We start from the raw sequence: 72,089 nt of genomic DNA on the forward strand, positions 1-72,089 counted from the left end.
GGACCTGAGGAACGGTCCTGGGTCCCTGCTAAGGACATACTGGATCCTGCTCTCAAGACCACTTTCCACGCTGAACACCCAGATCATCCAGGACCCCGACCCAGAGGAAGACCACCCGGTAGAGGTAGAAGGCCGTCAGGAGCCGGCCCTGGGGAGGGGGATACTGTAAGGGATCGGGGGTTGGCTGGGTCTAGACAGAGTCTGACACTTCCCCGATCTACAGAGAGGGGGAGTCATCAGACTCGATCTGGTTCACCTGAGTTCTGAGCACACCTGTCAGTAATTAGGGTAGGATATAAGGTGTGCTCAGAAGTTCAGTCGGTGCGAGGTATTGTTCCATTGTGACTTGCTAAGCGTTTTGTTCCGAGAGAGAGAGAGAGTTTGTTGTTTTTGATTACCTGTGTATCCGACCTGTGCCTTGTTGTTTGACTCACCGTATTGCTTAATCCTCTGCTTGTTTATCCCAGTGATTACCGTACTCTGACCCTGTGCCTGTGCCCTCGACTACGACTACGCCCGCTCCCTTGGTACCTCTGCCTGTCTCTGCCTGGCCCGGTTTTGACCACAGCCCGCCCGACTACGATTAAGCTATTCCCTTGTCTGTACTCTAATAAAGCATCGCAATTCTGCGATTGGATCTTACCACTCTGTCCGAGTATTCATTACAGCTGCTTGGTCGGCTGTTCTTTTTTCCAATATTTTTTTTAACCCAATTGTTTTCCTTAATTTTGTTATATCCAATTGGTAGTTACGACCTTGTCTCGTTGCTGTAACTCCCCAACTGGCTCAGGAGAGGCAAAGGTTGGGATTTGAGTCCTCCGAAACATGACCAGCCACACAGCACTGCTTCTTAAAACACTGCTTGCTTAACACAGATGTGATCACGTCATAACACTTTTTTGGTTGAGATCACGAATAGAGCACACCCATTCTTGATCACATACATAATGCACTAACTGCTAATCTGCCTGCAAGGAGCTTTACCTGTGAAACAGCCTACAAGGCAGAATCCTGACATATCAGCCTCTGAGGCTGCTATTGAATCTGATCAAGCTCTGAGGCTGAAATTGAATCTGATCGGCTTGTCAGGAATGGAGCTCACCCACTCTGTAAATTTAAATATTATCCATAAATCATGAAGTGTCCCTTACAATTATATACATATCAGTTATGCAAGCTAACAATCAACATAGATAACAAGCTAACTAACTAGCTAGCTAGCTCACTCTCTCACAAGACTAGCCAAGGTAGCTGCATTGTTGCTTGCATGCAATTGGCTGTGGTCTTGGAGGTGGCACACAGCCTGAGAGACAGTGCTGCCTGTCATGCATCATTCAGGGCTTCAATGTCCCACGAGGGCTTAGCTGCCCCACGAGCTCTTAGCTCAAGTTAAGGGATATTTATCTTGCTAACTTATAAACTGATAATGTGCTCCAAACGCAAATGAAAGCATGATGTTAGCATGAAATGTACCACCCCTTAATCATATCAAATGAAATAGTATTTGTCACATCCACCGAATACAACAGGTATAGACTTTACCGTGAAATGCTTACTTACGAGCCCTTTCCCAAAAATGCAGAGTTAAAAAGTAAGAACAATTAGAAAAATGTATAAATGAAATAGTAACACAATAAAATAACAATAACGAGGCTATATACAAGGAGTACCGGTACCGAGTCAATGTGCATTGGTACGAGGTAGCTTAGGTAATTGAGGTAATATGTAGGTAGGCGTAAAAGTGACTAGGCAGTCAGTATATCTAATAAACAGAGTAGCAGCAGCGTATGTGAAGAGTGTGAAAGAGTGTCTATGTGTTAGTGTGTGTGTGTGTGTGTGGTGTCAATATGCATGTGTGTGTGTGTGTTTTGTGTATGTGAGAGTATTGTGTGTGTGTGTGTGTGTGTGTGTTGGAGTGTCAGTGTAGTATGTGTGAGTGTGTGGGTAAAGTCCAGTGAGTTGTGCATAGAGCCAGTGCAAGAGAGTAGCAATCAATAAAAATGTATGCCCTGATCCATCGTTGGCTCTGCCGCCTTGGCCATACTGTCAATCTATCATCAATTCTTCCACTCCTATTTATGGAGTTTATCTCGTGATCTCGACAAAACAACATTTGTTATGTTGTGATCACGAGATAATTAAGTTGTGATCTCGACATAACGAGGGAATCTTTTTTTTTTTTGATATGTCCTCTCTGGACTTCCGCATTTTTGCCAAAAGGCACCTATAGACTCTCAAACCATGAGAAACAAGATTCTCTGGTCTGATGAAACCAAGATTGAACTCTTTGGCCTGAATGCCAAGCGTCACGTCTGGAGGAAACCTGGCACCATCCCTACGTAGTACAGTTTCTTCTTCTTTTTGTTTAGTTTAGTCACATGATTTCTCAATTTGTCAATCGGTTGTGCAGCCAGACATATTTGCCATTTTTTTGCCTCGTCCCTATCAACCATGCAGTATTTAAATTCCTCATCAATCCACAGGGATTTAGCAGTTTTAACAGTCAGTTTCTTAATGGATGCATGCTTAACAGTAACTGGAAGAAGCAATTTCATAAATGTGTCAAGTGCGGCATCTGGTTGCTACTCATTACACAGACCAGCAAATATTTTTACATCTTCAACATAGGAATCACTACAAAACTTATTGTATGATCTCTTATAAACAATTTTAGGCCAAGCCTTTGGAACATCCCACTGGGCACAGACGTGAATTCAATAACTAGTTTTTGATTTGCATTTGGTTGAGTTTTCAACTAACCTGAATTCATCATGAATTCAACGTGAAATCAACAAAAAATGTCACCATGTCACCATTTAGGTTAAAAGTTGGGTGAAAAAAAGACAATGCCTTTAAGTTGATTACTTTTTGCAAATCCAATCAGTTTTCCACGTTGATTCAGCATCATCAGATTTACTTTTTGGGGTTGAAATCACACGGAAACAATGTTGATTCAATCAGTTTTTGCCCAGTAGGTTTGGTCTTTCTCGATATGGCCACTATATTAGTGTTGTTGAGGCTACTGTAGCTACTGAACCCTTTGAATAGCCCCTTTTGGTTCCAGGTAGAACGCTTTTGGTTCTAGTTGAACCCTTTCTACAGAGGGTTCTACATGGAACCCAAAAGAGTTCTACCTAGAACCAAAAAGGGTTCTACATTGAACCAAAAAGGGTTATCCTATGGGGGACAGCCGCAGAACCCATTTCGCACCCTTTTTTCTAATAGTGTATTCAGGGGAGTTAGAGGACCATAAATTAGGTTACTTACATTGACCGCACTACCATATCTACAGGAGGTGATAGGCTTTCCATGTCCTCTGTTGCTGATTATGACAGGGAGGACTGGAGCACTAATACCTAGTACCTAGTTTCAACCATGCTGAATACACTTAAAATACTATTCTAAATGGCACTTCGGGAAAAAATAATCTAATAAATAACACTTTAGCACTCCATTAACAGTCCTAGCACTTTATCACTATGTTCTAAATAAACCCCCAACTGTGTAAAACCTCACTGTACTGTATTGCAGTGTTTCAGAAGGCCAATTGGAAAAAATTGTCCCTCCAGTCCCTCTACTAATGTGAAACTGGATACTGCTGGAGATTGATAGAGAATACATTTTTGAAACCATAGTTGGTAACCCCACAGAAGTAGCTTCTTCTTCAACAGTAGCCTACTTTCTCTCAACAAATAAAAGAGAAAAATAAAGATTAGATAGCAAACCATTGTCCATATGTGTGTGAGGACCTGAGGACTTCTGCATAATCAAATCAAGCACTTAAAAGCTTGACTACTTTGTTCATCAATTTAAAATGCACAATTTGGTGTAAGGTGATGGCTCCTCCTGGATTTCTGATGAGAATTATGCAAAGTGAACATGCAAAGTCTAGTGATCAGGCACTGGGTCATAAGTTCAGTTGTCATGTACCGTCATGTACAGCGATGACATCGTCACGTGGTCCCGCCCTCTAGCATCCTATCAAAAGAGAAAGACACTAATCTGCCTCTCCAGTGTCCATATAAAAAATGAATTAATTATTGCACCAAATGCCCCTTTATTCCTTTCGCCCCCAAATACGTCTATGGCATTAATTCCATCTATAGATATCTAGTCGTTGAAAGAAAATAAAAAACATAGCCAAGGTGATTCTCTACATAAAAAAGAGATATAAAGAGCTATGATGCCAGTGTGATTAAATGCATTCAGGTCACAAATCAGAGGCATGAGAGAGAGGGAGGGCTGTTCAGCATTTATCCTCACATGACAGTCCCATTAAAGATTAATGGAGAAGAAATGGCTAGGCCTAATGGAAGCTGGCCTGGAGAGTTACGTCTCTTAGCACTCATGCTGCTGCTGATGATGCCAACGAAGATGGCGGCCTCGCGACTAGCTCTTAGGAAACTTTGCAGTATTTTGTTTTTTTATGTATAATTTTTTACATTATTAGCTCAGAAAGTGTTTTTGCATCATTACATACAGCCGGGAAAAACTATTGGATATCAGAGCAGCGGTAACTCACCAGCATTACGACCAGGAATACGACTTTCCCGAAGCAGATCCTTTGTTTGCTCTCCCCAGGGCAACTGAACTGATTCCAGCGGCTGACCCAAAACATCGCCGGCGGAGGAGAGGCACTCGGAGCGGCCTGCTGGTCCGACTTAGGAGGCGCGCACACCACCCACCGCTTCCAAGTATTCTACTCGCTAATCTTCAATATTTGGTTAACAAAGTCGACGAACTACGGGCAAGGATTTATTTCCAGAGAGACATCAAGGCCTGTAACATACTCTGTTTTACGGAAACATGGCTCTCTTGGGATATTCTGTCGAAATCGGTCCAGCCAGATGGGTTCTCAGTTCATCGCGAAGACAGGAATAAATATCTCTCCGGGAAGCAGAAGGGCGGAGGTGTGTGTTTCATGATTAACGACTCATGGTGTAATTGTAGTAACATAGAGGAACTCGAGTCATTCTGTTCACCCGACCTAGAATTTCTCACAATCAAATGCCGACCGTATTATCTCCCAAGAGAATTATCTTTGGTTATAGTCACGGCCGTGTATATCCACCCTCAAGCCGATACTACGACGGCCCTCAAAGAACTTCACTGGACCTTATGCAAACTGGAAACCACATATCCCGAGGCTGCATTTTTTGTAGCCGGGGATTTTAACAAAGCAAATTTGAGGACTAGGCTGCCGAAGTTCTATCAACATATCGACTGTTGTACTCACGCTGCTAAAATCCTCGACCATTGCTATTCAAACTTCCGGGGTGGTTATAAGGCCCTCCCCTGCCCTCCTTTCAGCAAATCTGACCACAACTCCATTTTGCTTCTCCCTTCCTATAGGCATAAACTCAAACAGGAAGTACCCATGCTAAGGACTATTCAACGCTGGTCTGACCAATCGGAATCCACGCTTCAAGATTGTTTTGATCACGCAGACTAGGATATGTTCCGGGTAGCTTCCGAAAATAATTTTAGACATATACACTGAAACGGTGACAGAGTTTATCAGGAAGTGTATAGGTGATGTTGTGCCCACTGTGACTATTAAAACCTACCCTAACCAGAAACCGTGGATAGACGGCAGCATTTGCGCAAATCTGAAAGCGCGAACCACCGCATTCAACCCTGGCAAGGTGACTGGGAATATGGCAGAATACAAACAGTGTAGCTACTCACTCCGCAAGGCAATTAAACTGGCAAAACATCAGTATAGAGACAAAGTGGAGTCGCAATTCAAGGGCTCAGACCCAATACGTATGTGGCAGGGTCTACAGACAATCACGGACTACAAAAAGAAAACCAGCCACGTCGCCGACACCGACGTCTCGCTTCCAGACAAGCTAAACACCTTCTTCGCCCGCTTTGAGGATAACACAGTGCCACTGACGAGGCCCACTACCAAGGACTGTGGCCTCTCCTTCTCCATGGCCGACGTGATTAAGACAGTTAAGCATGTTAACCCATGCAAGGCTGCCGGCCCTGACGGCATCCCTAGCCACGTGCTCAGAGCATGCGCAGATCAGCTGGCTGGTGTGTTCATAGACATATTCAATCTCTCCCTTTCCCAGTCTGCTTTTCCCACATGTTTCAAGATGGCCACCATTGTTCCTGTACCCAAGAAAGCAAAGGTAACTGAACTAAATGACTATCGCCCTGTAGCACTCACCTCTGTCATCATGAAGTGCTATGAGAGACTAGTCAAGGATCATATCACCTCTACCTTACATGCAAATCAATTTCTAACATTTTTTACATGCGTTTTTCAATTTGAAAAACGCATGTAAAAAATGTTAGAAATTGATTTGCATTTTAAGGGAAATAAGTATTTGACCCCTCTGCAAAACATGACTTAGTACTTGGTGGCAAAACCCTTGTTGGCAATCACAGAGGTCAGACGTTTCTTGTAGTTGGCCACCAGGTTTGCACACATCTCAGGAGGGATTTTGTTCCACTCCTCTTTGCAGATCTTCTCCAAGTCATTAGGGTTTCGAGGCTGACGTTTGGCAACTCGAACCTTCAGCTCCCTCCACAGATTTTCTATGGGATTAAGGTCTGGAGACTGGCTAGGCCACTCCAGGACCTTAATGTGCTTCTTCTTGAGCCACTCCTTTGTTGCCTTGGCTGTGTGTTTTGGGTCATTGTCATGCTGGAATACCCATCCACGACCCATTTTCAATGCCCTGGCTGAGGGAAGGAGGTTCTCACCCAAGATTTGACAGTACATGGCCCTGTCTATCGTCCCTTTGATGCGGTGAAGTTGTCCTGTCCCCTTTGCAGAAAAACACCCCCAAAGCATAATGTTTCCACCTCCATGTTTGATGGTGGGGATGGTGTTCTTGGGGTCATAGGCAGCATTCCTTGAGTTGATGCCAAAGAGCTCGATTTTGGTCTCATCTGACCACAACACTTTCACCCAGTTCTCCTCTGAATCATTCAGATGTTCATTGGCAAACTTCAGACGGGCCTGTATATGTGCTTTCTTGAGCAGGGGGACCTTGCGGGCGCTGCAGGATTTCAGTCCTTCACGGCGTAGTGTGTTACCAATTGTTTTCTTGGTGACTATGGTCCCAGCTGCCTTGAGATCATTGACAAGATCCTCCCGTGTAGTTCTGGGCTGATTCCTCACCCTTCTCATGATCATTGCAACTCCACGAGGTGAGATCTTGCATGGAGCCCCAGGCCGAGGGAGACTGACAGTTATTTTGTGTTTCTTCCATTTGCGAATAATCGCACCAACTGTTGTCACCTTCTTACCAAGCTGCTTGGCGATGGTCTTGTAGCCCATTCCTGTCACGCCCTGGCTCTGGGGACTCTTAAATGTTGAGCCAGGGTGTGGATTTTTCCTTGTTTAGTTTTCTAGGTTTGTCGTTCTAGATTGTGTATTTCTATGTTGGCCAGGGTGGTTCCCAATCAGAGACAGCTGTAGCGCGTTGTCTCTGATTGGGGACCATACTTAGGCAGCCTGTTGGCATGTTACGTTGTGGGATCTTGTTCCGTTAAGGTTTGTGTCATTAACCTAGGACTTCACGTTTCGTTTGTTGTTTTGGTTCATGTTGTGTACACTTAATAAAAGAATGTACGCTTATCACGCTGCGCCTTGGTCCGCATCTGTCGACGATCTTGACAATTCCAGCCTTGAGTAGGTCTACAATCTTGTCCCTGACATCCTTGGAGAGCTCTTTGGTCTTGGCCATGGTGGAGAGTATGGAATCTGATTGATTGATTGCTTCTGTGGACAGGTGTCTTTTATACAGGTAACAAACTGAGATTAGGAGCACTCCCTTTAAGAGTGTGCTCCTAATCTCAGCTCGTTACCTGTATAAAAGACACCTGGGAGCCAGAAATCTTTCTGATTGAGAGGGGGTCAAATACTTATTTCCCTCATTAAAATGCAAATCAATTTATAACAATTTTGACATGCATTTTTCTGGATTTTGTTGTTGTTATTCTGTCTCTCAATGTTCAAATAAACCTACCATTAAAATTATATACTGATCATTTCTTTGTCAGTGGGCAAACGTACAAAATCAGCAGGGAATCAAATACTTTTTTCCCTCACTGTATGTAAGAATGCTGTTCATTGACTATAGTTCAGCATTCAACACCATAGTACCCTCCAAGCTCATCATTAAGCACGAGGCCCTGGGTCTGAACCCCGCCCTGTGCAACTGGGTCCTGGACTTCCTGACGGGCCGCCCCCAGGTGGTGAAGGTAGGAAACAACATCTCCACTTCGCTGATCCTCAACACTGGGGCCCCACAAGGGTGAGTTCTCAGCCCCCTCCTGTACTCCCTGTTCACCCACAGAGACCGCCTACAGGGAGGAGGTGAGGGCTCTGGGAGTGTGATGCCAGGAAAATAACCTCTCACTCAACATCAACAAAACAAAGGAGATGATCGTGGACTTCAGGAAACAGCAGAGGGTGCACCCCCCTTTCCACATCGACGGGACCGCAGTGGAGAAGGTGGAAAGCTTCAAGTTCCTTGGCGTACACATCACCGACAAATTGAAATGGTCCACCCACGCAGGCAGTGTAGTGAAGAAGGCGCAACAGAGCCTCTTCAACCTCAGGAGGCTAAAGAAATGTGGCTTATCACCTAAAACCCTCACAAACTTTTACAGATGCACAATTGAGAGCATCCTGTCGGGCTGTATCACCGTCTGGTATGGCAACTGCACCGCCCACAACCGCAGGGCTCTCCAGAGGGTGGTGCGGTCTGCCGAACGCATTACCGGGGGCAAACTACCCGCCCTCCAAGACACATACAGCACCCGATGTCACAGGAAGGCCAAAAAGATCATCAAGGACATCAACCACCCGAGCCACTGCCTGTTCACCCCGCTATCATCCAGAAGGCGAGGTCAGTACAGGTGCATCAAAGCTGGTACTGAGAGAATTCTATCTCAAGGCCATCAGACTGTTAAATAGCCATCACTAGCACATTAGAGGCTGCTGCTGCCTATTGAAATCACTGGCCACTTTAAGAAATGGAACACTAGTCACTTTACATTTTTTTACATATCTTGCACTACTCATTATGTACAGTGGGGAAAAAAAGTATTTAGTCAGCCACCAATTGTGCAAGTTCTCCCACTTAAAAAGATGAGAGAGGCCTGTAATTTTCATCATAGGTACACGTCAACTATGACAGACAAAATGGAGGAAAAAAAACTCCAGAAAATCACATTGTAGGATTTTTAATGAATTTATTTGCAAATTATGGTGGAAAATAAGTATTTGGTCAATAACAAAAGTTTCTCAATACTTTGTTATATACCCTTTGTTGGCAATGACACAGGTCAAACGTTTTCTGTAAGTCTTCACAAGGTTTTCACACACTGTTGCTGGTATTTTGGCCCATTCCTCCATGCAGATCTCCTCTAGAGCAGTAATGTTTTGGGGCTGTCGCTGGGCAACGCGGACTTTCAACTCCCTCCAAAGATTTTCTATGGGGTTGAGATCTGGAGACTGGCTAGGCCACTCCAGGACCTTGAAATGCTTCTTACGAAGCCACTCCTTCGTTGCCCGGGCGGTGTGTTTGGGATCATTGTCATGCTGAAAGACCCAGCCACGTTTCATCTTCAATGCCCTTGCTGATGGAAGGAGGTTTTCACTCAAAATCTCACGATACATGGCTCCATTCTTTCCTTTACACGGATCAGTCGTCCTGGTCCCTTTGCAGAAAAACAGCCCCAAAGCATGATGTTTCCACCCCCATGCTTCACAGTAGGTATAGTGTTCTTTGGATGCAACTCAGCATTCTTTGTCCTCCAATCACGACGAGTTGAGTTTTTACCAAAAAGTTCTATTTTGGTTTCATCTGACCATATGACATTTTCCCAATCCTCTTCTGGATCATCCAAATGCACTCTAGCAAACTTCAGACGGGCCTGGACATGTACTGGCTTAAGCAGGGGGACACGTCTGGCACTGCAGGATTTGAGTCCCTGGCGGCGTAGTGTGTTACTGATGGTAGGCTTTGTTACTTTGGTCCCAGCTCTCTGCAGGTCATTCACTAGGTCCCCCCGTGTGGTTCTGGGATTTTGCTCACCGTTCTTGTGATCATTTTGACCCCACGGGGTGAGATCTTGCGTGGAGCCCCAGATCGAGGGAGATTATCAGTGGTCTTGTATGTCTTCCATTTCCTAATAATTGCTCCCACAGTTGATTTCTTCAAACCAAGCTGCTTACCTATTGCAGATTCAGTCTTCCCAGCCTGGTGCAGGTCTACAATTTTGTTTCTGGTGTCCTTTGACAGCTCTTTGGTCTTGGCCATAGTGGAGTTTGGAGTGTGACTGTTTGAGGTTGTGGACAGGTGTCTTTTATACTGATAACAAGTTCAAACAGGTGCCATTAATACAGGTAACGAGTGGAGGACAGAGGAGCCTCTTAAAGAAGAAGTTACAGGTCTGTGAGAGCCAGAAATCTTGCTTGTTTGTAGGTGACCAAATACTTATTTTCCACCATAATTTGCTAATAAATTCATAAAAAATCCTACAATGTGATTTTCTGGAGAAAAAAAATCTCAATTTGTCTGTCATAGTTGACGTGTACCTATGATGAAAATTAGAGGCCTCTCTCATCTTTTTAAGTGGGAGAACATGCACAATTGGTGGCTGACTAAATACTTTTTTTCCCCACTGTATGTATATATTCTTAAATCCCATTCCTTACTTTTTTGTGTGTATTGGGTAAATGTTGTGTAATTGTTAGATATTACTGCACTGTCGGAGCTAGAAGCACAAGCATTTCGCTACAGCCGCTATAACATCTGCTAAACACTTGTATGTGACAAATACAATTTGATTTGATGTGATATGTTGGCTAGAGTTGATGTGCTTTTGGCCAGCTCATTGTGTTGCATGGTATTTAATGTGTGGAAACTCATGTGAGTCTCTTTCTCCTTTTAGTTCCTGGCAGATGTTGCAAATGCCTGGCACTTCTATGGACAGTAGGGAAGGGGGTTTAAAACATTTCCATTAATGCATCACACAACATGTATGATGACAATGGTTGGCTTCTTTGCAGAGTTGCTGATGCCATTGACATGACATGTTATCTCCAATTGTTCTTTCATTTTGGTGAAAAACCACATGAATGACAATAAACATCAATGATTAAAACATGAGCAGCTAGGCTAAATATTAATATATGGTTCTTGGTTGAATAAAATGATCCTTTAATCCCTTGTGATGTTTTCGACAATGGAACTGGGTGGCTAACTTCCACATGTACCATTTTCAGCATTGGCTGCTCATCTACGATTGTATGAGGCAAATTTAGCCATCACCATCAGATGAGGTACTGGGACATGTACTTACAGAGGGGGAGAGAGAGGCCTGGTACGAGTCAATTAACAAAGGCATTGTCTTAAATGTCACCATCTGCCTCACATCTGATCTGCTAAACCTATAACAATTTAGAAATGAATCCCTTCTCTCTAAATCAGGTTTCCAGTCCTGAGAGATCTCCAGATCTCAATCACAGATTTAGGTAATGCTGGGAGAGAGCCAGAGTGAGTCATTTGGCATGAGTACAGTAAAGTAGGCCATTGGTACTGAAATTGAGCCAGTCTGAGAAAGATGTCAGTGACCAGTTTGTGTGATGATACAGTAGTATTGTAGCCGAGTTAATTAAATTAGATGCAATGGGAAAGGAATACTGCCACTACCTCGCTCTCCAACCAAGTTGCATGAGTTGAGGAGCAAACTGAATCTAAGAGGAAATTCAGCAGGTCTTGGAGGACCAGAAGCAGTTTTCTTCAACTGTACTCCAAGAGTTGCTGAATTTCACTTTTAATGTAATTCGATTAGCATTTCTTTTGTAGTTTACTGGAAAGGTTTATTATGGTAAAATGTGACAATTGTTAATACATCATAGTATGACGTACTGTAGCCTGTAGTGTCCACATTTAGTCGTACAACTCCAAAATACATCAAAAACAGCGATATTGGTTGGATGCTTGTGATTCAACAATATTAATTCAGCATGTGTCCTATAAATATTTGGTACAATGAAAATCACAACATAAAAAGCAGAGTAGTACATCATGAACATCAGCTACGCTCCCAAATCACTGCCACAAAGCACAGTTTCAACCACAGTATATACCATTATTTAGTCAAACAATTTTACAGAGAAAAGTTCTGATGTCAAATCAGAATGATGTACCCAAATAAAACACATAATTATCCGCAAACACTTTCAAAGTCGAAGATCAGCTGTAATTGATCCTTAGGATCCCGTCTTAACTTCTTTAATGATAGAGTTGTTTTGGAGTGATTGCTTATGTTTGCTTAGCTACTTAGTATGATATGAGTTCAGAGAGTGAAAAGCATTATCATTCAATATTGTCACAGAGAGAACAGAACAATTAGACAACACATGGCTAAATGAAATATTTACTTCAGATGCTTTCTATAGTTTTGGTTCATTTCAAGGATGTTAGGTAATTCTTCATGTAAATGCTTTCTCTCTGTAAAGAAGCCAGCCATTGTCATCATACATGTTGTGTGATGCATTAATGGAAATGTTTTAAACCCCCTCCCCTACTGTCCATAGAAGCGCCATATCCAACAATAATATGAAGTAATCTCTCTCCACCTACAGATAAAACTCCCTGAACTCTTCATATGAGACATATTTAGTCGTCCTTCCTAAAACTGTTAAATAAGTACTTTGTGCCATGTGACGGCGCATCAAATCCAATGCTGAGTCTACATGTTGTGTTAGCTAATCAAATACATGAGTCGGATATTGTGTTTAAGAATTATTGTTTTCCTTGGTAAGTACTATTATGTAAGATAATACGAATGGTATGCTCATTCACCTTGTAGGCTTTTTGTGCAGAATTTATGTAAGTAAGACATATGTGTATATATCGCTGGGACCATAAACATGTCTAATATGACCATTATTGATTTATGATGGATTATGTCGATGTTGTCAGACGTTGCTGAAATTCGCTATAAATCTTGGAGCATCAAACCTCATCTCCATCCATTTCTTCAGTCATCATCACGTGCAGAGATACACACATACAGTCCTTGTGTCTTCAGAGAGTTCCTCTTGGATACAATTCCAAAAAATGGATTGATCACATAATAAATGATTGGCAACATAAACAAACAACTTCAAATTGGAATAGTGAACTTTCTGTGCAACAGAAGGCTTGATAGGGGAATGGAGTAAGTACAGAGTGGCTGCCCATTCTTAAATTCCGTAAACATTCATGAAGCAATGTTTTATTTTGGTCCTGGGCTTTTCTTCTATTTAAAGAATTTGGACATTTCAAAATAAGGTTCGAGGAATTACCTTAAGAGATTCCAGTTCCTTGTTCCTGGAAAAGCAAAGTTCCATTTCACTAAAACACTAAAATATACAAAGTCCAACATACTGCACTTCGGTAACAGTACAGAGAAACTATAGGAGATATCTCTCAAGAATACACAGAAGTATTCAGAGTCATGTGTAATCCCTTCCAATGCAGCATATAGATACAGATGTAACCAGAAAATACAAATAAATGTATCAATTTATAGTTTCTTTTGACATTGAACTCAGGATCATAAACTGAAGTTCACCTTCTCTGGAAAGGTCGGCCTTGCAGTAAAATAGTTTCAAAAATAATCCACACAGCTCTGTCTGGTCTGGCCATCAGAAAGAGCTATGGCCTATAGTTGCGTTGGAAGAAATAAAAGGGCACTTTGTAAAAAACTTGGCCTGCAACATGTGTCCTCATCTTTTGAGAAGAGAGATTACAGTCAGTTATAGTTCATAGTTCATCCTCCTAGCTCAGGCCCCAGAAACAGGTCAAGTAGTGTGTTAGGAGTCACGGTCGCTGTCCTCAGCCCCGTACATGTCAGCCAGTTTCCTGAAGCGGGGCCCCCAGTCACTGAGGTAGTTGTAGTCCTGGTCCCCTTCAGAGGAAGCTGACCCCAGGGAGCTGAGAGACTCAGCCACTGAACCGGTTCCCTCGTAGGCATATGTGGCCAGAGAGTCATAAGGGGGGGCGGTGGGATTATTGTCGTTATCCTGCACCCGTTGGTTTATGAAGTCCCGGACATCGGCGTTGTCCCGCGACGGGATGGCTGTCCGTCTGAGAGGGGGGTACAGAGTGTCCGAGGGGATGATGTCCCGCCTCTGCTTGCTCTCCTCGATGGCCTCTGGGTTACGCAGAGCCCCGATGTCGAAGGCCTGGGTGTCCTCCTCTCCGCCCCCCTCGTCGTTGTAGCTGACCACGTTGTCTCGCACGTCCTCTTTAGAGATGATCAGAGGCTCCTTTTCCTTCTGCCTCTTCAGTACCGCAAACAGAACTACGATCACTGAGAAACAGAGAGGGAGAGAGAGACAGAGATAGAGACATACAGGGAGAGAGAGACAGAGATAGAGACATACAGGGAGAGAGAGACAGAGATAGACACAGAGAGATGGAGAGAGAGAGAGGCAGCGTTAGCAAGAGGTTTGCTGTTCAGGGCTGGTTCATTTCATCTTATCTCATTGCTCATGCTGCAGTGAACACTGTATTAGAACACGGGCTGCTTCATGCAGCCCAGTACTACAGCCCAGTAACAATTTAGAAACGACTGCAGTTGAGATGCTGATTTTTATTTTATTTTAACATTGCAATGAGATTGCAACTAGTAACTTATAAATAACCAGGAAATGGTGCCATGTTTAATAAATACATTTACATTATATGTAGTTAATGGTGCTGAAGTAATATATTGGGGTAATCGCATTACATTATTTTTCATTAAACTAACTCCTGGTGTATCAGGGGGTATTTTTACTGCCAGTCCTGTAGATTTACTATCCTGTCTACAATCTGAATCCCGTTGGACTTGTTTTGATCCTACATAAATAACACGTTTACAGTACACAGCCAAGAGTGAAATAGGCTGGGGAATTTAGGGCTTTTCTTAGAAGTGCCTGTGTGTGTGCGCACACTCGTACAGTGGGGAAAAAAAGTATTTAGTCAGCCACCAATTGTGCAAGTTCTCCCACTTAAAAAGATGAGAGAGGCCTGTAATTTTCATCATAGGTACACGTCAACTATGACAGACAAATTGAGGAAAAAAAATCCAGAAAATCCCATTGTAGGATTTTTAATGAATTTATTTGCAAATTATGGTGGAAAATAAGTATTTGGTCACCTATAAACAAGCAAGATTTCTGGCTCTCACAGACCTGTAACTTCTTCTTTAAGAGGCTCCTCTGTCCTCCACTCGTTACCTGTATTAATGGCACCTGTTTGAAATTGTTATCAGTATAAAATACACCTGTCCACAACCTCAAACAGTCACACTCCAAACTTCACAATGGCCAAGACCAAAGAGCTGTCAAAGGACACCAAAAACAAAATTGTAGACCTGCACCAGGCTGGGAAGACTGAATCTGCAATAGGTAAGCAGCTTGGTTTGAAGAAATCAACTGTGGGAGCAATTATTAGGAAATGGAAGACATACAAGACCCCTGATAATCTCCCTCGATCTGGGGCTCCACGCAAGATCTCACCCCATGGGGTCAAAATGATCACAAGAACGGTGAGCAAAAATCCCAGAACCACACGGGGGACCTAGTGAATGACCTGCAGAGAGCTGGGACCAAAGTAACAAAGCCAACCATCAGTAACACACTATGCCGCCAGGGACTCAAATCCTGCAGTGCGAGACGTGTCCCCCTGCTTAAGCCAGTACATGTCCAGGCCCGTCTGAAGTGCATTTGGATGATCCAGAAGAGGAATGGGAGAATGTCCTATGGTCAGATGAAACCAAAATATAACTTTTTGGTAAAAACTCAACTCGTCATGTTTGGAGGACAAAGAATGCTGAGTTGCATCCAAAGAACACCATACCTACTGTGAAGCATGGGGTTGGAAACATCATGCTTTGGGGCTGTTTTTCTGCAAAGGGACCAGGACGACTGATCCGTGTAAAGGAAAGAATGAATGGGGCCATGTATCGTGAGATTTTTAGTGAAACCCTCCTTCCATCAGCAAGGGCATTGAAGATGAAACGTGGCTGGGTCTTTCAGCATGACAATGATCCCAAACACACCGCCCGGGCAACGAAGGAGTGGCTTCGTAAGAAGCATTTCACGGTCCTGGAGTGGCCTAGCCAGTCTCCAGATCTCAACCCCATAGAAAATCTTTGGAGGGAGTTGAAAGTCTGTGTTGCCCAGCGACAGCCCCAAAACATCACTGCTCTAGAGGAGATCTGCATGGAGGAATGGGCCAAAATACCAGCAACAGTGTGTGAAAACCTTGTGAGGACTTACAGAAAACGTTTGACCTGTGTCATTGTCAACAAAGGGTATATAACAAAGTATTGAGAAACTTTTGTTATTGACCAAATACTTATTTTCCACCATCATATGCCAATAAATTCATAAAAATCCTACAATGTGATTTTCTGGAATTTTTTTCTCATTTTGTCTGTCATAGTTGACGTGTACCTATGATGAAATTACAGGCCTCTCTCATCTTTTTAAGTGGGAGAACTTGCACAATTGGTGGCTGACTAAATACTTTTTTCCCCACTGTATGTGTACACATTCAGGTGATACAGTGGGGAAAAAAGTATTTAGTTAGCCACCAATTGTGCAAGTTCTCCCACTTAAAAAGATGAGAGAGGCCTGTAATTTTCATCATAGGTACACGTCAACTATGACAGACAAATTGAGAGAAAAAAAATCCAGAAAATCACATTGTAGGATTTTTAATGAATTTATTTGCAAATTATGGTGGAAAATAAGTATTTGGTCACCTACAAACAAGCAAGATTTCTGGCTCTCACAGACCTGTAACAACTTCTTTAAGAGGCTCCTCTGTCCTCCACTCGTTACCTGTATTAATGGCACCTGTTTGAACTTGTTATCAGTATAAAAGACACCTGTCCACAACCTCAAACAGTCACACTCCAAACTCCACTATGGCCAAGACCAAAGAGCTGTCAAAGGACACCAGAAACAAAATTGTAGACCTGCACCAGGCTGGGAAGACTGAATCTGCAATAGGTAAGCAGCTTGGTTTGAAGAAATCAACTGTGGGAGCAATTATTAGGAAATGGAAGACATACAAGACCACTGATAATCTCCCTCGATCTGGGGCTCCACGCAAGATCTCACCCCGTGGGGTCAAAATGATCACAAGAACGGTGAGCAAAAATCCCAGAACCACACAGTACATGTCCAGGCCCGTCTGAAGTTTGCTAGAGTGCATTTGGATGATCCAGAAGAGGATTGGGAGAATGTCATATGGTCAGATGAAACCAAAATATAACTTTTTGGTAAAAACTCAACTCGTCGTGTTTGGAGGACAAAGAATGCTGAGTTGCATCCAAAGACCACCATACCTACTGTGAAGCATGGGGGTGGAAACATCATGCTTTGGGGCTGTTTTTCTGCAAAGGGACCAGGACGACTGATCCGTGTAAAGGAAAGAATGAATGGGGCCATGTATCGTGAGATTTTGAGTGAAAACCTCCTTCCATCAGCAAGGGCATTGAAGATGAAACGTGGCTGGGTCTTTCAGCATGACAATGATCCCAAACACACCGCCCGGGCAACGAAGGAGTGGCTTCGTAAGAAGCATTTCAAGGTCCTGGAGTGGACTAGCCAGTCTCCAGATCTCAACCCCATAGAAAATCTTTGGAGGGAGTTGAAAGTCTGTGTTGCCCAGCGACAGCCCCAAAACATCACTGCTCTAGAGGAGATCTGCATGGAGGAATGGGCCAAAATACCAGCAACAGTGTGTGAAAACCTAGTGAAGACTTACAGAAAACGTTTGACCTGTGTCATTGCCAACAATGGGTATATAACAAAGTATTGAGAAACTTTAGTTATTGACCAAATACTTATTTTCCACCATAATTTGCAAATAAATTCATAAAAAATCCTCCAATGTGATTTTCTGGAAAAAAAAATCTAATTTTGTCTGTCATAGTTGACGTGTACCTATGATGAAAATTACAGGCCTCTCATCTTTTTAAGTGGGAGAACTTGCACAATTGGTGGCTGACTAAATACTTTTTTTCCCCCACTGTATACAGAAAGGTCAAATTGAAAATCTAAAATATAGCAACTACACTAGAACCTGTGGAATTTCTTATTAAAGAGAGATATTTTCCATACTGTACATTCATGTGAATGACTAATTAGGAGATGGAGATGGTCAGAGCCAGAGCCAGAGCCAGAGCCAGACAAACAGACAGCTATACTCAATGAGGACTCAATCAATATACTCACACAGCCAGACAGCCAGCCAGATAAACAGATAGACAGACATACAGACAGCTATACTCACTGAGGAGGATGATAACACAAAGCAGGATAGCCACCAGGGCCCCGGTACTGAGTCCAGCTGAGCTGGTCTGGGCCTCGGCGTTGCACAGCTCCATGTTGCCTTCGCGGTCGCAGGTGCACACACGCACCGTCAGCGTCCCTGTGCTGCTCTGCATGGGGAAGTCCCCATCTGTGATCACCATGGGAACCAGGTAGACGCTCTTGTGCAGTCGGCTGTAGCTGGAGCGCCGGGTTAGGACGCCAGCTGTGTTATCTAGAGGGAAACAAAATACATTTAACGCACATGTTAAAGACGGATGTAACAGCCACATTATAGTGCGTTATGTTGCTATGAAGGGTGACTGATTGCACACAGATCGCAGAATTGTCTTCCAGCGTGGATTCATTGGATTAACTACAAGGTGCCATAAACATGTATGCTATTAGGCATTATAACATGTTTACTATAATATCAAATCAAATTGTATTTGTCACATGCTTCGTAGACAACAGGTGTAGACTAACAGTGAAATGCTTACTTAAGGTCCATTTCCAACAATGCAAAGTTAAAGATATAAAAAATATAAAAAATATAAATAATCAGGTGTTGACTGTGTGTGATAGAGACCTACATATAATATCAGATGTTGACTGTGTATGATAGAGACCCAAAGAGATCCTACAGTACAGTACTCACCTCCATTGTCTCTGACTGTGAAGTTGCCTCTGTAAGCTCCCTCCGTAGCCAGACTGAAGAAGAACTTGTGTCCACCTGCAGGGTCATCTGCATCCACAGCACTCACCGTCTGGATCTTCTGTTTACAGGATAAACAAAAACGGATTCATATTTTAAATAGAAAATGTGTGCTGTCAGATAGCAAGGTACTCTTTGGTTTTCCAGGCTTGCGATATTGACGAAAATTGGAGGCTAAACTTGTAGGCTAGAGACCATGCATATAGACAGATTGATATGTTTATTTAATTAATGACATAAATAAATAACCATTGGGGAAGATCCATTGTGGATGATTGTATTGACTACTCTCATGGGACCTTGCATGGTAAACAGGAGGGCAGCAAACACAAACACAGAAGAACCAAGGATGGGCCTCTGAATTAATTATGAATAATGACAGAGGGAAGAAGGAGGGATAAAAGGAGAGGTAGGAATAGACATGTGGTGGGCACCTATTGAAACATGTCCTTGATGTGTGACAGCTACTGTCACCTGCCTTGACAGATCATCTCATCAGCTGCCACAGAAAGTAGACCCTGGAGACCAATCACTTCCCCAGAGGAATATAGTACTCATCACAATACTTTATCCCCATTTGTGGTATTCTTGGGCATATAACCTATGGTAGAACCTCTAGATGTCACAATGATATGGAGTAATTATAGCAGCGAGAATAATGAATTCATGTTAATCACTATCTGTCATGGGACCTAAGTGGAAGATCCGTGTTCCGTACCTGTCCAGCCTTGGTCTTTTCACAAACAAACGTCTCGTAGAAAGAGGCGAACGTGGGTGCGTTGTCGTTGACATCTAGAAGACGGATATAAACAGGCACCCGACTGGTCTGCAGAGGTTTGTCTGTAAAGAAAACATACACATCAAAAACCAATTATGAATAATAGCTGTAATAAATAATTATATATATACAGTGGGGGAAAAAAGTATTTAGTCAGCCACCAATTGTGCAAGTTCTCCCACTTAAAAAGATGAGAGAGGCCTGTAATTTTCATCACAGGTACACGTCAACTATGACAGACAAATTGAGAAAAAAAAATCCTGAGAATCACATTGTAGGATTTTTAATGAATTTATTTGCAAATTATGGTGGAAAATAAGTATTTGGTCACCTACAAACAAGCAAGATTTCTGGCTCTCACAGACCTGTAACTTCTTCTTTAAGAGGCTGCTCTGTCCTCCACTCGTTACCTGTATTAATGGCACCTGTTTGAACTTGTTATCAGTATAAAAGACACCTGTCCACAACCTCAAACAGTCACACTCCAAACTACACTATGGCCAAGACCAAAGAGCTGTCAAAGGACACCAGAAACAAAATTGTAGACCTGCACCAGGCTGGGAAGACTGAATCTGCAATAGGTAAGCAGCTTGGTTTGAAGAAATCAACAGTGGGAGCAATTATTAGGAAATGGAAGACATACAAGACCACTGATAATCTCCCTCGATCTGGGGCTCCACGCAAGATCTCACCCTGTGGGGTCAAAATGATCACAAGAACGGTGAGCAAAAATCCCAGAACCACACGAGGGGACCTAGTGAATGACCTGCAGAGAGCTGGGACCAAAGTAACAAAGCCTACCATCAGTAACACACTACGCCACCACGGACTCAAATCCTGCAGTGCCAGTACATGTCCAGGCCCGTCTGAAGTTTGCTAGAGTGCATTTGGATGATCCAGAAGAGGATTGGGAGAATGTCATATGGTCAGATGAAACCAAAATATAACTTTTTCGGTAAAAACTCAACTCGTCGTGTTTGGAGGACAAAGAATGCTGAGTTGCATCCAAAGAACACCATACCTACTGTGAAGCATGGGGGTGGAAACATCATGCTTTGGGGCTGTTTTTCTGCAAAGGGACCAGGACGACTGATCCGTGTAAAGGAAAGAATGAATGGGGCCATGTATCGTGAGATTTTGAGTGAAAACCTCCTTCCATCAGCAAGGGCATTGAAGATGAAACGTGGCTGGGTCTTTCAGCATGACAATGATCCCAAACACACCGCCCGGGCAACGAAGGAGAGGCTTCGTAAAGAAGCATTTCAAGGTCCTGGAGTGGCCTAGCCAGTCTCCAGATCTCAACCCCATAGAAAATCTTTGGAGGGAGTTGAAAGTCTGTGTTGCCCAGCAACAGCCCCAAAACATCACTGCTCTAGAGGAGATCTGCATGGAGGAATGGGCCAAAATACCAGCAACAGTGTGTGAAAACCTTGTGAAGACTTACAGAAAACGTTTGACCTGTGTCATTGCCAACAAAGGGTATATAACAAAGTATTGAGAAACTTTTGTTATTGACCAAATACTTATTTTCCACCATCATTTGCAAATAAATTCATTAAAAATCCTACAATGTGATTTTCTGGGGAAAAAAATCTCATTTTGTCTGTCATACTTGACATGTACCTATGATGACAATTACAGGCCTCTCTCGTCTTTTTAAGTGGGAGAACTTGCACAATTGGTGGCTGACTAAATACTTTTTTTCCCCACTGTATATATATATTTTTTTATGTATCAAAACAGGGCAGAATATAATAATTGAACTGTTTGTATTGTGAATTCATGTGCATGATAAAGTTGCCTGAGAAAGACTTACTGAACTCAGTTGCGATAACAGAAATGTTGTGCCAGGCAGCTTCTTCTCGGTCGAGAGGTCTTGTGATAAATATGGACCCATTCCCAGAATGCACGTTAAAAAGCCGGTCCAGATCTGTGCGACGATCAATGGAGTACCTGTACGATAGATACACAAAATGTAAGACAATGATTGAAAGCATGGAGGTTTGTCAAATATTCAAGAGGGTTTACTACAGGCTTTAAAAACAATACACTTCTTCTATTTTCTACCACTCCCCAACAACCTCTCCTACTGTACTTGACACCCCCTTTTCGCTCAATAAGTTTAATACTTTTTCAATCCACTCTCCATTCTCTGCCCTCTCTGTATGATAACAGCAGTTGATTCGGAATACTGCACGCCCAGAGGATCTGCCCTAAACAGCCATTGGGACTTATATCACTCTATTTTCATACCTGTCCTGGAGAGGGAACAGCTCTGAACAGTGGCACAAGACCAGACCAGCCCTATCAGTTTCATCATCCAGCAGATTACGCAATGATCCTGTTATTACATTTATACTAGATGCCCTTTCAGTGTATTTCCATGAGGAGTGGTAATTAAGAGACTTTGGACATTGAGAAGAACTCACTAAAAAGAGTGTGTGTGGAGATGGTGCAGAACACACACCTTGCGCTTCGCTCATTATGGACACGACTTCTTCTAGACTCCCAATTTAATGAGATGACCTATTCAACTCTAATTATTCTACAGTTCCAAAATTACTATAACATAACCTTTAACATCCATCAAATGACCAATGATACAAATGACTATAACCAATCTCCCCATTACCTGTGGGTGGTAGGAAGAAATGAGTGGGCGGGCTAGAGGGAAAGCAAAGCAGTGCTCTAACTAACCTGACAGGGCTGTTGTATCCATCCGGGTCCATGGCCCTGACAGACCCTACTGCAATACCCACGGCTGCATCCTCCTTCACCTCCATCACGTAGCTGGCTCTCTCAAACAGAGGAGGCTCATCCACATCCTCTATACCGATCCTGACTGTGGCCATGTCCTTGGTGGGTAGGTACCCCAGGAAGCGAGTGTCCAAGGTCTGAGTATTCTGTACCTGGATCTCCAGTGTGTAGGACCGGGTCTTTTCATAGTCCAATGGCTGTAGGGACAGGGACACAGGGACAATAGAACATGGTAGGGGAGTCATATTCTGCACTGATGCAGTACGGATGTTTTGAAATAACAGATACAGTAATAGAGTTTATGATGGTCTGATGACCTCAGGTCTAACAAAGCAGGTCCTATAGTTATGTGTGACTATACAGTAGATGTCATTTACAGGAGTAACGGCTGTTACCTTTCCAACAGTAATGATGCCTTCCTGTGAGTCTTTGTCTGTGATGACATCGAACATGCCCAAGCCGTCCCCGCCGACAACGTTGTAGTACATCTCTGCATTCTTCCCAAGGTCTTTATCCACTGCTGTGATTCTCCCAACAGGAGTTCCAGCTTTCATGGATTCTGGAACGCTGAACTGATATATACCTGGAACATGAACATAAACAGACACATGTAAATCAAGAATGTTCTGTATGAACTTGAGATCTACAGAACTTTAGATTGGAATATCGGCAACATTCACTGCGATTTCACAAAAACTCAAAACCATTTGCGTCAGTAATTATGTTGGAGAGAAGAAGGAAAGTATGTTAACGAAACAGAGCCAGAATGGCCTGGAACCATGAGACAGAATTGCATAAGCTTGTCACAAATAGAAGAGGTTGTTGGTCTTCCTCTGGCATGGTGAGTGAGTTGTTTTCTGTGCCAGCTCGTCATCCACACATCTATGTTTCTGACACTAACACATTTGCCTTCAGAAAGTATTCACCCCCCCTTGACTTTTTCCACATTTTGTTGTGTTAGTAAGTGGGATTAAAATTGATTTAATTGTCATTTTTTTGTCAACAATCTACACAAAATACTCTGTTATGTCAAAGTAAAACATTTATGGAAGTAAAATATTAATGGAAAACAAAATATTTTTGATTAGAAAAGTATTTAACCCCCTGAGTCAATACATGTTAGAATCACCTTTGGCAGCGATTACAGCTTTGCATTTTTCTGGGTAAGTCTCTCATAGCTTTGCAAACATGGATTGTACAATACGTGCCCATTATTATTTTTACAATTCTTCAAGCTCTGTCAAGTTGGTTGTTGAATATTGCTAGACAGATTTTCAAGCCGATTTAAGTCAAAACTGTAACTAAGCCACTCAAGAACATTCAATGTCGTCTTGGTAAGTAACTCCAGTGTATATTTGGCCTTGCGCTTTCGGTTATTGTCCTGCTGAAAGTTGAATTTGTCTCCCAGTGTCTGTTGGTTTGCAGACTGAACCATATCTTCCTCTAGGACTTTGCCTTTTCTTTTTATCCCAAAAAATTCCCTAGTCCTTGCCGATGACAAGAATACCCATAACATGATGCAGCCACCACCATGCTTGAAAATATGAAGTGTGGCACTTAGTGATGTGTTTTGTGGGATTTGCCCCAAACATAATGCTTTGTATTCAGGACAAAAAGTTAATTGGTTTGCCACATTTTTTGCAGTATTACTTTAGTGCATTACTGCAAACAGGATGCATGTTTTGGAATATGTTGTTTCCGTACAGGCTTCCTTCTTTTCACTCTGTCATTTAGGTTAGTATTGTGGAGTAACTCAAATGTTGTTGATCCATCCTACGTTTTCTCCTATCACAGCCATTTAACTCTGTAACTGCTTTAAAGTCACCATTGGTCTCAGGGTGAAATCCCTGAGCATTTTTCTTCCTCTCCTTCAACTGAGTTAGGAAGGACGCCTGTATCTTTGTAGTGACTGGGTGTATTGATACACCATCCAAAGTGTAATTAATAACTTCACCATGCTCAAAGGGATATTACATTTCTCATTATTCTTTCTCCCACCCATCTACCAATAGGTGCCCTTCTTTGCGAGCCATTAGAAAACCTCCCTGGTCTTTGTGGTTGAATCTGTGCTTGAAATTCACTGCTTGATTGAGGGAGTTTACAGATAATTGTATGTGTGGGGTACAGAGATGGGGTAGTCATTCAAAAATCATGTTAAACACCATTATTGCACATAGAGTGAGTCTATGCAACTTACTATATTATGTGACTTGTTAAGCACATTTTTACTCCTGACCTTATTTAGGCTTGCCAGTGTTGAATACCTATTGACTCAAGACATTTCAGCTTTTATTTTTTTTATTAATTTGTGAAAATGTGTAAAAACATAATTCCAAATTGACATTATGCGGTATTGTGTGTAGAACAGTGACACAAAATCTAAATTTAATCCATTTTAAATTCAGAATGTAACATAACAAAATGTGGAAAAAGTCAAGGGGTGTGAAAACTTTCTGAAGACACTGTGTGTGAACCTGTATCACTGCACTTCAGCAGTGCTAGTGGTGTTAACCTTCTGCTCATGGTGACCAATTAGATAGTATGTTTCCACCAAGCATGGTGCTGACTGGTGGTGTAAGCTTCCTGCTGTAAGGTGTCATTAACTGACTAAGTGGGAGAGAGAGATGTGAAGGTGGAGTGGTTCAGACCTTTTTTTTCCTCCTTTAGTTTCCGCCAAATGCCAAAAGCAATCTGTCAAACAGATTCCAGGGTGTTTTCAATTTGTAGGACAGAGTGTAAATGTGTGTGGAGAGAGAGAGAGAGAGAGAGAGAGAGAGAGAGAGAGAGAGAGAGAGAGAGAGAGAGAGAGAGAGAGAGAGAGAGAGAGAGAGAGAGAGAACTCTGTTCATCTAATCAGGATTATCAAGCCGATTCACTTTGTGGGACCCGGCATTGTAGTTTAATCACAGCTAACCCTGTATAAGATGGACACTCAAGGTGTCCGCATGCTTCCCAGACTAAACAGTTCGGTAGAGTTTGTTCATATAATGATGTCATTTTCTGATGGTTTTTGTTCGTTTTGGACTTCGGTGAGGGTTTTTTCGTCTGTTTGGGCGAGTTGAAGTTCGAAGCCGAAGTCTACGCCCCTTCGTCAGTGATGGGTCAACAGTAGGGATTCTTCAATAAAGTCTCGACGACTCGTTTTCATGCACATGTTTTCATTGAAAAATACTGCACCAAACATCTGAGTTAGATGTAAAATTGCGCGACTAAGATCTACTCTGCAAAAGCGTCAAAATTAATGACAGATTTCTTGAGTTATCTTAGATTAATTCTGACTATTTTGAGGAAGCGTATACTGGCTACGCCGTCTCAAAATGGACAAACAGTACTATAGACGCTTTTTTCTAATTTTTCAAGCAAAGGTCTTTTAAGGGAGTATGCGAGCACACTCGTTTGGTTCGGCTAGCCGAGTTCAGCTAGGCTCCAGCCGAACTGAAGTATGCTGACGCCTTCACTCATACACACAGCACAATGACACGGCTAAAAAACTGATTCTTGTTCCCAACATGTCACTCACTGACACTACCACTAATATTAGGACTACTATGAATACCATTACTAATTACTACTTCAAGCACCAGTATAATACCAGTTACTGTACTCAGTACTCACTCTGGGAGAAGCGTGGGGGGTTGTCGTTGACGTCGGTCAGGGTGATATTGATCGTGGTTGTCCCGGTTAAGCCTCCCCTCTGGCCCGCCATGTCCTTGGCCTCAATCACTACCTGGTAGTGCTCCCGCTTCTCCCGGTCCATCTCTCCAGGCCCCAGGGCTGTCCGGATGATGCCTGAGGACAAACCAGAGGAACACAATATTAATGTGTCATATAATATAATGAGAATTATTGTTAATTAGCTAGCTAAGCACATTTCTCCTTCTCTGGTCCTGTAGGGCTGTAGGGATTTCTCATGGTGCCACCATGTCAAACATATTTAAGTGATGTGGGTATAGTCTGAGAGTGACCTAATTTATGTAGGTGTCCTTGATTTAACTAATGTATCAGCAAATACTTTAGTTATAATTACAAATGGGAGTAATGTAACTAATGTTTATGACTGGTATAAGAGAGAAGCACCTCCTGCAAAGAAATGGTCACCACATCAGAAAATAAAAACTGTTTCACATTGCTAAGACCTCATGGTAGGATTTAACAAGAAACATTTACTACTGTATTTAACCTAATTATTTTGATGGGATAGTGAAAATGGCAACTGACCCAACATCCATCCTACACAATACTGTCTGGCCTGGCTTGGCTTGTTTGAATGTGTTCTTTAATCTATAATATGACTGTTTTCAGATTAACCCTCAGAAACATCTATTTTTTCCAAAACTCGTAGGATTTCATGTCCTCTGGTGTGACGGGGACATCATCGTCCATGTCACATCAGGGATAAACCATATCGCTGTTAAGCCACACAATAATCTGCCAGTTGGAGGCTTTTTTGTTTCCATTTCCCTTTTGTTTAAACACAGAACCAGCAGTGGGATATGTTCCAGAGTGCACATTAGAAATGATTCAATGTTACAGTCTACTTTGGAAAATGGGGGCAAAGAATAGTAATGGCTCTGGAAGTCTGACTCTGAACATTACATTGCATTACCGTCTCTCGCTTCATTGTAATAATAATTGCTTTGAGGGATAAAACAGCATTGCTGCTTTTTCAGACAGACAGATGCACAGAGAGACAGACAGACAGAAAGACATGAAGGCAGGCAGGCAGACAGACGGACCTGTGTCATGTTCCACTGAGAAGTACGGGTGCCCCTGGCTGATGCTGTATCGTAGTTTAGCGCTGTTCCCGTACATGCTGTCGTCTGCGTCCGTGGCTGTCACCTGGGTGACTGAAGTACCTGAGAATGGAAGATAAAAAAGGTTTTGTTAATTGCTGAGGAAGAATAAGAACTCACATCAACTGTCAAAACCATTCATGGTTCTAAGACAAAAGAAAATACATATTTTACAATTTAAGGCACCATTGACCTTGAAATCGTACTGATATTTTATCATCAAAGGGAGTTAAAACGTAAATTGAAAGGTCATGACCTTGACATGTCAAATTAAAGTGAAAGAGCACATACCTATATTGGACCTCTCAGGTACTCTGGCAGTGTAAAGCTCCTTAGTGAATTTGGGCTCGTTGTCGTTGATGTCATGGAGTTTAACAATGAACTCTGTCTCCGGCTCCAGTTTCATGCCTGTGTTCTTGTTGACCACGGTGGCTCGGAGGGTATAGAAGGCCTTCTCCTCTCTGTCCAGTCTCTTATTGGCATGGAGGTCACCATTGTTTTCATCAATGGTAAATATGTCTCCAGCCCCGTCCCCGCTTAGAATGTATTTCAGGGTTCCATCCCCCCTGTCCATGTCGGATTGGAGCTGCCATAGAAAATCAAAAGAATAGTCAACATTTTTGTCTCCTGGGAGAAATTGGTCCAGCAAGGCAAATACCAGATTTTTACTGCACTATATGTACAAAAGTATGTGGACACTCCTTCAAATTAGTGGATTCGGCTATTTCAGCCACACCCGTTGTTGACAGGTGTATAAAATCGAGCACACTGCAATGCAATCTCCATAGACAAACATTGGCAGTAGAATGGCCTTACTGAAGAGCTCACTGACTTTCAACGTGGCACAGTCATTGGATGCCACCCTTCCAACAAGTCAGCTTGTCAAGTTTCAGTCCTGCTAGAGTTGCCCCGGTCAACTGTAAGTGGTTATTGTGAAGTGGAAACGTCTAGGAGCAACAACGGCTCAGCCGCAAAGTGGTAAGCCACATAAGCTCACAGAACGGGACCGGCGATTGCTGAAGCGCGTAGCTCATAAAAATAATCTGTCCTTGGTTGCAACTCTCACTACCGAGTTCCAAACATCCTCTGGAAGCAACGTCAGCACAATAACTGTTCCTCGGCAGCTTCATGATATGGGTTTCCATGGCCGAGCAGCCACACACAAGCCTAAGATCACCAATGCCAAGCATCGGCTGGAGTTGTGTAAAGCTCGCAGCCATTGGACTCTGGAGCAGTGGAAACGCGTTCTCTGGAGTGATGAATCACACTTAACCATCTGGCAGTCCGACGGACAAATCTTGGTTTGGCGGATGCCAGGAGAACGCTACCTCCCCGAATGCATAGTGCCATTGTTGGGGCTAGGCCCCTTAGTTCCAGTGAAGGGAAATCTTAATGCTACAGCATACAATGACATTCTAGACAATTCTGTGCTTCCAACTTTGTGGCAACAGTTTGGGAAAGCCTTTTCCTGTTTCAGCATGACAATGCCCCCCTGCGCAAAGCGAGGTCCATACAGAAACAGTTTGTCGAGATTGGTGTGGAAGAACTTGACTGGCCTGCACAGAGCCCTGACCTCAACCCCATTGAACACCTTTGGGATTAATTGAAACGCCGACTGCGAGCCAGGCCTAATTGCCCAACTTCAGTGCCCGACCTCACTAATGCTCTTGTGGCTGAATGGAAGCAAGTCCCTGCAGCAATGTTCCAACATCTAGTGAAAAGCCTTCCCAGAAGAGTGGAGGCAGTTATAGCAGCAAAGGGGGGACCAACTCCATATTAATGGCCATGATTTTGGAATCAGATGTTCAACAAGCAGGTGTCCACATACTTTTGGTCACGTAGTGTATCTACGATACAATAACTGCATTCAACAGTCCACTTAGGGATTGGACTAGTATTCCAATGGGGAAATTCCTTATGGGCAATTCCACAGTAACGCAATTGCACTGAGACCCATTGATTTCAAAGTTTAACAAACCATACAACTAATTCTATGCACAATGATTACTTTTAACAATTTATACAAACAATTTTACAAAAACACATTTACTGGATGAACTGTGCAGATGCAAAATTTGGGTATAGATTTTAGGTAAAATCTCCCTCCAGTTATGTGTCCACGTTTTCCAAAAACTCTGTTAAATATCTGCTCCCAATTAAGATTCAACGATGTCTGCAGAAAGAATGGTGTCAGCTATGACATGACACATTGACTTTGAAAAAAAACTATTTTGGTTATTGAACTACAGTAAGTGAAGTGGATTTACACCCGGTAACGGAATTTCATCATGGGTCCCTGATCTGTACTACACAGAAATGCATAATTATAGATATAAATGTGATTCTCTTCATGGTGATGTATCCTAAATAGGTAGGCAAAGGAATAAATATGCAATATCCTACTTTGCATATTTGGGTATTATTCTACACACTGGCTATTATTTTAGTGAGCTCTGCCCCCAAACAAGACCAAATGTGGTTGGTCCGGATCGGACCAAATCTGAACCAATCATAGACGTCTATGTTTCACAAGTTTGGACATCAAAGCACAGCACAGTAGAGCTCAGTAGAGTACAGTATAGCACAACACAGAACTGTAGAAGAGTCCAGGAGAGTTCAGTTCAGTACAGTAGAGTACAGTGCAGTAGAGTAGAGTTCAGTTCAGTATAGTACAGTAGACTTCAGTAGAGTAGAGTAGAGTTCAGTACCATACAGTAGAGTAGAGTACAGTAAAGTACAGTACATTATAGTGTACTCAACTCGTGTGCTCTACTGTGTACTGTACTGAACTCTACTCTTCTGTACTGTACTGAACTATAATCTACTTTTCTTTACTGTACTGTACTCTACTGTGCTATACTGTACTGTACTGTGCTGTCCAAAGTTGTGAACCCAACTGTGGTTTGTGACTACTATAATTTCCCAATTCAATTGCAGAAATTCTGTAACCGATTTTGTCACAACAATTTGATTTTAATTACTTACTAATTAATAAACAACCTTTATATCAGTAAAAACACTATAACTAATTGATAGGTCTACCTTTACTTGTTACTTCTGATAACTTTTAATATCCTCCTCCTTATGAGGGAGAGAAATAAAAAAATAACTTAAAGATATGTGGGTGTTTGGTAACAGAATATCAAGGCACAAGACAATGTTTCTTAAACTTACAGAAGGCATAAAAATGTATATTTTTATATTAGTTGGTAGGGGCCTTTGCTAATTCAACAATTTTTAGATGGAAATGTTTGAAAAATGTATATATGCTCCTATTTTTCAAAAAAATATAGACTCTTAGCTTACGTGACACCCAATTTGACATGCTCCTATGAACGTCACATGTTGGTGCTCATGGGTCCTTTTACATGGAAATGACATTATCTAATTTAACTGACAGGAATGAAAATGGAATTGACCCCAGCTTGCGAAACACCAGATTTACAGTTTGCATTAGGGCTGTGTGTAAGGGATCGGGGGTTGGCTGGGTCTAGACAGAGTCTGACACTTCCCCGATCTACAGAGAGGGGGAGTCATCAGACTCGATCTGGTTCACCTGAGTTCTGAGCACACCTGTGCGTAATTAGGGTAGGATATAAGGTGTGCTCAGAAGTTCAGTCGGTGCGAGGTATTGTTCCTTTGTGACTTGCTAAGCGTTTTGTTCAGAGAGAGAGAGAGAGAGTTTGTTGTTTTGATTACCCGTGTATCCGACCTGTGCCTTGTTGTTTGACTCCCCGAATTGCTTAATCCTCTGCTTGTCTACCCCAGTGATTACCGTGCTCTGATCCTGTGCCTGTGCCCTCGACTACGACTAGCCCGCTCCTTTGGTACCTCTGCCTGTCTATGCCTTGCCCGGTTTTGACCACAGCCCGCCTGACCACGATTAAGCTATACCCTTGTCTGTACTCTAATAAAGCATCGCTATTCTGCGATTGGATCTTACCACTCTGTCCGAGTATTCGTTACAGAATACCTCGCCATTACCATGGATCCAGCGGAATTACAGAGGCGATGGGAGATACAGGAGAAACGGATGGATGAACTCCTACAGCTACTCCACGCTGGTGCGGCTGAAGGCACCACACCGAGCACGGTCAGTCCTCGTCATGCACCTCCGATTTCTCTACCTACAAGGTACGACGGGGAACCTGGCAAATGTCAGGGGTTTCTACTCCAGATGTCCCTGTATCTGTCATATAATCGTACTATGTTTTCCGATGACCGTAGCAGGGTGGATTTCATGATTTCTCTGCTAACGGGAAGAGCACTGGATTGGGCTACTGCGCTTTGGGCAGCTGAGGTCCCCGAGCTGAATGCGGAAGTTCAGTTCAAGAGACTGTTTCAAGAGGTGTTCGACCACACAGTATCTGGGCGTAGTGTGGGAGACCAACTGTGCGAACTTCAGCAGGGCCGTCGCACAGTAGCCGACTACGCTTTAGAGTTCCGTACTATAGCAGCCGGTAGCGGATGGAGCGAGACTGCATTGCTCACCGTTTTCCGAAGAGGGCTGCGCAAAGACGTACAGACTGAGTTGGCTTGTCGAGGAGATATCACTGCGCTACATGAGTTTATCAAAATAGCCATCGCTATTGATAATCTTATAGTGCAACACAAGGCATCCACTGTCCGGGAGCCCTCGATCACTGGTCCTATGCAATCGACAGAGCGGAGGAGAGAATCTGAGGAGGAACCTATGCAACTGGGACGGTCACCACTACAAGGGTCGGTGAGACAACAACATCGGCAAGACGGACTATGCCTGTATTGTGGTCAGTCGGGTCATTTCGTTCGTCAATGTCCGGTACGACCTAACCGTATCCCAGGGTATCGCCTCGGAACTGCCAAACCGGTGAGTGAGACCCCCGTTCTGAACATTACATCTAAACAAATGTATGTACCTGTTACCTTATCTGTCGGAGAGAAAGTGCGCAGGTTGGAAGGACTTATTGATTCCGGAGCGGCGGCCAGCTTTCTTGATATGGGTCTTGCTGAGGAGTTGGGAGTTCAACTTATCCCAATTCAACCTCCCCTGCGAGTCAACGCGCTAGACGGTGAGCCCATGGGCACTGGGTTCATTACGCACCGTACCGGGGAAATCAAGTTACAAGTGGGCTCCCTGCACCATGAGAACATCATTCTGTTCGTCATCTCCGCTCCACGGGAGCCGCTAGTCCTCGGCCACCCCTGGCTCGTTACCCATGATCCGGTCATCTCCTGGAAGTCTGGCGATATCACGGCTTGGAGTGAGGTATGTAGGGCTGAGTGCCTCATTTTACCTTGCAAAACGTCTACTGTGGAAGATGCGAAGGGTGCGGTGTCTACTGTTGTCCCTACAGAGTACCAGGATTACGCGCAGGTGTTCTCCAAGGAGAGGGCTACCGTGTTACCACCGCATCGGGCCTGGGATTGTGCAATTTATCTGCTATCCGGGGCTACACCGCCTCGCGGACGAATCTACCCTTTGTCACAGCCGGAACGGGAATCAATGAGCAAGTATATTGATGAGGCACTTCAGCAAGGGGCCATTCGCCCATCTACGTCTCCCGCGGCATCCAGTTTTTTCTTTGTTAAGAAAAAGGATGGCGGACTGCGTCCTTGTATAGACTATCGAGGTTTGAACGATATCACCATAAAAAATCGTTACCCCCTTCCTTTTATTCCAGCAGCCCTCGAGCAGGTGGGGCAGGCCTCCATCTACATTAAACTGGACCTCAGGAGTGCGTACAATCTGGTGCGCATTAGAGAGGGGGATGAAAGGAAGACCGCCTTCATCACCCATCGAGGACATTATGAATATTGTGTCATGCCCTATGGACTTACTAACGCGCCCTCTGTGTTCCAGGCGTTCATGAATGACATTTTTAGGGACTTGATTGATCGCTTCGTCATAGTGTACATTGATGACATCCTAATCTACTCGAACTCTCTGAGAGAACATGTGTCCCATGTACGACAGGTTCTGGACCGACTCCGCCAACACTCTCTGTTCGTGAAGGCCGAGAAGAGTGAATTCCATGTCACGACGATTTCCTTCCTTGGGGCCATACTCACTCCCGAAGGGGTAAGACTGGATGAATCCAAGGTACAAGCTGTACAAGACTGGCCTCAACCCCAGACGGTGAAAGAGCTTCAGAGATTCTTGGGGTTTGCCAATTACTATAGACGGTTCGTGCGTAATTTCAGCACAACCGCAGCTCCCCTGTCGGCGATGACCAGCGATGGACGGAGGAGGCAGTGCAGGCTTTTGAGACATTGAAACAACGATTTACCACCGCTCCCATTTTATGTCAGCCGGATCCTACCTTGCCGTTCATCGTGGAGGTGGACGCCTCGGAGGTTGGAGTGGGAGCCGTGCTATCCCAGCGCCAAGGTGAGCCGCCCAAATCACGACCCTGTGCTTTTTTTTCTAAGAAGCTGAATCCGGCCGAGCAGAACTACGACGTGGGAAATCGTGAATTACTGGCGGTGAAGTTAGCCCTGGAGGAGTGGAGACATTGGCTGGAGGGAGCAGCTCATCCGTTCCAAGTGCTCACGGACCACCGCAATCTGGAGTATCTTCACAGTGCTAAACAACTGAACTCCCGACAGGCAAGGTGGTCTTTGTTCTTCAACCGTTTCCAATTCACTGTTTCTTATATTCCCGGGTCCAAGAATTGTAAGGCGGACGCGCTTTCCCGACGGTTCGAGCGCGCTGACAGACCGGTTGAACCAGAACCTATCCTCCCCATGAGTTGCCGTGCTGGTCCTGTGAGGTGGGCTATCGATGACACAATTCAGGAGAGCCTACAAGCGGAACCAGCCCCTCCAGAAACCCCGGTGTTGAAGGTGTTTGTACCAGCTCCGCTTCGACCTCAACTGATGGAATGGTGCCACACGTCGCTAGGATCTGGTCATCCCGGAATCACTCGAACTACACGACTCATCAGTCGAAAATACTGGTGGGATTCCCTCACAGATGACGTCAGAGACTACGTATTATCCTGCCCGGTATGTGCTCAGTCCAAGGCGCCTCGAACACTACCGGAGGGTAAGCTGATGCCATTGCCAACTCCTCAACGACCCTGGTCGCACATTGCGATGGACTTTGTTACCGACCTACCAGAATCAGAGGGCCATACTGTAATTCTCGTGGTCATCGATCGATTCTCAAAGATGTGTCGGTTAGTACCCATGACCCGTTTACCTAACGCCACTCAGATGGCGGAGACTATGTTTAACCAGGTGTTCCGGCAGTTTGGTGTTCCAGAGGATATTGTTTCCGACCGGGGACCCCAGTTCGTATCCCGGGTTTGGAAGGCCTTCTGCGAACGCTTGGGCATCTCGGTGAGCCTCACCTCCGGGTATCATCCCCAGGCCAATGGGCAGACAGAACGGCTCAACCAGGAAATTGGGAAGTATCTCACGGCAACAATGTTCGCGGCAGCCGCAAGAGTGGAGCCGATTCCTTCCTTGGGTAGAGTATGCGCAGAACTCACTCGTTCACACCTCCCTACGTCTAACGCCCTTTCAGTGTGTTCTAGGGTATCAACCACCCCTGTTTCCGTGGGATACCGCACCCGGGATGGTACCGGCGGTGGACGAGTGGTTCGTCCCGAGTGTGCAGGTCTGGGAGACGGCCCATCAAAATCTCAGTCAAGCCTCACAGCAGCAAAAGACCTATGCCGACCGACGCCGGGAGACCTACTCCCACTTATCAACCCGGGCAACGAGTGTGGCTGTCTACCCGAGACCTGCGGTTCCGACGGAGCTGCAAGAAGCTCCAACCCAGGTACATTGGTCCCTTCAAAGTACAGAGACGTATTAACCCTGTCACCTACCGTCTGTTACTCCCTCGACACTACAGGATAAACCCCTACGTTCCACGTCTCCCTGCTGAAACCTGTTCATTATAGCCCGATGTATCCACCAATCGCTCAACAACCTACTACACCACCTTTGGAGGATGAACAGGACACCACCTATACAGTCCACGAGATACTGGAGTCAAGACGGAGACGAGGGGGCATCGAATATCTCGTAGACTGGGAGGGATATGGACCGGAGGAACGGTCCTGGGTTCCTGCTAAGGACATACTAGACCCCGCTCTCAAGGCCACTTTCCACGCTGAACACCAAGATCATCCCGGACCCCGACCCAGAGGAAGACCACCCGGTAGAGGTAGAAGGCCGTCAGGAGCCGGCCCTGGGGAGGGGGATACTGTAAGGGATCGGGGGTTGGCTGGGTCTAGACAGAGTCTGACACTTCCCCGATCTACAGAGAGGGGGAGTCATCAGACTCGATCTGGTTCACCTGAGTTCTGAGCACACCTGTCCGTAATTAGGGTAGGATATAAGGTGTGCTCAGAAGTTCAGTCGGTGCGAGGTATTGTTCCTTTGTGACTTGCTAAGCGTTTTGTTCCGAGAGAGAGAGTTTGTTGTTTTGATTACCCGTGTATCCGACCTGTGCCTTGTTGTTTGACTCCCCGAATTGCTTAATCCTCTGCTTGTCTACCCCAGTGATTACCGTCCTCTGATCCTGTGCCTGTGCCCTCGACTACGACTAGCCCGCTCCTTTGGTACCTCTGCCTGTCTATGCCTTGCCCGGTTTTGACCACAGCCCGCCCGACCACGATTAAGCTATACCCTTGTCTGTACTCTAATAAAGCATCGCTATTCTGCGATTGGATCTTACCACTCTGTCCGAGTATTCGTTACACTGTGAGGTGGAGTGTGAGTGACAGGTAGGGGAGGTGACGGGTAGGGTACTGATGGTCTCTGAGTAGTGAGTGACTCATTCCATCTTTCCATAATATGGTCTTGCTTTGCTAACAACACCTTGATTTGTATATGGAGTAAAAATCATACCACATGGTTTGTAATAATATTTAGTACACACATTTATTACATACCCATTAATCTGTTAAACCGTATATCTACCTCTCCAAGTACTTTTGTCTATATAGATACACTGCTGCAAATTTCAAACAGAGATTCATTGAATTAATCAATCAAATCAAATCAATGCAAATAGTCTGGGTAGCCATTTGATTAGCTATTCAGGAGTCTTATGGCTTGGGGGTAGAAGCTGTTAAGAAGCCTTTTGGACCTAGACTTGGCGCTCCGGTACCGCTTGCCGTGCGGTAGCAGAGAGAACAGTCTATGACTAGGGTGGCTGGAGTCTTTGACAATTTTTAGGGCCTTCCTCTGACACCGCCTGGTATAGAGATCCTGGATGTCAGGAAGCTTGGCCCCAGTGATGTACTGGGCCGTATGCACTACCCTCTGTAGTGCCTTGCGGTTGGAGGCCGAGCAGTTGCCATACCAGGCAGTGATGCAACCAGTCAGGATGCTCTCGATGGTGCAGCTGTATAACTTTTTGAGGATCTGAGGACCCACGCCAAATCTTTTCAGTCTCCTGAGGGGGAATAGGCCATCTTCACGACTGTCTTGGTGTGTTTGGACCATAATAGTGTGTTGGTGATGTGGACACCAAGGAACTTGAAGCAATCAACCTGCTCCACTACAGCCCTGTCGATGAGAATGGGGGCGTGCTCAGTCCTTCTTTTCCTGTAGTCCACAATCATCTCCTTTGTCGTGATCACGTTGAGGGAGAGGTTGTTATCCTGGCACAACACGGCCAGGTCTCTGATCTCCTCCCTATAGGCTGTCTCATCGTTGTCGGTGATCAGGCCTACCACTGTTGTGTCGTCGGCAAACTTAATGATGGTGTTGGAGTCATGCCAGGCCATGCAGTCATGGGTGAACAGGGAGTACAGGAGGGGACAGAGCATGCACCCCTGAGGGGCCCCTGTGTTGAGGATCAGCGTGGCAGATGTGTTGTTACCTACCCTTACCACTTGGGAGCGACCCGTCAGGAAGTCTAGGATCCAGTTGCAGAGGGAGGTGTTTAGTCCCAGGGTCCTTAGCTTAGTGATGAGCTTTGAGGGCACCACAGTGTTGAACGCTGAGCTGTAGTCAATGAATAGCATTCTCACGTAGGTGTTCCTTTTGCCCAGGTGGGAAAGGGCAGTGTGGAGTGCAATAGAGATTGCATCATCTGTGGATATGTTGGGGCGGTATGCAAATTGGAGTGGGTCTAGGGTTTCTGGGATAATGGTGTTGATGTGAGCCATGACCAGCCTTTCAAAGCACTCCATGGCTACAGACGTGAGTGCTATGGGTCTGTAGTCATTTAGGCAGGTTACCTTCGTGTTCTTGGGCACAGGGACTATGGTGGTCTGCTTGAAACACGTTGGTATTACAGACTCAGTCAGGGACAGGTTGAAAATGTCAGTGAAGACACTTGAATGCTCAGCGCATGCTCGGAATACACGTCCTGGTAATCCGTCTAGTCTTGCGGCCTTGTGAATGTTGGCTACGGATAGCGTGATCACACAGTCGTCCAGAAACAGCTGATGCTCTCATGCATGCTTCAGTGTTGCTTGCCTCGAAGCGAGCATAGAAGTGATTTAGCTTGTCTGGTAGGCTCGTGTCACTGGTCAGCTCGTGGCTGTGCTTTCCTTTGTAGTCTGTAATAGTTTGCAAGCCCTGCCACATCCGACAAGCGTCGGAGCTGGTGTAGTACGATTCAATCTTAGTCCTGTATTGACGCTTTGCCTGTTTGATGGTTCGTCGGAGGGCATAGCGGGATTTTTGCTTGTAAGCAGGAATCAGGAGGATAGAATTATGGTCAGATTTGCAAATGGAGGGCGTGGGAGAGCTTTGTACGCGTCTCTGTGTGTGGAGTAAAGGTGGTCTAGAGTTTTTTTCCCTCTGGTTGCACATTTAACATGGTGGTAGAAATTAGGTAAAACGGATTTAAGTTTCCCTGCATTAAAGTCCTCGGCCACTAGGAGCGCCGCCTCTGGATGAGCGTTTTCCTGTTTGCTTATGGCCTTATACAGCTCATTGAGTGCGGTCTTTGTGCCAGCATTGGTTTGTGGTGGTAAATAGACAGCTACGAAAATATAGATTAAAACTCTCTTGGTAAATAGTATGGTCTACAGCTTATCATGAGATACTGTACCTCAGGCGAGGAAAACCTTCCTTAATATTAGATTTTGTGCACCAGCTGTTGTTTATAAATATACACATGCCGCCGTCCTGATATCCAGAAGCTCTTTTTGGTCATAAGAGACGGTGGCAGAAACATTATGTACAAAATAAGTGACAAATAACGTGAAAAAACACACATAATAGCACAATTGGTTAGGAGCCCGTAAAACGGCAGCCATCTCCTGCGGCGCCATTATAGTATTGACATCAGTGCACTCTCAATGCCCTCTGATCACTGTCATTGAGAACACACAGTAAGCCCTTTCTAGTTAAATGTCAAAGCACAAGACAGTCTCAGAACATGAATGAAACGGTAGTTCACAATGATCGAGGGAAAGAAAGGAGAGAGTCATTGAAAAAGAAGAAAGACAAGATGGTATAAATCCTTGACATGAGAAACGATGAATGATTGTAGCCTCCACAGATGTCTCAATCACCTAAATCCAACATGTAACAAATAATACCTGCAATTCCTCTTTCAGCACATATGTTGCTGTCTCATCTCATCTCTTATTCCTCTAAGTAGCCATTATGCAACTCTGAGCAATGGGCATTAAATGGGGTTTTATCCTCTACCATGCTCAGTGTGTGTCCCATCTTTACGACAGCAAACTTATATGCATTTCAACAGTGCTGTTGGTGGTAAACAATGTCCGGCTAAACATCTATAACACACAACAAGGCTGTTCAGTCCCATCAGAGAGGACAGAACAGTGAAAAGCACATGTGACAGATAACATCTCATTATATGCATAGCAGCACAGAGCCAGGCTTGGTGGAGAAAAAAAGGAGGGACCTGACAAGGTGAATCATTTCCTACAAGGCATATGGAAATAATCCACTGCACAGCACTGCTTCACTCCCCAGGGCTAATACCTAGTGGCTCCAGAATACCTTTCTCTTCCTCTCTCTCTACCCCCCTCTCTCTTTGCCCTTTTTTTCTCTGAATCTTTGATTATCTCTCTGCTTCTCTGTGAAGCCGGGTCTCACTGTGAGAGACTACAGGGTACTACCGGGTACAGGGCCTCAGTAGCTTCAGTAGCTCCCCTCTCTCCAGCCTCTAAAACATGCAATGTATGCTGTTGTGGTACATCAGAAAATCCCAATCCTGGTGGGGGGGATATGATGTGGTCCCACTAGGCAGTGACATTGACATTTGACGCTCTGGGAGATTTCTCAATATTTATATTGTCTATGTGTCAAGGCCAGAATTCAACAATAGCAGACAGTGGGGTTTTCCCCACACTGCTCTTTCAGAAGTGCACGACTGCAATAAGACAAAAGGACATACCTTGCCTATGTACTGCTTGTCACTCCCAGTGTACTCCTCCTGTAGAAAGAACTGGTTCCACATCCATCCTCGTTTGAAACGCTTCAGTAGCTTCCCTCCCTTTCCTCCATCTCGGTCCTCCTCCTCCTCTCCTTCCATCTCTCCCATCTCCACTACAGTCCTTCTGGTAATAGACATGGCATCCACATAGAGGGACAGGGACGCCCATAGCAGGACCAGTGAGCAAGTCCTCATAGTGGAACTGTGGTGTTTGCACAAAACGCCAAGCCTCTATCTGCCCTGATATTTACTTCCTATAAGGGAGCTGGGCTTCACCCTCATAGTCCTATTCCTTGATGGCTGTGTTGGAACCTGTCAGGGGGAAAGAGGAGGAATGATTATAGGGACACATTATCACTGAGGCGACCATTTTGTTCTCATTGCATTTCTGTTTTCCAATTTCCACCCATTTTGAAAAGTAATGTGTATCATGATCTGAATACAGATAAAACAAACAATACATAAAAACAGACAGACAACTGAATAATGACATGCTATCAACCTTAATTGACCTTAATTTAGATAAAAGGAAGAATAATTTGTTTTTTGTGTCCAATTAGTCTTTAACTAAAAAAAGGCTAAAAAGGGTTTGCACTTAAAACACCAATCAATTAATCGATAGTCCAAATCCACATGATCTGCTCTATTTTAGAGAGCACAACACTTACAGAGCAATTCGCTCACTTTTGGCAATACCCCTTTCCCTATCTAGGCTACTCTCAATCTCTGACAATATACAATACATTGGTGTTAAACAGCCTAATACCATGCATGTCCTGACCAGATGATGTATAAACCACACACAGACAGAAGCATCAGGCCACCACACCATTTCCAGCAATCATCAGCTTCCCTGCTTCACTCGTCAAGCCATGCCTCGGCCCCTTCACTACTTATCAAGGAAATTGCCAATGTGATTGCAGTGGAAAGGGGATGGTTAGTGCACATGTATTTTCTACTCAGTGCATTTCTCTTTCCCCCTCTACATTGTGCGATTTACAGTATCTGTGCTGACATTAAGTGTGTGTGTATCTACTCATCAGCATAGAAAGCTAAGGGTCAACACTGCTTCACTGATGGTGAGAGGGATACAAGTACTTGGGAGTATCGCTAGACGGTACACTGTCCTTCTCTCAGCACATATCAAAACTGCAGGCTAAGTTTAAATCTATATTTTGTTTCCTCTATCGTAATCGCTCCTCTTTCACCCCAGCTGCCAAACTAACCCTGATTCAGATGACCATCTTACCCATGCTAGATTACGGAGATGTAATTTATAGATCGGCAGGTAAGGGTGCTCTCGAGCGGCTAGATGTTCTTTACCATTCGGCCATCAGATTTGCCACCAATGCTCTTTATTGGACACATCACTGCACTCTATACTCCTCTGTAAACTGATAATCTCTGTATACCCGTCGCAAGACCCACTGGTTGATGCTTATTTATAAAACCCTCTTAGGCCTCACTCCCCCCTTCTGAGATACCTACTGCAGCCCTCATCCTCCACATACAACACCCGTTCTGCCAGTCACATTCTGTTAAAGGTCCCCAAAACACACACATCCCTGGGTCGCTCCTCTTTTCAGTTCGCTGCAGCTAGCGACTGGAACAAGCTGCAAAAAACACTCAAACTGAACAGTTTTATATCCATCTCTTCATTCAAAGACTCAATCATGGACACTCTTACTGACAGTTGTGGCTGTTTCGGGTGATGTATTGTTGTCTCTACCTTCTTGCCCTTTGTGCTGTTGTCTGTGCCCAATCATGTTTGTACCATGTTATGCTGCTACCATGTTGTGCTGCTGCCATGTTTTGTTGCTACCATGTTGTTGTCATGTCGTGTTGCTACCATGCTGTGTTGTCATGTGTTGCTGCCATGCTATGTTGGGCTGTAAGTAAGCATTTCACTGTAATGTATGCACCTGTTGTATTCGGGCGCATACAATTTGTATTTGTGTGGCCAATACAATTTGATTTGATTTGATTTGATGTTGTTGTCTTAGGTCTCTCTTTATGTAGTGTTGTGGTGTCTCTCTTGTCGCGATGTGTGTTTTGTCCTATATTATTATTTATTTTTGATTCCAGCCCCCGTCCCCGCAGGAGGCCTTTTGCCTTTTGGTAGGCCGTCATTGTAAAGAAGAATTTGTTCTTAACTGACTTGCCTAGTTAAATAAAGGTTAAATATAACAAATAAAAAAGGGATGGATGCAGGGGCCATGAATCAGTTAAAAGGCATAATTACGATGGGCGAATTGACTCCTGCAATCACGCCATTGGTTTTCTACTGCTGCCATCTGACCTCTCAACATGTCCTCCATTAGGGCCATTATGCCTGCTTTATGAAATGGACTAATTGAATAAAGTAACAACAGATACTAAAGTGTATTGATTTGATGTCAGAATCAGTCAGGTTGAAAGGGGGCTGGGGGCTCTTTGCCTCTTACTATATTTTCAGTTGAGGGGACTAATCCCTGTGTATATCAGTGTGGAAGTGAGGCTTCACTAGAAAGCAGCAGAGTAGAGTGGGGGCTAGCCTAGTGAAACACATTAGCCAAGGCCCCACCCCAGCCGGGAGCCATTTCCCTCAGCTCTGTGATCTGTTAAATCCCCTGACAGAGTCTCGCTGGGGGAAGTCACCTGGATCTAGAATGGTTTTGTTACATACTATGTCAGAGAACACAGACAGCTTCCCATCCATTCCCACTACAAAATGTTTGCTAATTTATTCACAGGTCCTGCTCAGAGACTGGGGTCCATGTAGTGCAGACTGAATATCAACTTGTGTGAGATGAACGAACAAGGCAGTGGTTAAGATTCACTGGAGCCTACCTCTGTACGTTAAAATAACACATTGAAACCATCCAAAGCCTGCTCAATATTATTAAACATTAAGCTGAATAATCATTCATATTTATTTCAGTCTGTATTCTGAATTTGATGCATACAATATCGATCCAAATGCAGCCTATATATTGTACATTAGAACATAGATTTTGATTAAATCCATAATACAAAAATCTATTTTCCATTTTGGACAACAAGGCATCTCATGACATTACAACACTAACCAATTTACTAGACCATCTAGCATGACCTTCAGGTGACACAACACTCATTCTCTCTCTCTGCTGCCTTTAAAGTCTTGCATTTCATGGCAGAGTGATTTAAAGGGGAGGAGTGCTTTAAGGCGTCAGCATGCTACAGTTCGGCTGGCGGCTAGCCGAAGTCGGATAGGCGAACCAAACCATACTGCCTTAAAAGACCTTCGCTTGAAAAATGCTAAAAAGGCAGCAATAGTACTGTTTGTCCATTTCGAGACACCATAGCCAGTATACACATCCTCAAAATAGTCTGAATTAATCTAAGATAACTCAAGAAATCTGTCATTCATTTTGACGTTTTTTCCAAGGAGATCTTATTCGCGCAATTTTACATCTAACTAAGATGTTTGGTGCAGTATTTCTAAATGACAAAATGTGAAGGAAAATGAGTTGTCTCTCGTTGAATGACAACAAATACTTTACTGAAGAATCCCTACTGTTGACCAATCACAGACGAAGCGGTGTAGACTTCGGCTACCGACTTTGGCTTGCCTCAAGAAAAAAGTTTGTGTGCTCGAACAATTCCAAAAAAACTCACTGAAGTCCAAAACAAACAAAAACGTCACAAAATGTCGTCATAATATATGCACAAACTCTTCCGAACTGTTTCGGCTGGGAAGCATGCGGACGCCTTTAGGGTGTTGAAGAGTAGTGGGGGGTTAGGCTGTGGGGAGTGGTGTGGGGCGAGGATCAGCAGACTAGCAACACCTGTGGGGGTGACAGGATTGTAGTCGAGGGGAATCATGGGGGGGCGGGGTGTGCTGGTGGTGAGGACCCAGTGCTGCAGCTCAGCCCATTCCCCTCCCTGCAGACAGCCTCAGCCTCAGCGGGCCTGATGAATCCCACAGGAGAAATTAGAGGTGAAGAAAGGAGAACGTCAGCCCTGGGCTGCTTCCGTGTGAGGAGGGAGAGGGAGAAGGTGGTCGACAGGTACAAGACCTGCTACAACAACAGGGCAGAGCAGTCTCATAAAGGCACCTAATGTCTGCCTGTGTCACAGACACATACACACTGTCTGCAGACTGCTAATGAATAAGGCATGGAGGTGGAACTATCAGCTGTTGACTTTAACTTTGGAACAGTTTTAATATGGTTCCATGTACTGTATTACAAAAGTGTATGAATTTGGTATGTTAAAGCAGCAGAGGCTGATGTAAAATAATAGACTAAACATTTTGTATTTAGAAGCACACTACAAGTACCCCAGTGCATGTTTTTCTGTATCTATACTACAGTATTCAACACTCTCCCCAAAAAGGGAAAGTCTGGAAGGTAAATTGCATTTAGGTGGTGGATGTTAGGAGGGGGCCTGCTATCAGGTTGCCACCACCCAAAGTGATAGGCAGCCAAACAGTTGACTGTCATTCCCCAGGGACCAGTGGGCCTTCGATACCTATTGATCTGTCTGTTTAGGGGGGAGTCTGTCTAGACTATAGACTTCCAAGATACCATAGTATCTATCACCTTGCATGGCTCTGTTAGCAACACTCTTTGACTTGTCTGCTCTAGGTGATAAAGATCTAATTTCATGTAACATCTGTTGTTCCTTTGTTTTGTACCGTTGAAAACAAAACAATGAGTGAAATCAAATGATGAATGATAATCTGACATATCTTATTCAATAAAGACAGACCTCTCCTCTGTACGATCTTACAAAACAATGACTTGAAAACATGCACACTACATTTGCATTGACCGGTCTGATTTGAGCTTGTACAACCATTATAGTATCAATTCTCTGAGTAGAGAAGACTATCACACAACATGAATGGTAATCCCTATCCCTCTCCTCTCCTCTCCTCTCCTCTCCTCTCCTCTCCTCTCCTCTCCTCTCCTCTCCTCTCCTCTCCTCTCCTCTCCTCTCAATTACAGGGGTCCCAGTCCCCCCCTTCACTCTCGCTATAATATCCCCAGCAACATTTGAGCACTAATCTTAACAGGAAGAGATAATAGATGTTGAGTCCCCTGAATGGGACTGACATGTGCACCAACACAATTACTGTCAGGGAGCGTCGCTGGGGCGCTCATACCAGATGGGACCTCTTAATTACATAACCGGAAAAGGGGCATAATGTGATTTGGAGGCAATGTACGTTATGTTGTGCCACATCTGATTCAGTATCTATCTGTCCTGTATTGCCCTGTTTCCGGAATGTCTTCGAATGGCGGGACGCATGTCAACTCCATACCGTCGCACCTACAGAAGCTCTTCTGACGTGATTGCATTTTGAGTATGAATAAATTCTGCAAACATGAAAGATGTTGGCGAACAGTTTTCCAGATGCATACGTATGTATGTTTGTGCTGTTTAGAACCCCCAAAGCTGTTCTGGATCCTCAATGATCCATGCGTGGTTCATTGCTTTAGGTGTTGGATACTAAAGAAGATGACACTTCATTAACCTGTGTGTGTCTTTCATTTATGGCGTCTTCGTCAATGGAGCTGCCTGTGTAACCCAGTGTCTCATAGTGTGTGTTTATTGTGGGTGGTGGTTTTGGATTCCTCCTTGGAGGAGAAGAAAGCGTGAGAACGGCAGCTTTATGGTCTGCTTGTGCAAAGACCCAGCAGGAGTGTTCAGGTCAGAGCTTTCCCTCCACCATTGTTTCCAGGCACTGGAATGAGGCTGCCTCACTATTACAATGCAAATGTGCCAGCGTCTGGTGGAGCTACTGTTTATGTGAGAGAGAGAGAGAGAGAGAGAGAGAGAGAGAGAGAGAGAGAGAGAGAGAGAGAGAGAGAGAGAGAGAGAGAGAGAGAGAGAGAGAGAGGGGGGGGGGGAGAGGGGGGAGAGAGAGAGAGAGAGAGAGAGAGAGAGAGAGAGAGAGAGAGAGAGAGCAATTAGTCGTTAGCCTACATCCCACATATGACAGTGGCTGTAGGGCAGAATTGATTGTATTTCTCTCCCTTTTTTCCTTCTTTAATAACCATATGCAGTTCAGGATCTGACCAGCTCGTCTAGTCACAAGTCTATACCTGGCCTTGTTCTATGGTCTTCTTCCACTTCATATAATGAACCAGAAAGGAATCATGACACATGATTCATCTGTGAACAGCACACTTCTCCAGCGTGCCAGTGGCCATTCGAAGGTGAGCATTTGCCCACTGAAGTCGGTTGACGCTGAACTGCAGTCAGGCCAAGACCCTGGTGAGGACGACGAGCATGCTGATTAGCTTCCCAGTTTGTACATAAATTCTTCGGTTGTGCAAACCTACAGTTTCATCAGCTGTACTGGTGGCTGGTCTCAGAAGATGTAAAGAAGCCGGACGTGGAGGTCCTGGGCTGGCGTGGTTACACATGGTCTGTGGTTGTGAGGCCGGTTGACGTACTGCCAAATTCTCTAAAACAACGTTGGAGGCGGCTTATGGTAGACAAATGAACATGCAATTCTCTGGCAACAGCTCGGGTGGACATTCCTGCAGTCAGCATGCCAATTGCACGCTCCCTCAAAACTTGAGACATCTGTGGCATTGTGTTGTGTTTCAAAACGGCAAATTTTTTAGTGGTCTTTTATTGCCCCCAGCACAAGGTGCACCTGTGTAATGATCGTGCTGTTTAATCAGCTTCTTGATATGCCACACATGTCAGGTGGATTGATTATCTTGACAAAGGAGAAATGCTCACTAACAGGGATGTAAACACATTTGTGCACAATATTTTAGAGAAATACGCTTTTTGTGCATATGGAAAGTTTCTGGGATCTTTTTTTTCAGCTCATGAAACATGGGACCAACACTTTACATGTTGCGTTTATATTTTGGTCAGTATAATATAATGATAATTCTATGGCCAAAACCACTGTCTATTTTCAACTGACTACTGTCCTCGTGTAAGATAAGCATTTGCCTGGGAGTGGCCATGTGGGCATTTCATATTTCAAGTCTAAAATGTTTGACCTTCCACTCCCTGTTCCATGTTCCCACACAGTAAACACCCACATGTCAGACGAGGGAGCAGCATTCAGATGGATCCCCTGGCAGAGAGCAGTGCAGTGGGAGAAGGGCAGGGTCAAGCACTGGATGACCCTCAGAGGTCAACATGTGCCATCATGGTTAAGATGTGGAAGAAGCACTGGTCAACTTGAGTTACGCCACAGGCTTGGTCAATAAACTGCTTGATGTTAATGGTATAGAGCGCTAAATATAGTGCAAATGGTCAATAGGAGAGCAACCTTTGAGCATTACATCATTAGATAGTGAAAACAGATAGGCCTGCTAGTATTTCCTCAGCTTACAATATACAGCTGAAGGATACAAGGGTAAAACCATAAACAGCACAAAGGAAAAAGTTAAAAGTTGCCTTTCATATCTACCAACATATAATATTTTCCACACTTAAATTCAATAATTGAAATGGCAGATACAAAGAGTGTTTCTGAAAACTAAGCCACCGTTCTAATAGAGCAACTGGTGCTATTACCAATTATGTTTCAAACTAGATTTCCTACATCAATGCCCTCTTTTCAAATCTATTCAATTAAGCTTGACAAAGCCTCTGGGTGGGGTTAAAGAGCTCTCTCTTTTTCACACCCCAAACTCGCATTTACAGCCAATTCTCCAATGATACAAGATAAAGCCTGTGATAAATAACAAATAACACTTGTTGTACTAGAGGTTGCAACTTTCTCAATCAACAACAACAAATCGATGGGTCTGTTTTCATAGTTGCTAGGACATCATGAGAATAATACATCCATACCCTTGCCTTCACTGATCTTAGCAGACTATTACATTTTTTGGTGTTAAATGTACAGTAGTTTGTACAGTAGTTTTTTTCAGGCCATTAACCTCATTAGGTCGATGTCTAATTAGCATAATACAAAAATCCCCTTAAAAATCTGTCAATTTAAACTAGAGATATCTGTTTTTTTGCATTGGATGTGTCTCAATCCCACACATACGCCTATGTAACACTTCCGCTTCTGCAGTGAAAGGTGATAGAGCTAGAGTGGTGTTTGTCAGACCATGAGACATCCCGAAAATCGGTCTTCTCACAGAATCGACTGTAGCGTCCGAACAGTTTGGCCTACAAACTATTATGACCCCTCTATGGAAAGATGAGACTCTCACGAACACGTACACGTACATGTCGGTTGTTCTGCCTCACAAGACTCGTTTGAAGGTCCCCCGGTACCAGTCGAATTTTTTTTACGGAAGTATATATGGAGACTGTCAAAAATAAGGGGTTAAATACATGTTTAAAATAATACAAATGTTTCCTGATCTTTCTTATATCTCTCTGATATAGGAGAGACACTTTTGGGAGGGGGGACTATCTTTTATTCAATGCATTTGTATGGGCTAATAGCGGTATGGGAATGTAAATTGTTATTTTAGGCCATTTTTCCTTGTTATTCCAGGTACAGTAGCGTTAAAAAACAGAGAGAGATTGAATGACAACCTTCGGCCTTGTTATAGACCTGCTGACTGCAAATAAGGCTCCCTCTATAATCTATAATTGCCATGGCTGTCAAACAGTGCATGACATTTTTTGAAAAGGGGCATAAATTGTCTTCAAAAGACAATTTAATACTTATACTCCAGACAGGAGAGCCAATTGGTTGTCAAAAGTCATTGTTAATTTGAGGATATAAATTATGCAATTCTGCCTATGCTATTCAATGGCTTGGATATAGTGCATTGTTCTCTCAGCAGACCAATATTCGTGGTGTGATCCAAAATGTCAGGAGTTTGATCTATAAAAATATCACAAACACCTGTATAGGTAAGTTCCTGTGTAACACATGTGCTAGTCAATGCAATCTAACCCCTTGCAAGCTTCACAAACACACAGGACAATGGCCCATTGTTAAATGAGGTGACAGAGCACACAAGCAAATTACCATAGAAAACTATTTACAAACTCTAGGTACATTTGCATACAGACCCAATATAATTCAATTTGATAATGATCTGTTTGTCAAATGTGAGTATACTATGATTACGTCTTGGTAAAATAAAACTGCTGATGGATGATATGTTATGAATAAAGAATAGGTCTTCTGAGAATACAGTGGATGGCATGTACTATTCCCACTCACTCTCAATAACACTTTTAGGCATGTTAGATGAATGTAGTCAAGAAAAAATGGTTAAGAGACACATGAGAGTGTAAAACGTCACTGTGTGAATCAATATACCCATTTAAGAACATCCATTCCTGTGTGCATGTTCCACTGTGACCACATGAGGGCACAATTAAAGAAGCTGTTTGAATTTTCCAAATGAGAATCAATCGGAATAACCCACATAGTTGACATGGAAATGAATCATAATTCCCTATAGTGAAGGGTCACATCATTCTTAATCAAGGTTTAAGACAGCAGGATAATCAATAATCTTCTACTGGAGTAGGCTAATCAGTGGAAAGCAGTTTGTTCCAAAGGTCACGCTGACCTGGTTGGGTAATGGGAAACTGGAGTACTGGGAGTACTGGGAATACTGAAGACATTCAGAATGTTGGGGATATTTACAGCATCCATCCAACAGCCATTTATAAGATCATATTATCATCATCAACCAACAGTATTTCAGGCTTCTAACATTCAGAGAAATTGTTTTACACCCATTTCCTCACTTGGTACAGTATGCACTATTATGTGCTCAAGAAGGTGTGGAAATAATCAATTATGATTTACCACAAACACTTTTCCTTACTCATGCATAGGGTACACACCACACAAATATTTGAATAATTTGAACAGGCTAATTGCTCTTTAAAGGGGAATGGAAACACTTTAGGAAGTAAAGCTAAGCAAAGAGATGTATTCGATCCACTACTACTAAACATGTGCATTTAACATAGAAACATAGATTTTGATATTGAAAAACTTTTTTTAGCGGTATAGGTAGCGCCATCTTGAATTGCCATAGTAACAGCTGACGCCAATGCTAGGATTGAGCAAATTGTTAGTTTTGGCTGAGGACTGAAAGTGAATGTTGCCATCAGGAGGCGCCTTGCCTTCACTGGATCTGAAAGGGTTTTCACAACTTTGGCAGCTTTGTAATTGAGATGAGGACAACAATATTAAGGTAAGAAACTGTATACAATTCGTTTGTATTTTTTCCGATTGATAAGATGAGTCTGTCAGCCAAAACAAGGCAAGGTAGCTAGCTAGATTTAGCTATTGTCTTGTCTTTTTTATGTTAATGTCATCTTTGATAACTGTACAAAATAAAATTATCATATTGTTAATTTGAAGAGCATTTGTCATTGGTATTAGCTAAGAGCTCAAATTAACTGGCTAGTGTCTGATTCTACAGTAGCTAGCTAGCTAGCTAGCGAGCCACAAGAGAGGGCTCCTGCAGGATTGCTATTTTACCAGTAAAATGTATGATACCCATATCATTATTAGTTAGCTATCTAGATAACTAGCTACATAGCTAGATATCTCATTAGGTAGGTATCTGTTTATCTATGATTTCTAAAAACTAGTAAGCCTGCTGGGTGTTGATTGCAAGAATGAATGTAGCCTAAGCCTGAAGCCTAACCCTTATGACTAGCTAATAGCTATGACTTCTGAAAGCTCAGGCTGGTAGTCCGTTTGGTAACTATCCTAAATTATCCTGGTCTATCTGGTAACTGTCAATTATGTATTATTGTTATGTACTATTCGGCCTATATACTGTATATTCAGCCTATGTTTTTTACATTCTCTCTCTCTCTCTCTCTCTCTCTCTCTCTCTCTCTCCAATTCAATTCAATTTCAATTTCAATTTCAATTTAAGGGCTTTATTGGCATGGGAAACGTGTGTTAACATTGCCAAAGCAAGTGTACTCTGTAGTACACTGGTGGACTTAGGAGGATGACACTGTAGACATGTCACCTGTGTACCAGGCAGTCAATAGAAGCAGTCCCCAAGGTGTCAAAGAGACTGAACAACATGCTGCTGAGGCTGCAGACAGGGCTGAGGGACAATCACACCCTCACCCTCACAGCCTGGTGTTGAGCCTAGGTGAACTTCAACTTACTATAATAATAATAATAATAATAATAATAATATGCCATTTAGCAGACGCTTTTATCCAAAGCGACTTACATTCATGCGTGCATTAATTTTTTTTTTTTGTGTATGGGTGGTCCCGGGGATCGAACCCACTACCTTGGCGTTACAAGCACCGTGCTCTACCAGCTGAGCTACAGAGGACCACTGTAGGATTACTCTAGAAATTGTTGGCTTTGTTACAGGAAAGATAGAAAATAGGATATGACGTGGATGGTTGTGTTGCACCAGAATGCAAGGCCAAGCAGTTATGCATCGTAGGGGACCAAAGTTTTAGATTGTGGTACTCCAGTCATTAAAAACGGTCTTTGCCCTTACAAAAAAAATTGCAGTCAGAGTGCAGTTTAACTGCAGTACACTGCAGTATAACTGCAGTTAGAGTTCAGTATAACTGCAGTATGCTGCAATTACTGGGTCCAAAATACCACAGTCGACTGCAGTTAATGCACTTTTACTGCAGTTTGAAAACGGCAATCTTTTTTTTGTAAGGTTGACAACCACCTGAAATGCATGGGTTAAATAGAAGATCATTGTTGCTGTGGAAAATAAATGTCAATGTTTTGCCTGTATTTTCTTTTTTGACATTACTACTCATTCCCAAACCCCATGGGGCATGCTATGTGCATAGGGACATAGCAGACTGGGAATGGTAAGATACAGGTGACTTGCCTCAGCACTGCACTAATGGGTAGATTTGCATTTAGGGTAGTACCTACATCCACATTAGAGTGCATGTACACTCCACAGCAATAGAGTGCCAGTGTCTAAACAATAAATAAAACAATAGGCCTACACATCAAGTATTTCTAATAAGACATACAAGAAGTGTACATTGTTGGCTATGAGTGCTTTATCACTAACAATGCCAATATCAACAGTAACCTACAGCAGCCTACTATATCACGAGACCTTCTATAACCATTCAACAAACAACATGGTCCCCATAATCCATTTTATCTCAAAAACAGGTATTGTTTACAGGGTAGCCTTGATTCAATCCCCTGACATGTCGCATGGAAACGGGGACACACACCTTAAGCCACACAATGCCAAACAACACTACCACTAAAGACATGACTGCCACTAGACTCTAAATTATAATTAAGTTATAATTATAATTTAGGGCCTCTAATTGAATCATGACATACTATTCAGGGAACGTGAATGCAGCTTTTTCCACACACAACCATATTGCGGTCAGGCTATGCTACCGGTACATGTCAAATCCAGCAATTCGGCAAGTGTATTATTATTTTCTAGAAAACATTGATTCTTTCCATTAAATGTAGTTGTAGCCAGATGAGACCAATTATAACGAATTCATGAGATCGTTAAATTACCAATGAAAGTAACTTTGATGAAGTTATTCTATTTATCACAAACTAGAACATCATCCTACAGATATAAAAATAAAATGAACACTTTAAAGTGCGTGTATTTTAAAATACTGTACAAACGACTATATCATGAGCGCTACTTCATCATATACAGCTAAATAAAACATCACTTACCACTCTTTGACGTAGCTGAAAGTTCAATCAATGCGCGCCTGTGTGAATCGGTTGGATGCAACTGACTCACTGAACGCAGAGTGGTGCCTGCCTTCTCTTGCTCTCTCTTTCTCTCTCTTTTGTTCATGATGATCATCCCTCGCTCTCTCACTCTGGAAGTTGAGTCGGACTCTAGTTGCTCCTGATTGGGTGTCACGCGCTGGTCCACGATTAAAGGGACAGGCTGAGTTGAAAATGACTAATTTATTACAAATATTTATGAGGGGTTTTTCCAAGCTATTTGCAACAGGGGCACATAATTTTTCTCATGAGCCATTCTAACAAGATAATATTGTTCTCCTGCCTTTCAAAGCTAATTAACATCTGAAAATAAGTGCATATTCAACAAGCACTGAAACAATTAAAGCTACAAATAGTTTGTGACAATGCCTTGACAATGAGAGGATTTCAATAATGACATTTGTTATTGCCGTGGTTTGGCTACCTAGACACTTTTGTGTCCCTCAAATGTTCCTTCTGTTGCCTATAGCTATAGGCCTACAACTGTTACCACTGAGTTTGGGCTATTAAATGTTACATAGGCCTATCCCACACTGGACACTATTTTCCACCTACCCTAAATCAAGCTGTCTTGATCCACATTGACAGGGGTTGTTGGTTGTGAAAACCTGCAGGAGGCATTTTGTAATGAGAGGAAAATGTCAGTGTTTCTGACAGACTGGGTTGGTGGTTGAGGAAGGCACCTGAGCACTGTCACTGTCTGACGGTTAGAATGGCGAAAGGGTCATAGAGATGTGCTTCTCACTTAGACAGCATGATGTCCTGAAGTCTCATCAGTGTGTTGTGTGAGCTCTGGGGCTCTGGGCTTTGACAGCCATTTTTTCAGAGAGGGGTATCACTTGTTTCAAAGAGAGGTATTACGCTCTGTAACTCTGTTAATATTTGACAGCAGGAAGGATTCCCCCTGGTGACCTAGACACACATTCCTATTTTCACATTAACATTTTCTCTGAAGTATTTGATTAATATATCATTATACACACACCAAACAATCAAGATGTAACAACTAGGTAATATGATGTTACTTATCTTATTAGAGTGTTACTGCACAAGTATGCGAATATAATGTAGTCTTACCTCAGAGAATATGTTAAAAGCGTGACATGTGAGGTGGATGCAGAGATACAAGGTCCAGCCTCACAGTGACCATGCCTGGATAACTTTTAATAATAATTTTATTGCCCTGTTAATGCAGGTGGTTCAACAACAGAGACATGTATCCAATGATCATGTAGCAGATCGATAATACACATAACCCAGTTGATATAGCAATTCTCTTCCAGCTAGCTGACCGAATGCCTGAGTCCCAAATGGCACCCTATTCCCTATATAGTTCACTACTTATGACCAGAGTCCAATGGGCTCTGGTCAAAAGTAGTGCACTATACAGATAATGGGGTGTGATTTGGGAGGCAGCCAATGTCTATCTAATTAGGATGCCCACCACAGGCTCCAGCAGACCCAGGCTCCTATATTACAATGTTGAATGGTTAGAGCACACCCCTACTGATCATCCCCAGTTGGCCCACTGACTGGCTCTTCAAAACAGTTATTGCCATAACAGGGAATGGCAGTAGCAGTAAACGAAACAAAGTAGATTTATTGTATGTGATTTAATCTTGACATGACTTAAATGCATTATTTGACATGCCTGATGCACATTCCACTCGACTGCTGCTGACAACGCGAAATTTCTTAAATCAAAGAAGTAATTGTGTCGGGTGAGTTTGGTAAAAAAAAAGCTGCATGTACCCCCCCCCCCAAAAAAAAAAAAACAACAACAACTGTTGGGCTAGTGGATATTTAATAGACGGATCATACACCACCAAATGTATATCAATTACTTCACAAAACAACATGTTACAGTCTCGATTAAGCCATCAGCCAGTACTATCCTGACTAATTAAGGATATAAACATTATACAGGTAATTATTAGGTAATCACAGATAAGTTTCTCCTCTAAGTTGTGGCCTAAGTATCTTGAAGTGACCACCATGTTGACATACTTATTACTACCAAAGCCTGATGGTTTTAACGTAGGTTACTGTGCTGATTGGGAGATAATGGTAAACATGGTAATGGATAAGTGTTTGATAGTACACATACAGTGCCTTCAGAAAGTATTCATCCCCTTTGACTTATTCCACATTTTGTTGTGTTACAGCCTGAATTCAAAATGGATTCAATATATATTTTTTCTCACCCATCTACACACAATACCCCATAATGACAAAGTGAAATACATGTTAGAATCACTTTTGGCAGCGATTACAGCTCTCAGTCTTTTTGGGTACGTCTCTAAGAGCATTGCACACCTGAATTGTACCATATTTGCACATTATTCTTTACAAATTTCTTCAAACTCTGTCAAGTTGGTTGTTGATCATTGCTAGACGCCATTTTCACGTCTTTCCATAGATTTTCAAGCCAATTTAAGTCAAAACTGTAACCACGCCACTCAGGAACATTCAATGTCATCTTGGTAAGCAACTCCAGTGTATATTTGGCCTTGTGTTTTAGGTTATTGTTCTGCTGAAAGGTGAATTTGTCTCCCAGTGTCTGTTGGAAAGGAGACAGAACCAGACTTTCCTCTAGGATTTAGCTCTATTCCGTTTTTTTTTTATAAAACAAAAACTCCCTAGTCCTTGCCGATGACAAGCATACCCATAACATGATGCAGCCACCACCATGCTTGAAAACATGAAGATTGGTACTCAGTGATTGTTGTGTTGGATTTGGCCCAACATAATGCTTTGTATTGAGGACATAGAGTTAATTTATTTGCCACATTCTTTGCAGGATGCATGTTTTGGAATATTTTTTATTCTCTACATGCTTCCTTCTCTGTCAAATAGGATAGCATTGCTGAGTAACTACAATGTTGTTGATCCAACCTCAGTTTTCTCCCATCACAGCCATTAAACTCCATAACTGTTTTAAAGTCACCATTGGCCTCATGGTGAAATCCCTGAGTGGTTTCCTTGCTCTCCGGCAACTGAGTTAGGAAGGACGCCTGTATCTTTGTAGTGACTGGGTGTATTGATACACCATCCAAAGTGTAATTAATAACTTCAATGTTTTTTTTTTAACCTTCTACCAATAGGTGCCCTTCTTTTTGAGGCATTGGAAAACGTCCCTGGTCTTTGTGGTTGAATCTGTGTTTGAAATTCACTGCTCGACTGAGGGACCTTACAGATAATTGTATGTGTGGGGTACAGAGATGGGGTAGTCATTAAAAAATCATGTTAAACACCATTATTGCACACACAGTGAGTCCATGCAACTCATTTTCTGACTTGATAAGCACATTTTTACTCCTGAACTTATTTAGGCTTACCATAACAAAGGGGTTGAATACCTATTGACTCAAGACATTTAAGCTTTTCATTTTGAATTACAGTAATTTGTACATGTTTCTAAAAAACGTAATTCCACTTTGACATTATGGGGTATTGTTTGTAGGCCAGTGACACAAAATCTCAATATAATCCATTTTAAATTCAGACTGTATCATAACAAAATGTGGAACAAGTCAAGGGGTGTGAATACTTTATGAAGCGTGGCGTTTGCAATGCCAGGGTTGTGGGTTTGATTCCCACAGTGGGCCAGTATGAAAATGTATGCACTCACTAACTGTAAGTTGCTCTGGATAAGAGTGTCTGCTAAATGACTAAAATGTCAAATGTAACTTTGTGTCAATAGCCAAGCTCTTTACTGACCTGTTTGTAAGTTTAATATGGAAAAATAGCACTTGCATGACAAGTATATGCTGCACCGACAGACTGTGCATTATATGCTCATATATAAAACAATTTTTACACCCAACAGTAACTGTACAAGTCTTTATCAGACTGACACTCGTATTTCCTTGTTAAAACATGCAAGAATATGTTTTACATCTTAATAAATAAATAAAAACATTAATGAAACACACAGTAATGATGAGTGAAGTGCCGCTGATTAGGTGTTGTACCAAATAAGCTGTACAAACCACTGCATGCTCACAGAGATATTGCTTAATGTGGTCAAAATGGCTGTTGTTCCTTTTCTCAACCCAAAGGTCTGTCTCCGTGAATATTTTAGAGGATTCTCCCTAAGCTTAGGACAGCAAACCATAATCCGCCTTGAATCAGTAACAGCATATTGGCTAGGGTTTATGCTCTCTACCACCCAAGTCAAGTCAAGGAGCATATTGTGTAATAAGGCTGAATAAGTAGCACAGATCTTGACAGGCACTTTGTTTATGTAACATCATGTTATACTGTAAATTTTATGTTCATCAATGCTTCCTATATCCTATACTGTATGTAGGTCTATAGAAACCTATACTCATATATCAGTAAACAGATTACACCACCATTAGACCAATTCCCATGGCTATAGCCATACACTTTTCCCTGTTTTTTACGGCTGTGTGTATCCCCTCCAGAATCCCCCAGCTAGTCGTCATAGAGGAGAAAGAGGCAGTGACGAGGGGGACTCAGTGACGCGTGGGACTTGCTGAGCGCGGATAATCGCTGGAACTGACCCGGCAGCCGGCTCCTCAGATAGAATGGGATTTCCATTCTCAGTAAGAGAGCAGTGGCCAGCAGCGACCTGGGGCGACATCACTACAGCAGGGGGAGAAATGTATTAGACACACATCTCAATTGACTTTGTCAATTTGTATTTACTAAGAGAATGTACGGGTAAAAGAGGGGAAAGGGAAGGGCCTCCTACAAAGGAAGAACAAGGTTAAGTAAACCTTGTTTTGGGATGTGCCTGAACTTTTTGGGACAGCCAACCCAGCAGTGAGTTTGTTTTGAACCAAAGTAGTATTCATTTTATTAGAAACTCAAGACTGTTTATTTTCTTTCAAAGTAGATGCTCATTCCACTTGCCCAAAATTGTAACATGTTCATGTTTTTTAGAGACTGATTGTCCAGGAGTTACTAAAACATACTCCTGTAGCCATCAAACAAACCAGTAATGTATTATGAAACTCCATTTTTTGCTCTCCTCATACTGCACAGACAGGGATTAATCGACCCCCCTCCGCTGCCACAGATGGACTTTGCCATGCCAGCCGACTGTTATTAAATCCTCAGAGTGTCTTTCTGTACTAGTCATCAACAAGTCTCCAAACCTCTGTCTGTGAGAACTCACACCAGACCTTACAATGGAACCCACACACAATCAAGAAGGGGTGTACTATAGCTGTGGGCCTGTGGCACATCCAGCACTGTATACCACATTAGTAGGGTCTTTGACTTTGCCCTCTGATGATAATTCTGAAATCTGGGGGTTTGCCATTAATCTAGCTGCAATACTCTTTGCCAAGGGGATTATTGAGTGACAATTTCAAGAGGAACGAAATATGTAATGCTCCTCCTAAGCCGCAAGTCTATTAAAAGCCAAACAGTCCTGTCATTTAACACATAGGCCTTACTGCACAGTTGCCAAGTATTTCATAAATAAGTTGATGATGAATTTTCCTTAGAGAAAACAAGGACATTTCACCACTCGCCCCCGTCAGAAAATCCCCTTTCACAATGCTGTGGTTTGGGGATTTGATGACGTACAGTAAGTAAGACCCATGACCTGATGTAAAATCTGAACAGAACTCCAAGTCAACACATCCCAAAAATCTAATAAGACAGTACATCTTAGCAAATGAAAATAGCAAGAGGGAAAATCCTATTTAAATGTGATGTATTTTGGGGGGGCCCATCCTCCTTTTAGACCTAGTGTTCTGTAGGTCCTTTAAGGTGTTGATGGAATGTAAAACCAAATCCATGGCATTTAATCGCTTAACAGACCACCCCAATGAGCCCCATCACTAAGCAGGCAATAATAGTATGAGGCATGGCAAAGGACCACAGACGTTTACAAGCATGAGATGGACATTGACTGGGAGAAATCCTCTAAATACAATTTTAAAAGTTCAATTTATGGTTTAAGGTTAGGGGGATGTGAAGCCAACAACTATCTTTTAAATAAAAATACGTATGAGTTTAAGTGTGCTTATAAGGGCATACTCTGTAGTATCTAGAATGGACTGATAAGCTCCGAGCTCAAGATTTATCAATTTGATTTTTTTTTTAAAGGATAATAATTGAGATCGGCTTGACAAAATGCATGGTACCGTGCAAAGATAACATGAATACTATAAACTAGAGGAAAAAATAGTTTATAACACCAAAAGCTAAAATATGTGAACGTTTGGAATGTAACATAAATTCATATCTCCACAGAATGTAATTACAGCGATAACATTCACCCAGTGTTGAAGCCATATCAGACAAAACATCTGTAGCCTACCTATACAATGCCACCCTGCACTCTACAACTGACTCAATGCTAACTCACTTCTCCTTGGTCTGACACTATGCCATTACTTCTTCCTGTCTCTCTTTTCTCTTCCTGTCTGTCTCAAGCCTTTATGTCATTCATCCTTCCGGAATCCTCTACCCTTCCCAGCCAAAACAAAAGATGGGTTACTGACAACTTTGAGTACTACTAAATTATATCATAACCCCATTCCATTCCAACAGCTTTCTAAGGCAATGTTTACAAGAGTAACCATAGACATTAGCAGACATTACACCCTCTACTGGTTGTTGTGACAGTCAAGTATTTGACTATCAAATGTGTTTAAAAGACACCCTCTCAACTTCAATTGCCTGAAACCAAAATATAACTGATACTATTTGCATGGGAACACGCCAGAGGCAAGCTCAATCCATTGTAGTCCAATGTGCTGTGGGACAGAGCCAATCAAATAATTTGATATTTTTTTAATTAACTGAATACCCAACAGAATATGTATACAGTACACAATCAATAGAACTGCCTTGAACATCTCTCCTTCCTCCTAATCACCACTATTACACAAACAGACTAGTATCTCCAGTCTCTGCATTGCCAAAGGAGGTTATCCCTGGTCTGTCATTCAGAGGCAGAGGAGGAGATACTGTATGGGTTATGGGAGAGAGAAGCCTGGTGAAGACACCCAGTCTGAAGTGTGGGACATTATCAGCAGAGGTCCACCGCTCGACCATGTACCTTTTAGTGACCCGCCACTGATTAGCATTGTTCCTCTTATCTCGTCACCTCAATGACAGAACAATGAGAGCCCAGACGTTCAAAAACAAACAGTGCCATAAAGGATGTTTTATTCAAGACAGTCAGAGAGTAAATATAAAGGGATTATTTTATCATCTAAATGTGCTCTGCATCTAACTGCAAATTGACTCTGGTTAATATGTAACTCACTATAATTGAGGTTGCACAATCACTCTTCAAACAGGAACATGGATGCCTAATGATGCTTTGAAGAGTGTGAGAGAGCTCCTAGGTTTGGTTTTCAGCCACTTATTCATGATGCATCAATGAATTATCACTGGAGTTGGTTCAGAATCCAACATTGTTTCTTAGAGGTTCCTATTTTCTATTCCTGTGGTCCTAATGCGCTATTTTGATTTAGTGTTCTTTGACTCAGCCAAGACTTTATGATAACCCTTTTTATTTCTGCGTCTCAAATGGCAACCTATTCCCTACATAGTGTATCCTATGAGCCCTGGTCAAAAGTAATGCACTATACAGGGAATAGGGTGCAATTTGGGACGCAGCCCTTCTCTTCATTCTGTATTTTGACAGAGCAAGTGAGCAGGTACACTACCAGTCAAACGTTTGGACACTACTCATTCAAGGGTTTTTCTTCATTTTTACTATTTTTTACATAGTATAATAATAGTGAAGACATAAACTATAAAATAACACATATGGAATCATGTGGTATCCAAAAAAGTGTTAAACAAATCAAAGTATATTTTATATACTGTATGACAATCTTCAAATAGCCACCCTTTGCATTGATGACAGCTTTGCATACTCTTGGCATTCTCTGAACCAGCTTCACCTGGAATGCTTTTCCAACAGTCTTGAAGGAGTTCCCACATATGCTGAGCACTTGTTGGCTGCTTTTCCTTCACTCTGCTGTCCGACTCATCCCAAACCATCTCAATTGGGTTGAGGTCGGGGGATTGTGGAGGCCAGGTCATCTGATGCAGCACTCCATCACTCTCCTTCTTGGTCACATAGCCCTTACACAGCCTGGAGGTGTGTTGGGTCATTGTCCTGTTGAAAAACAAATGATGGTCCCACTAAGCCCAAACCACATTGGATGGTGTATCGCTGTAGAATGCTGTGGTAGCCATGCTGGTTAAGTGTGCCTTGAATTCTAAATAAATCACGGACAGTGTCACCAGCTAAGCACCCCCACACCATAACACCTCCTCCTCCATGCTTTACGGTGGGAAATACACATGCGGAGATCATCCGTTCACCCACACCGCGTTTCACAAAGACACAGCGGTTGGAACCAAAAATCTTCAATTTGGACTCCAGACCAAAGGACAAATTTCCACCGGTCTAATGTCCATTACTCGTGTTTCTTGGCCCAAGCAGGTCTCTTCTTATTATTGGTGTCCTTTAGTAGTGGTTTCTTTGCAGCAATTCGACCATGAAGGCCTGATTCACACTGTCCCCTCTGAACAGTTGATGTTGAGATGTGTCTGTTACTTGAACTCCGTGAAGCATTTATTTGGGCTGCAATTTCTGAGGCTGGTAACTCTAATGAACTTATCCTCTGCAGCAGAGGTAACTCTGGGTCTTCCATTCCAGTGGCGCTCCTCATGAGAACCAGTTTCATCATAGCGCGTGATGGTTTTTGCGACTGCACTTGAAGAAACTTTCAAAGTTCTTGAAATGTTCTGTATTGACTGACATTCTTGTCTTAAAGTAATGACGGACTGTTGTTTCTCTTTGCTTATTTGAGCAGTTCTAGACATAATATGGACTTGGTTTTTTACCAAATAGGGCTATCTTCTGTATACCCCCCCTACCTTGTCACAACACAACTGTTTGGCCCAAACGCATTAAGAAGGAAAGAAATTCCACAAATTAACTTTTAAGAAGGCACACCTGTTAATTGAAATGCATTCCAGGTGACTACCTCATGAATCTGGTTGAGAGAATGCCAAGAGTGTGCAAAGCTATTATCAAGACAAAGGGTGGCTATTTGAAGAATCTCACATGTAAAATATATTTGATTTGTTTAACACTTTTGTTTTGGTTACTACATTATTCCATATGTGTTAATTAATAGTTTTAATGTCTTCACTATTATTCTACATGACATTTATCCATGTTCCCCATCTCTCTCTTGGCCCAATGGTATAATCACTAGCCAGTGACAAACTGGGTGACTTCACCCATGAAATAAGAATGGTGGCACAAGAAACAGATAACAGATGAGACCTTAAAATGCATTTCACAGGGGGACAATGGATCAAAGAGCGTAATGTGCTGCAGACACCAAGCCACCGTCCCTGTCAGATATGACAGCACCTACCTTCCTCCTTTGCACTTTTCTTAACTAGGTCAGGCCCAGACTACCTCTCAATGCTCACATTGGCTTCTCCTAAGATTCTCTCACTCACTATCGTGCGCACTCCTTTTCAGTGGACACCCGGATAACCAAAAGATAATTCCACACAGACCACTGTGACCTAACAACATATATTTGTATCACATTTTCAGTATTATGTAAAAGAAAATGGTTGTAAATGTTGTAAATGTGTCAGGCATTTGGGAGGGCTGAGACCTGACTGGCATTTGGTGCAGTATAATAATATGTCAGTTAGGAGTATTGTGTAGCTAGAGGTTTATCACGCTTCACGTGAGCTGCTTCTCCTGGCAAGGATAAACCAGCACAATCATTGTGTAGGGACAGTTCAATTTCACACTTGATTATGAAGTGAAGAGTTGTTTGAAGTCACTGAATGCCTATGACATTGTTTTTTGTGTGTGTGTGCTTTAATATTGTTACAGGTTTTGATGAATGTGTTATCTAGACTGTGAAAAGAGAAAACCTGTTTCCGTATGCTGTGGGACAGAATTCAGATGTCATTAACTTGGCATTAATAACAATATTGCATGTTGTCGGCTCGTGTTTTTGCTTATGTGTAAGTAGACATTATGCGGATATTATGCTGCAGTAGAAATGTTTGAAAAGTTGAGTAAAAGTTTGGAAAACTAGCATCAGCCATTGTTCTCTCCAGGAAACATCTGGCATGTGATGCTAGATTTATCATGGGAGTGGTCATTTCATGCATCTCAGATTAGACATTATTGCAGAACAATCACCAGGAAAAACAACACAACATGCCGAAGAGAGTTTCCTAAACAGAAAGGGACCTGTGATCTAAAATGGCTAGCTGCTAGCTTTTATCATACAGCAACCTGGCATAATTAGCCACTATGCTGAGGACGACCAGCTGAGCACATTTATATACGGTAACAGATTCCATATAAGCCAATTCAAATCATTGGCGAAGTTGGACGTGATCCAACACTTTTTCACAAAAGCGTCCTTCCCAGAAGTCCACTGGCACGTTTTGATAATCAAATTAAGTAAATCACAAGTAGTAAAGTGACTGCACAAATCGCTCACAGTGTAGAGTGCTGAGTGCCTGACAATTGCTGCAACTTGTGGCGTAGGTTTGAATCCCCCACGGGATGTATTTTTTCCCCTTTGAAATGTAGAATTACATTTATTGTGTTAGTGTGTTGAGAAGGGAAGTGCAGTCAACACCTTGAACATTAAGATTAAGTATGATTTATGATTTAATAAGGAGCTATGTCTTTCTTCAGCCTTGTAGACAAACACACTGATATGATAGGGCCTAGTAATCATATTATATTACATATTACATGGATGTGTACAGCTACATGTAAGCCTACATCATTTTCTATGCATTTGTATAATTATCTACTTTTTCACATACTGTATGCATTATTTGACTTGAGGACCAGCAATGGTGTGTTATTTCCTTCTCTTTTTTTTCTTGCCCAAAGTGGGGTTGTGACCACAGCTGTCGAATCCCTCGATTTTCAGGCTAACTGTTTTAGCAGACTGCACCACCAGTTTGTGGTAGTAGTAGGGATGAAATAAAGCTATTTGACAAGACCATCATCATCTTCAAAAAACATTTACCATGTAGCTACGAATATAAACGTATAATCCTCCTACATGTTTTTTTCTGTAAAAGCACATGGATCTGTTTGAAAAGGTAAGCAAAAATGTGGAATTTGCATTATCAAGGAAGCATCATGCAATATATATTGTCACACTGCCCTTTAGACTGAGGCACGGGTAACAAAATAAACTTTGAAGTTGGATGTTTTAGAATCTCCCTCTGGTGGCCAAGTTGACCTTCATAAAAAATGTGATTGGACGGTGGCTCTACCGTGTAAGGTCTCTGATAGGTTGATTCTCTATTCTGTTACTGGATATAATTATGTGCTTAGCTGGTCGTCCTCAGCATAGTGGCTAATTGACCCTTTGCTAAGCCCCGCCCCAGAATTTTGGACAACCAATCACAGTGCTCCAATGGATAGCAACTGTCGTCGAGTCTGACACCTCGGAAAATCTTACGTTTAAATAGCATGAAAGCCAGTGAGGGCTTACATTTACATTTCAGTCATTTAGCAGACGCTCTTATCCAGAACGACTTACAGTTTGTGAGTGCATACAACTCTATTTTTTAAACTGGCCCCCCGTGGGAATCGAACCCACAACCCTGGCGTTGCAAACGCCATGCTCTACCAACTGAGCTACATCCCTGCCGGCCATTCCCTCCCCTACCCTGGATGACGCTGGTCCAATTGTGGGCCACCCCATGGGTCTCCCGGTCGCGGCTGGCTATGACAGAGCCTGGATTCGAACCAGGATCGCTAGTGGCACAGCTAGCACTGCAATGCAGTGCCTTAGACCACTGCGCCACTCGGGAGACACTTGTGATATACTTATTTTCTTCAAAAAATAAATGTTTAATTAAATTTGCTAAATAATTGAACAGTGCACCCGGAGTACCTGCTACTGTGTAGGGTGTCCACCCACTCTGCCCAGAGTGGGTGAAAATGCACTTTGGTGATGAAATGTAACTTCCTTAAGTTATAAAATACATTTTACCAAGACAAATATATTTATTCATGTTTTGAATTAGTCAAGGGGTCTTTCTCTAACATATCCCATTATATCCAAAAAGTCGGATTTGATAACCTAATACATCTGATAATAAGCACCGAGTTCTGTTGACACTTTTGAGTTATGAGAAACTTTTGAGGAGTTTACATTTTGTGGTGATCGTCTTCAAAGTTGTTTCAAAGCATGACACGAACTGAATTCAATGTAAAAGGCTTTGAAAAATATATACGCTCAGTACTCCGTGGACATTTTACAGAGTTACGCTTGTTGTTGTGAGAAATCTTTGAATCAATATGAAAAGTGTATACTAAAATATGAAAATACTGACATGTCTCAAATTCGATATGCATCTTCCCTCTATATTGTTTTAAGTTCTGCAGATTCGAGAACAAATATGATGAGTTCAATGGCAAAGTGAGCCTGTCAGGTAGTCAGTAGCATTAATTCTTGCTGACGCAATACAATTTTCCAGATTCTTGACCACTTTTTTTCTATGGCCTCCATTGATTTAGTCACACTTCTCAGTCTCATTGACCACGAAACTCTGCTAACGCTAGCTAGTTAGCTAGCCACTTGGCTAATATAACTTATTTTCTCAAAATGTATGTTAGCTAGCTGAGTTAGCAATGTTATGAATACAACTCCCATCTGCTGTCGACATCAGGATATGATTTGAGAGCAATAGTTAGCTCCAAAAGTGGTTATAGCTTTGACTGCATGCTGACAGTGAATTCAGAGCCATTCAGTGGCTAGCTACACTACAAACCAAATTTTACCAGGTTCCCATGAAGCAATTGTAATGACAGTCCACCACAACATACCCAATAGTTTCCTGATTAGCAAGGGGTAGTCTGTTTTTAATTTCATTGTGTATTAGAAACAGTTTGAGATCATTGTGTGGGTATTTCGCCAGTTGTTGAATGGGGAATTCACATCTAATAGCCTATGTTTTGCAGAATAAACAAACAAAAACATTTTGGGCTTGGAATGACAGTATCTGTGTTTTGTAACTTGTCATCACAGGGATACTGGAGTATAAATTCAATCCATATCACGGAAGTTCAGCGTTACAGCGTGATTTACATTTAAAGACAATGTTCCCGCATTAGTGAAGACTGCATTCACGGTAAACGCTGCATATGTCGGCTCAATCGTAAATTACCTTTACATTTCTATTGCGCAATCCGTAACACTTCAGATATACAGATTGAATAGAACCCTAAGAGGAGGAACATTTGGATGACTTTTTCAGATCACTAAAAGTTTACCCTTACTACCACTGTGATCAAAAAGCAAAAAGACAATGTTTCAATACTCCCAGTGTGGTCAATAAAAACCCCATCTATTAGGAAACTGAACATTCAAAAACAGTTGAAGGTTTAACATTTCAATCTATTCTCTCTCTAAACCTAAACAGAGAAGTAGTTCCATGTAAAGGTTAGGTTACCATGGCGTCCATTTGAAAGGCAACCTACTTAGAGAGGCAGCCTACTTTGCTTGCCTGGCCAGTGCCAAGTTTTCTCTCCCAGAGTAAAATAGTCATCATATATTACAAAAGGTCTGCAGTGGCAAAAGAATAAAGATCACAGAGTCCATTCAGATGACCATGAAATGTTGCCCAAAATTAAATGCCCTTTGAATAACCCTGCCAAGTGAATAACAATTATGTTTCTGCTTCTTGAGTTATGGGTCATATATATTCAAGACCTCACAGAGCCAATGCTAACTGTAATAATGCAAATCTGCCTTTCACAGCAATTCTAAAACCCACTTTACATCAGTAATATTTTCATAATCCTTGTGAGCAACTCCCTTTCCTATGAAAATATTATGTGGATATGTGAGTGGAAGTTCCATGCATACACATTTGAAATATCTGATAATATGAATCTCATCAACATTGTGAAAAGGAAATGAAAGAATGGTCATAAACAGTGTCGACTTTTTATTGGAATTTGCAGCTATAGACCATAGCTATGAAAATAGCATGATTTCCATTCCCTTTCCCTTCAACCATTTATTAGAGAGGAGGTATGTTAAGTAACAATACCTTGAAACATCCTCACTAAAGCAATAGCATGTTAATTACTGTCAATTACATTATGAAATAACATGACGACAACATTGGATATTGATAGGAGGATGATATTGATAATTATATTACTGTAATTGTGGATTAAGATGAATTGACTGGCAGTTAAAGTAAACCCTTAGACAACTTTCACAAGACAAAGCTATGATCCTTTCTGTGAGGACTGATGTTGAAGATCTCAAATACCAACCCAAACACTTGATCATGTGTGAATGCATAGAGACTGAAGAACTGTCAGCTGGATTGTGGAGGGGAAGGGAGAAAAAGAAAGGGAGCGATCAAGGGAGGGAGAGGAGAGAGAGGAGGGGGGGAGAGAGAGGTGAGAGAGGAGGGGGAGATAGAGGGATGGAAATAGAGAAATAGAGGGAGAGAGAGAAACAGTGAGTGTGCGAGAGAATGACAGAGAAGGCTTGCCGAAAGAGAGTGTGATGTCACGAGAGGCTACACAGCTTTCAGCGGGATTGCTCAAGTAGTGCAAGGAGACCAGGTTCAACCAAAACAAGGATTTTATTAAAGGTCTTGGGAAACTAACGAAAGTATAACACAATACTGTTCTCTGGTGGCTCTTAAGGGTTAACAGTTCAGGGATGTCTCTTCCACATCCAAAATCATAACTCTCCCTCGCTCAAATAACTTTTCCCTGTCTTACTGTCTTCCACGTTGCAGCTAGTGGCCAACCCAGCAAAACGTCCTTCCAAATGTCCCACACGTATTTCCACAGGTGCATATATCCAAAGGTGAGTATTTCCCAAAGGTAAGTATCTCCAAATCCTTATATTCCTCATGGAAGTGGACGTGCAGCACTCTTGTCCTCCAGAGAGCCCAGGTTGGAGACCGTGTCTCTTCCCTTCAACAAACCTTCCGCTCATCAGCTCCTCATTTGTTTCAGCTGCGTGGGAAGATTGGCCATAGAGGGGTGGAGTTCCCGACCATACCAGCAGATGGAGCCATAGCTGTCTGGGTTTGCAGCCACCTCAGGGGGATGTAACGTCCCTCCAGGACACAGCCTCTCGTGACATCACACATCCCCCTCCTCGGGACCGACGTCCTCGTCGGGGTAAAGGCAGCGAAGAAGGCATCACGCCGGGAGAGGGCGTCCGCATTGCCGTGGTGCTTGCCAGCCTGCTCTCTCTTCAACTCCTCCACCTCTAGGACCAGGGACTCAGCCTCCTGTTGTCTCTCCTTGAGTTTCTTACTGAACGCATCAGCCTTGGTTTTAGCAGAGTTTAGCTTCTGTTGAGCAGCTTTCAGTTCCTTCTCTCTCTCTGCCTCCGCATTCTTCATCTTGTTCTCCAACACCTTGTACTTCTCCTCTGCCTTCTTCTGGACCTCCTTACTACTGCGCAGGGTCTCCTCACACTCCTCGATGGTCCTGCGCAGCCTCTCCAGCTCCTCCTGTTGCTTATGGAAGGAGCTCTGTTGGAGTTTAGCCTGGAGGATATCTAACTCTTCTGTCTTCATGTCTAACTGTTGCTTTAACAAACGATACCTCTCAGCGGTCCCCTTCAGACCAGACAGTTCTTTGTCCAGATTCTGTAGCTCCGTCTCTGTGTCGGTCTGGGCACCTGCCATCCCTATCAGAGCCCGGGCGGGAGTGAGTAACTCGGAGGATTGCACCGGAGCCTTCCCAGGATGAGTCTTGCCTCTCCGTTTCCGAGGTACTCGGGTTATCCTCTCCTGAGACTCTCTCCAGAGTGGGTAAAAGGCTGGGCAGTCTCGTCCAATTAGGACAGGGACGGGGAGGGAATCAACCACCCCCCGTCGTGTGTATGGTTCCCCGTGTGCTGGTCATTGTAAGTTCAGTAATGGGGTATTCTCTGGTGTCCCCATGGACACAGGAAACTGGGAGGACTTTCCCCGGGGTCAGACACGTTGGGCCCACCAAATCCTTACGCACCAGGGTGGCCCGGCTACCAGAATCCAGTAAGGCCTCCACATCATGGTGATTCACAGTTACCGGGCAGGTGGGGGGTCGATCTGGGCCGCCATCTACGACTCCCAAGAGCGAGGCAAAACGGTGTGTGGGTGCTGAGCTGGAGGACTCCGCAGTGGGCATAGGTTCATCGGCTGGTTTCCCACACTGCCAGGAGATATGTCCAATCTCCCCACACCGGTAACACTGCTCGAGTTTCCCCCCTCCTGGTGTACTCTTCTTGGACCCGCCTGGTTTCTGGCTCCCCCTGGAGCCGGGATAAGTCCTGACGTGGCTGGGTTCGAGACCTTGGGGTCCTTTGGACGGGTTCTTCCCATTTGTGGTGGGGCCGCACTCCTGGGGTCTTTTCGGGAAGCATTCAGCATCTCCGCTGTGGCCTGGTACTTTTCCACAGCTTCCACGGTCAGATCAGCCGTGGTCAAGGCCTGTTGACTGATGAACCGTTTTGCCTCATAAGGCAGGGCGCGTAGGTAACGATCCACCACAACGGCCTCCACCACCGCCGCTGCTGTATTCCTCTGCGGATCCAGCCATTTCCTTGCGATTCGGACACGTTCATGCATCTGCGCCCGAGGAGGTTGGTCTGGTTGGAAGGTCCAGCTGTGAAAGCGCTGGGCCATACCAAACTTTGTGAGTCCATATCTGCTGAGGATCTCAGACTTCAGGGCATCATAGTCCGTAACCTGGTCAGGGCCCAGGTCCCGGACAGCATTCAGCGATTCCCCGGTTAGAAAGGGGGCTAACAGACCAACCCACTGTTGCTTGGGCCAGGCTTCCCTAGTGGCCGTGGCCTCAAATGCATGCAGGTATGCCTCAATGTCATCGGTAGCTCCCATCTTAGATATAAAGTCACTTGCCTTTATTGGGCGAGTATTTTGGACCACCCTCTGTCTCTGCAACTGCAATTCCTCTGCCTTCAGAAGGTTGGCTTTCTTTTGCTCCTCCAAGAGAGCCACGTTTGCTTGCATCTGGGCTTGCTGGCCAGCAACAAGGGCTTTCAATATGTCCTCCATTTCAGTCGGGCGGGGAGCCTACGGCCAACTTGGAAAACTGGGTGATCAAACCTTCGGTATCCTCCTCTGACATGCACTATTAACGCTTGAGCGTGCCCGTATTCTCCACCATCTGTGATGTCACGAGAGGCTACACAGCTTTCAGCGGGATTGCTCAAGTAGTGCAAGGAGACCAGGTTCAACCAAAACAAGGATTTTATTAAAGGTCTTGGGAAACTAACGAAAGTATAACACAATACTGTTCTCTGGTGGCTCTTAAGGGTTAACAGTTCAGGGATGTCTCTTCCACATCCAAAATCATAACTCTCCCTCGCTCAAATAACTTTTCCCCAGTCTTACTGTCTTCCACGTTGCAGCTAGTGGCCAACCCAGCAAAACGTCCTTCCAAATGTCCCACACGTATTTCCACAGGTGCATATATCCAAAGGTGAGTATTTCCCAAAGGTAAGTATCTCCAAATCCTTATATTCCTCATGGAAGTGGACGTGCAGCACTCTTGTCCTCCAGAGAGCCCAGGTTGGAGACCGTGTCTCTTCCCTTCAACAAACCTTCCGCTCATCAGCTCCTCATTTGTTTCAGCTGCGTGGGAAGATTGGCCATAGAGGGGTGGAGTTCCCGACCATACCAGCAGATGGAGCCATAGCTGTCTGGGTTTGCAGCCACCTCAGGGGGATGTAACGTCCCTCCAGGACACAGCCTCTCGTGACATCACAAGAGGAAAATAGAGAATTAAATAAAGAGAGACGGCAATGGGGGCTGGTGGAGTGAAGACCAGTGCCTATGTAATTACCGCCTCTCCCAGCGGCAGGTCGTTTTGTCTCATTACCGTCACAGCGGAGCGGCAGTACTGTGGGCTACCACCGGTGACCAGCATGACACCCGCCCGCCGCTCCTCACTCAGCAGTGACCAGCTCAGCACTGCACTGTTTCTCTTCCCTCCAAAGCTCCACTTCCTGAGACAGCCACAAATGCCCTCAAATTGCTGTGTAAAATGCAGCTCATTCAGGGGAAAATAAGTTGTTTGTGTGAGGAAGTGCATTCAGGTTTAGGGATTCGGGGATTCAATACTAATTCCCCATGCAGGGAAGAAGAAGCTAACTCTGACTGGTCACCAAACTGATTCATGTCATTATGTGTGATGCTACTCTGCTATAGACGCTACAGACGTAAGTTGTGTTGCCTTTTGTCACAGTCTACCTGCCTATACTCTGCACGTTGTCTTCCTGTTCTGTTCAATATGTCACGGTAACAATGTTTTTCCAGGGACTGACATTTTCCATTACCTTAGACGTGGCTTTCGGAAATCGCTACAACTTTGCAACAGTAGATTACCTCAGAGTTTGAAAGTGCTACAACATGAGGACAAAATAAACACATTCACAAAAATATCTACTGCTACAACAAACAAGCAGAAAGCGGGCTGACATTCTGAGGAGCCTTCACACATTTATGGAATAGGTGTGATTGTATCTACACACCCATATCCTTTAACTAGGCTTCCCTATCCTTCAGACAGGTATCTGATAAGCATTCTCCACCACACACCTTCATGAACTAACTAACAGCAGGCCTGACAGATGGCTAGCTGCCTGTCTGCAGGACCATGCTCTAAGGGGGAGAGAGAGGCTAAACTCCCTCCCAATACCAATTGCTGCTACACATCTCCACAGTTGTTCATGTCTCTGCATCAACCATCTATCCAACCAATCAACACCCTTACATTCCTCAGGAGATTATATAGCAACATGCCTCATACCATTCCCCTATGATTAACCATGTCATAAGTCATTATTCAATGTATTCTTTATGAATTGTCCAGGGTGGGGGACAATACATTATTAGAGAAACGCATAGGGAATTCAGTTTTGTTCCAAAAATATTTGTGGACTGGTTTAAAGTACAAAGCCTAGAGCTTAAATTTGCTAATGTTTTCACGGAGGATAATATTCTATTAGCATTTGTAATAGCCTTGACCCCTTTCTGCTTTTAGTCACCATGATTAGGAGATAGTTGCCTCATTTTCTGGGCCTGGCCATTACTCAAGTTAATTGACTTCATGGCTTACACAATATTTGAATTGATGTTCAGACCAGCGACTTCGGAACAAATGAATTATCAAAATTTGCAACAAGGGGGTGAAACGCATCCATATGGCTGTGAAACTGTTAAGGGACTTCAAAGGTCTGGATGGGATAGGGTAGTGGGTCCTCTGTATTATCACTTCAAATTTGAGATTACCATAGACATGTTATTTGTTTTGAAGCTGCTGAAGCTTATCTCCCCCATGTACAAATAATATAATTTAGTCCAGGACCCACTCAGCAATTTTCAGGCAACTTGTCTTAGAAACTCAGACGACCGTGAGGATGATTTTTAAGAATTTAAAGAATGCAACAAAACGACAAATATAATTAAATAATGAGGTCACAAAGATATATAATTAACCAATGAATAACTTATAGACGGTAGTAGTTTATAGAGAGGAGGTAATCTCTCCTCTAAGCACATAGACAGAGAATGGTCAAAGAGGCGTGACAGGCCACTGTTGAACCCTGTCTCCAGCTCTTCGGGGAGGACTGGTCTGACTAAAGAGAGGTGGAGAGAA

General features: G+C 43.2%; 1 protein-coding gene across 1 annotated transcript; it reads right to left on the reverse strand.

Annotated features, from left to right (window-relative positions):
• Positions 1–11,834: 11,834 nt before the first annotated feature.
• Positions 11,835–52,475, reverse strand: cdh6 (cadherin 6). Its single transcript, XM_041842116.2, has 12 exons — positions 52,355–52,475; positions 39,703–40,053; positions 27,669–27,963; positions 27,321–27,440; positions 26,200–26,373; positions 22,980–23,167; positions 22,525–22,781; positions 21,644–21,780; positions 19,768–19,889; positions 18,993–19,110; positions 18,318–18,569; positions 11,835–14,337 (listed from the first exon to the last, which is right to left on the reverse strand). The coding sequence occupies exons 2-12, from the start codon at positions 39,934–39,936 to the stop codon at positions 13,838–13,840; spliced, it is 2,397 nt and encodes a 798-aa protein (XP_041698050.1). The 5' UTR covers positions 39,937–40,053; positions 52,355–52,475; the 3' UTR covers positions 11,835–13,837.
• Between the last annotated feature and the right edge of the window lie 19,614 nt (positions 52,476–72,089).

Source organism: Coregonus clupeaformis, chromosome 21, assembly GCF_020615455.1.
Source record: "Coregonus clupeaformis isolate EN_2021a chromosome 21, ASM2061545v1, whole genome shotgun sequence".
NCBI lineage: Eukaryota > Metazoa > Chordata > Actinopteri > Salmoniformes > Salmonidae > Coregonus > Coregonus clupeaformis.

Coding starts and splice junctions, on each gene's coding strand:
- cdh6 (XM_041842116.2), bottom strand. CDS start 39,936: ATGAGGACTTGCTCACTGGTCCTGCTATGGGCGTCCCTGTCCCTCTAT. Junction 23,168..26,199: donor CCCCCCACGCTTCTCCCAGA/GTGAGTACTGAG, acceptor TTCATGTTCCAG/GTATATATCAGTTCAGCGTT. Junction 14,338..18,317: donor TTGTGTTATCATCCTCCTCA/GTGAGTATAGCT, acceptor TCTGTTTCTCAG/TGATCGTAGTTCTGTTTGCG.